Below are 72,089 nucleotides of genomic sequence, written 5' to 3' on the forward strand. Positions count from 1 at the left end.
GCTCTTTTATTTGTCGCTGTTGTTCGGCTAGTTGTCGTTGACTAGCTTCTTGCAGCTTCTGCATTTCTGCCAATATCACTACCAGAGTAGTACCGTGTTTTTCTTCCATGAGTAGTTTTTAGAAAATAGAGAGATCTTCGTCGCCAAAAATCTGTTATATTTCTTGACAGATCCAAAGAAAAGTTCGATTTCAGTAAGGCTTTTATTTTTGATTCAGTAATACCAATACAATACAAATAATAACACAAACTTAATATTTATAGTAAAATAGAAAATTCTTAGAAAGATACAGAACATTCTGGAACGTTATTATATATCTAGAGGGTTCTATGGAAGGTTCTCGAATGTTCTGTTGTATCTAGAGAGTTCTAGAATGGACCATAACACTTTTCTAATGGATCTGTTGTAAAGTTGCCTAATAATACATACTGATGAGTTGTATCTAAAAGATATTTTGACAACTGAACCAAACCATAACAGGTCTGAGCTAAACAACTAGCAGTGTCTCTTGTTAGTAATTTGACTCTTTTTCCTTTTTCTGTTTTTTTTATTTGTATTGCAAAATCACCCATTGCAGAAAGTTTGCTTAAATTGTCATCATTAGCAGAAGCAATAGCAACTCGATTAGAATCTTCCAAACAAATGTCTGCATATGGACTGTGAACAATACAAATTTTCCAAAACTCAATGACTTTAGAGATGAAAATAATTGTCCCTTCATTTTCATGCAGGTCTGGATGACTTTTTAATGCTGACAATGTTTCATCGCAAAACACTTGCAGACAAGTGATAACTTTTTGTCTTTCAATTGGCTTTGGATAAACAGAAACTTCCGTTAATTTAGACATTTTAACAATGTTTTTTGTTTCAAGCTTGTACAAATTAATTTTATCAACCCACCGTGCTATTTTTTTTCTCCATCAATATAAAATTCAAGTTCTTGATTTTTTTCTGTGATCCAGTTATTACATATACTTTTTTATAAATGAACATAATCAAGTAAAAGAAAAATGTTGTCTTTAGTACACCATGCTTCATTTTTTCAAAAAAATTATAAAACTTCTAATTGACTCTGTTACCATCACAGACAATAGCAATAACATTGCCCCCATTACTTTTAGTTGCATCAAGAATCAGGGTTGTCTGTTCAAAAAGAAACTCAGCATCAAGTTCTCTGACTGGTAACATTTTGTAAAGAAACTTTGGTCCATTAAACAATGTTACAACCAAAAAGCTCAGTACTGTGTTTGCTAATAGATGAGGTTTGCTAACTGATTTACCAAATACTATGCCACCATGATACTGCAACATTGGTTTAACATAAACCTCATCAAGAAGTAAAATTCATGTTTTTTGTCTATCATCTCTAAGATTAGAGAAAATATGTCTGATATAAGTGGTATCATCTAAAGATTTACATTTAGATGTAATTCTTCCTAAAGTACGTAAACTTGGAAGTTCAAAATCTTCTCTGATGCGATTGTAGGCTGATCGTGAAAGAGAAAAATACTCAAATGCTCGCACAATTGTTTCGACTGGATACTTTTTTTCCCCAATACATGTTTTATTCATTGACAAAATTTGTTGATATACAACTTCTTTTTTGGGTGTTATTTCACAACAATTTAAAAATCTTAATGCTTCTTGGATATGAGAAAATTTGTTCATAATATAAACTCGGTTAGATGATAAAGTCATAACACTAATTTTAACTCCACAATGAAATGTTTCAAAAGTGACATCTTTATTTATGCAAAGAAGAAATATAGGAATAGCTTAAATTGTTTTATTTTTTCTTTAATTTGTGATAAATCTACATACAAAAAGAAAAAAAGATTTAATTTTTTTATTTTGGCTGTCTTAAAAATTACTATGGGACAAATAGGTCCCGATAGGCATTATCTAAACCAACAAAAAGTGTATATTATTTACAATGTACAGATGAAATTGTTCATTCATGAAACTCTTTAAAGCAGTTTCTTTTATCGTTTATACATAAGAAAATTTTACAAGTGCTACACTTAAAAAATGGCCTGGCTTCAATCTTCTTTTTTGAACAGATTTCGCACTGTTCTCGTTTTCCATCATGCTGTGGCCAAAGAATTCCAAGAATTGATGGCGTTACTGAATAACTTGAATTTCTTTTTTTGTTAGTAGTAAGTCTGTTGGAAGGAGATGATGTCATTGGTCTGCCAAGATTTGGTGGCTTCCCTTTTATAACCATGGATTGTGCAACTGATCTTCGAAAGTCAAGAAGACTTACATTTTCATTGGACATTTTTTTATAAACAACATAGGCATTGCAGATTGTTCGGTCAACAAGACCAAAAAAATGCGATGCCACCACTTTTTTAAATTAATAATACCAAATTAAATAAAATACATCCAAAACAGAGTTCCATAAAACCTGAAGGGACATATATGCCCCACAACAAAGTGGTGAAAATAAATAACCTAGAACAAACTTTCACCTATAAAGTTTAACATATATTGATCATATTACTATTGAAGAACACAACAAAAAAGTTTAGAAATTCTGTAATAATTTGATAATGAATATTAAAGTTTTTTCCTCGTACTAAAATCAAATCATGCGCATCATCAGTTTACCTTTTTAAAAACTAGTATTTATGCCATAAAAGTACTATATATACCGCAAAAAGTTGGTTTGAGATATAGCCAAACAATTATAGAAATGACATAATCATAATTTTTGAGTTTCTAAATTTCAAGTGAATCGCCGTAGAGCCTAAAGTGAACTGGGACATTTATGTCCCATCGGACCACAAAGGGTTAAATAGTATTAATTACTCATCACTTTGTCATAGTATAACCGAAAAGATATTCTGTTAAGGAATGTCATCAGAAAGTGCTTCAAATGCATTATCTAATTACAAAACTCTTCTGACACTAGCTGAGTACTTTAGATTGTCTCAGCCTCCATTTATACGTGAAGCAATCCATTCTGTACAAGCTACTCTACTAATTACAAACTTGCCTCCAAAGGAAAAAGCATTTTCAAGACTAAACTTGGCCAAGCTATTGCTCGAACATACTAAAAATATCGGACATGCAAGGGGACATTTAGAAGAGTCGGTAAGGATAATTTTCTTTTTCTTTCTTATTTCTTAAGCTTTTAAAGACCTAACTGTAGATGTAGTAGAATTTTTATATTGTTTTGTATATTTTCTTGAGCTTTTATAAATTTTTAATTTGAAGCTACTGAGTAGGACAAAAGATTTTAGAATGATTTTCAAGATTAACATACACTAATTTAGATAAATAGAAGAACTCATGTTATTTTTGATAATTTGATTTTTTAGGTAAAAAATGATAAATAATGGAGATAAAAGGGTTTTATTGAACAAGCTCCGATTTTTTATATGGTCAGTACCTATATATATATATATATATATATATATATATATATATATATATATATATATATATATATATATATATATATATATATATATATATATATATATATATATATATATATATATATATATATATATATATATATATATATATATATATATATATATATATATATATATATATATATATATATATATATATATATATATATATATATATATATATATATATATATATATATATATATATATATAGATATAGATATATAGATATAAAGATATATAGATATATAGGTACTGACAAAACAGGTTAAAGCATACTATACAGTTTTGCCACATCTTAATGGTAATATCTTTGCAATATACCAGTAGAACAACATAAATTACAGTACTCAAATACTGTGCACAAATACATGTTTAACTTAAGTCCACAGGAAAAATATAGGTTACTTGGTTAGTTAGACTGCAGTCCTAGTAATTATGTTCTCTTTTGAATTTTAAATTAGTGGCACATAGGAAACCTAGATCATGCATTCTTTACAAGATTTTAAAACCTTGTATAACTGAAAAATGAATGCATATTTTCAAGCCAATATTAAAATCAGATATTATGTCAAGATAGATTGATACCAGTCTTGAAACCAAACTTCAAGTTTGATCCTTGTTTCAGGCCTAGAAGATCAAATTGCTACTGAAATTCCAAATTCCAAAGACCAATAAGGCAGTATAATATGGTTTATAAAAACATGAAAGCAAATAGCTTTTAAGTAATATTTTTGATAACCATTTTTAAGAATATTCATATAAAAATTATTATTAACTCTAATTTTACTGAATAGTAATAAATACATGCCGGAATGATGAAAAGCAGAATGTAAAAACAGTACATAAATAAGTAGTAGAAAAGTAAAAGTGTTAAATTATGTAGTTTTATGCAGACTTTTACACAGGTCTAAAATTTACAAACATGATAGTATGAAGTGCATGAACTGTCAAATTTTCTAAATATTTAGTAATTGTAAATGGTACATTAGTTTGCTTTGGTTATTTTGGTTTGCAGATTTTATTTTAATAACTCTAATTTAATAGAATAATATGTGCTAATGTATATTTAGTTGATGTTAATTAGGAATGGTAGGATCTTTGTAAACAAGCCATATAAAAGTATGAAAGTGTCTTTCACTAATTTGTTTTTTTAATCAAATGGTTTTGATATTTTATTTTTATAGGCTTTTTTAAGTTAGTTGCGAGTATTAAATTTAGTAATTCTTAGCAGATATTCTACATGTAGATAAAAAAGCAAATATGATATGAAAATAATGTGTCTTCAAATTTGTATATTGATTTTTCAAGTAGACTATACTGAAGTCAATTTTTGATGGGTTCATGTGGTTGATATTGTTTAATTATTCACCTACTTTAAAGGAGTTGGTGGCCTGTCTTTAATTAAATTGTATATGCCAGGTTAAAGCTACTTTCATTATAGATATACTTCTGAGGAGTTCTGAGCAGCTACTTTCTTTTTAGCAGTGATTGATAGATTCGTGATGTAGGTGAGGCTGGATGGTTCTAGATAGACAATAATAAGTTTTAATTTATAAAATTTAGAACAGAATGTGGGTTTGAAGTTTTTTTATTTTATATAACTAATATAGTTTTTTTTTTCTTTTCAATTAAACAAATTAGATTGTTTTGAAGATATATTATCTTGTAATTTCAAATTTTTTCTAATTTTATTAGCTTTGCAAAATAATAATTATCTCTCTTAAAAACAATAAAAGTGTAAAAAAAAAAAATAATAAAAAAGATATTGTCAACTATGAAATAGTAACTACATTCTTAACTACGGTTTTCCTCCATAAATATCAAAATTTGTAACTGATGTAAGTTCTCATATCATTGGGAATTACTACAATTAAAAATGAATTAGTTTGAGGGTATCTTTTATGTTATACAGTTGTTGTATTCTTTTAAAAATATTATAGTTGTAAAAAAAATGTAGCATAATTGATATATTTATATTAGCATTTGTTATTGATTTTTTTTCTTCTTTTAGCATCAGTTATCTGCATATGTATCTTTTCTAAATGAAAGTTCTCCATTCATATGAATGATATTAAAGTAAGAATATGTATTTTTTTGTTATTTGTTTGTTAAGTTAGATATATTTATCATCTCATATTATTGTTTTTTGACATTTTTCCAAGATAAATGATGTAGATGGAGACAAGATATTTTTTGAAAGTTCTAGTTTATTAGCTTTTGTGTGTGCTGAACAAGTAAGCTTTTTAAAAGTTTTATTTTCAAGATAAACTTTACTTCAAAGTATTTTCTGACTTGATATGTTGATATATAATGTATAGCTGACTTGATATGTTGATATTTAGAATCAAAGTACTTTGGCTAAATCATTATTAAGAAGTACTTTGCAGAGATCAGTAGGATCACCGTTAAAAATGTGGCATTACAGACTAATATTTCAGCTTGCAGTAAGTTGGATTATGATCGTAGTTTTTTTACTACCTATTTTATAGAGTTAACTCTCAACATATTTATCAACTTGTTTATTAAATGTATAATTAATTTTATAGAATGTGCACAGTATTAACAAATACATTTCTAGAGATTAATTTCTCTATAGATATGGGAAATAAATATAATTTTTGCATAATATAATAAAAAGTGTATCTTACACATCAGTGCATTTTCTTTTAATCATGCTAAAGGAGGTTCATGCTCATGACAAGGAGTTTGGTGTTGCAATTGATTTGTTATCAATGCTTGGTGAGGCAACTGCTTTACAAAATGGGCATGAATTTGTAAGGTTATCAAAATTTCTTTTTTTTTCAAAGGAGTTCTATCTTATCATTAAAAGCAAAACTCTGTCTTACAATCAAAAGCAAAATTCAAGTTTAACATTAGATATTCAATTAATGTCAGCTAATTTATTCTTAGAACAATAAATCTGACAGTTTTTTTTTACAACTGACATTTTTTTGTCATTAAAAAGATCTTTTAAGAATACAATTGTTTTTATAATCATTATTTTTAGATTTTTTTTCTCAACTTTTTCTTTAGCTTGCTGTTCTTACTAAGCAAGAGCATGGTATTTTATTTTGTTTGTGCAATTTTAGTAGATTAACATAACATAGTTAAGTAATTGTATTTATATTTGTTTATGAGATTTATAAAGCACTTAAAAATTATTTTTCAATCTTTCTGTTCAAAAATGGTTGCACCAAAAAGAAGTAAAAGTTTGATAAAATAAATCCAAAATGCAGAGTAGCTCTTTATGAAGTTACTTTCACTTGGAAATATTGTTTGTAGTTTTAAAGAATTTAATCTTTGGACAGATTCTAGCGCCCTACCAGTTTTTTCTATAGCAAAGATTAGTAAGACCTTAACCAAAAATGAATCAGTAATGAAACTTTTTCTTTCTTGATTTATTAATCAAGAAAAAGAATTAACTTGGCTAGACACAATACCTATTTCATCTAATTCAACATCCACAATTATACATGTTGATTACCTGACTGGTCTACTTTTAATCAAATACACTCATCTCTCTGAATATCCAGCACCAACATGTTCATACAGCAGTATTAGAAGTTTTAAAGATGCAGCGTTACTAAAATGTAGACACCAGTTAAATTATTTACACATCACATAGTTAAAAAATTGATAAATAAAACATAAAAAATGTCCTTGTTTAATTTAAATGGTTTTTTGATGGATATTTGAAAGATTATCTGTTTAAATTAACCATAACTTAGTGTATTTAGGTTCTATAAGGTTCGTTGTCTCTAAAAGCATGAATTTTTTGATTAAATAATATCTAATTTACTTTTTAAGTTGATGCTTGCCAGTAAAGATCTGCATAGCTTTGAATCTACCTTGATACAGTTAGAAGAAAGAAGGAACATTTTTACTTGTCGAACAATGCATATTATACGAAGAGAAATTGTCAACTGCTTTGCTGGATTTTTAAAAGTCTATCACCATCTAGTGTGCGGGAGAGTATGTTGGATTAGATGTTCTTACTACATTTTTTTTTGCTTGATAAATAGTTGATTCAGTAATTGATATATATGTATATTTTTAATGATTTTATTGTTTGATATACTTTATTAAATGTTTTTCTTCAGGCAAAGAGTGCAAAAGAAGATCTGAAGAAATTGCAAGAAAGCATTCAGCTCCTTGTTACCACTCCTGATGATGGTAAGTAAATACTGTTTATTCTTTATTATGAAAATCTTTGGTTTCTGATTTATACAATTGCAATATTTTCCCCTCATCTAAATTCTAATTATAAAAATCTTGCTAAAGATCAAATAAATAAAGAAAAAAAAAAAAAAACAGTACAATTGAAGTTTTTGAAATATTGGAATATTTGATATTTTGTTACTACATCACCTGACATTATATAAATGTCAACATTACTAATGATTATATTAACTAATTATTGATATTTATTATATTTTTGTTCTACAGGGACATTAAATGCTGATGACCCAGAATTATTTCAGTGGATGTCAAAAGAGCATCTCTGTATACTTGTTTATCTCGTGAGTTTTAATCTTTAAAGCTTCATCTCAAGTTTACAATCACATTAGTTTGTAAACCATTATCTGTTTTAAGTTCCTTAAGATGTTATAAGGTCCTTTAGGTTCCATAAGATAATACAAGGTCTTTTTTATTCACAAATTTTTATTTTAAATTTGTCACTAAGCAATACTATTTAAAAGTAGAGCAAAAAAGGTAACAAAAATTTCAGAGAAAGAAAAATAGTTCTTGAGAAGATATTTTTTCATTTCATAGATAAAAGTTATGCATTGTATGCACAGTGGAAATATAGAGCGAGCAGTTAAACATGCTGATAGAGCTTTGACAATAATTGAAAAGTTAAAAAGTATATTATAATTTTTTAAACTTTGTTGGGTCTATGTCAAATTTACTTGCCTTGAAAACCTTAAAGTCTTAATAAATACCATTTTATTTTTAATAGACAGTATTTGACTTAATACATGATTTAAATTAGTGTCTTATTAATAAAACTTGAATTTTTTATACTTACAATATTTATACAGAGCTGTGTTTGCAAAAAATTTATATTAGCACGTGGAAGTGAGCGTCAAGTGACATTTATCTTTAATATATGGTTTCTTGAACATGTTGTTATGTGTAAAATTATACAAGGGCAAGGTGCTCAAGCTATACAAGAGGTACCTTTATTATATCTTAGTCTAATTTTTCTAGTTTATTTAATTCACTTGTCTGCAATTTTATTAATTTTTTATTGCTTAGTTTTTTTTACCTTACAAATGGCAAATATTTTTGTTTTAGATATCTAAAGTCTGTCTAATAAGCAGACAAGATCCAAAACTTGCTAATATTGCAAAACCAACTATTCATGTAATGCTTGTAAGTAATTGGAAACTTTGGTGGTTTTTAGTTAACTTAAGTAATTTTTTTTTCTTTAAAAAATCTAAGAAAACCTGGAAGAATGAAGTAACTCAACCAAAGTCTTCATAAAAAAATGAAAATTTCTATTGAAAGCCTAACTATTGGTTCAAGTCACTTCCTCATGTACACAACACTTAGTCAAAAGATGGAACTTTATAACTAGGTTTCTTTTGAAATTACAATAATGCTTTTGTTCAAATAAACTATTGATTTAAAAGAAAATAATAGATAAAGTTAGCTTCTAATAAGTAAGTAATACAGTGAAATGCATTTTGAATAGGTTATTGTTTGTAAACTAAAGTTAGCAAGTTTTAACAAAAAATCACTTTAAGTATTGAAAGCATTCTGTGTAATAATGAAAATAATTTTTTATTCTTTTATAAGTTTCACATGAATTTAATTCATTCTTCAAATGATAAAGTATCAACTTTGTATATAATATTCTATTGGGTAGCGCTTACAAACAATATTGAATATTGATGGTACAAACATATACAGAATTCTTCCCATAGGATGTATTAATAAGGCTTTAAAGAATCTATTCTGACTGTAGGGTATCTAATTTAAAGTTCAATATAAATTTTTTGAAGTTTTTATAGAAATAATTGTTTTTGGTGTGGAGAATCACATTCTAAGAAAGTGATTCTCTACACTGCAAAAACATCTTGGAAAAATATTCAGCTGCTTTTCTGACAATTTTATTATTGGGTATCACAAAATTCATTTTTCCATTTAAAGTTTCTGACCAGATCATGTAAGGTGTTCAGAACTTTGAAGTATTCTCCAGTGCATTTTTTAGACCAAGATTTAGGTCTATGGGTTACTGTTTGAATTTTACTTTGTTTTTACTGATTCAACTTTAAGTTTTTTCTTTCATTTAAAAGTGTCAACCAAACCAAAAGTTCACTTTTTTTTCATTGGTTAAAATGTAGTGGTTTAATTAGTAGGCTTTCATTACAATCATCAATTTTAGCTTCATAAATACTTACTACTCCTTCCATTTTGGTCTAGGCTCTTCCTAAATTCCTTTTTACTGTTCCTACTTGTTAATGTTGTGCAATTCCATGAAATTTTAAGGGTTGTGCCAGTTGCTGAAAAAGAAGTGTCCAATTTTTGTTTTTTTGTTTTATAAAAATTTATATCATCAACAACTGCAACCTCCATGCAGGAGCAATAAAGTTTTATTACAATAGCATATAGTTTTTTAATGTCTTTGTTTAATACAATCTCAAGTAATACAGATCTTCATTTTTTTATTCAACATTCTTATCATTTTCCAATTTGCAAAACTGCAATATTACATTTAGTGATACCTGAGATTTTGGAAATTAATGCCCCAATGGTAATTTTTTTGGTTCTCAATTTTTGATAGGCAATTTTTCTAAAAAATCACAATTGTTTTACATAGCTAAATCTAACAACTAAAAAGCAATAAAATTATGAATGAGTGAATAATTAAATAATATGATGACATTACCAGTGATAATTATGTACACCAATATGATTATTTACATTCCATGAAAATGACAGTAAAATAGCTATTCTCATGGGAAGTCAGATCTTTATTGATGTTCAAACTGTATTCTGGAAACAATTTGTTTTGTTATATGTAAATCTTTCATATATGTATGTAAATTGTATTAAAGCTCAGTTTTTCCCTTTCCCTTACTTCAAGGAGAAAAAAAATCATTATGAATTAATGGTGTAGTCCTATTTATCTTCTTATCAAAATGTCACAACAAAACGATTTGATTCAATCTTTTTAACTTGTTAATTAGGAAAAGTAGCATTACTTTAATATTATCATACAAAATAGTTTTTCCTTGAAAAATAAAGAATAATTATGGTACAGAAATTTAGATTCTCTACCATAATTATTTAAAATCTGAGTTTCAAAAAAAGTTTAAAAACATACCTTTTGAACAAAACACCTTAGTATTAGAAAATAAATAGTGAAACAATTAAATTATTTGAGTATTTATTTAATTGAATCATTGAATTACTAATTATTGGCACTAACATCCTCCTAATAAAGAGAGTAAATTGCTTATTATCAGTAAATGTTTTAATTAACATAGTTCTATTTAAAATAAATAGGTATTTATTTTAAACATCATTTTATTAGAAATAATTTTTTGTTATATGATTTTTTTCTCATGAGTTAAAACATACTTTTTTAAGGGATTGTATGCTATGTCAATGAATTTAATGCAGGATGCAGAAGTACATTTCAAGAAAGCATTAAATGTAACTTTTTATATTTTTTTCTTAATACTTTTTTAGAAATTGTATAATAATCCAGATGCGCCATGTTATACTTTTACCTATTTGTCTAAACAGGCAGAACAGCTATTAAATTTCATAACATTACTTTAAATCATCTAATAGTAAAATTTAGCAGGTTTTACAATTTTAGTAAAAGCATTATTTTTGACCAACTTCATTTCTTATATTCAAAAGCTTTATTACTTTGTGTATCATTTACAAAAGCAAAATAATAATAATAATAAGTTTGTGTATGTAATTTGATATTGATTTACAAAACTTAATATTAAAGTTTTTAAGGTATTATCTTTCTAACAATATCCAACTTTAAAAACTGCCAAAAATTGGTCCTAATAAGGATCCAAGTTTTTCATTCGGAAAAAAATTTAGACAACAAAATTAAAGAAATCTGTTAATAAAGATTTTCATAAGAATTAAGTGTTCATGTCTAACTGACAAGACACTAAAATTTAGAAAATATTTTAAAACTTCAAAACAAGTTATTTGTTATTATCTTACAGTGGTTCTGTATCCTATAGTAGTTTGAAAGTATCCAATGGCCCTCTCAATACTCTTTTGGGTTTGTTTAAAAGTTACCAGCAGTTCATGAGGAAAAAAACTCTTTTACTCTTAGTGAAAAAGCAAACTGTAGGCTCAAAATATTAGAGGGATATCAAAAACTATATCTAACACAGGAAAGGGCTTTATCCTGACATGAATGTGAAGGGTTTTTCTGATAAAAATTCATTAGTGTTTAAATTAGGATAAGTATTTTGGTGACTTGTCAACTTTGCAACACTAACTTTAAGTATGCAAAAAGGATAATCATGTTACTAACATTCAAGCTATCCATTTTTTCCCATTATTTTAAAAGGCTTTAAATATTTTATTGTTTAACTATAATCTTAAGGTAATTGGAACAAGTGATGATATCTCATGTATTTCCATATGACAAAGGAGCAAGCTACAAGTATTAATGTCAAATTAGATATTGCATTGAAAATAAAAAAAGTTTATGATGACTACTATAACCTTCTCATTTGATTAAGAGCTTATTTCTGCTATAAGCAATTCTATTAAAATAAATCAATCCAGTTTCTAAACAGCACAATACTGTTTAATATTAAATAGTTATTTTTATTGTCTTAAACTTAAAAATACAAGTTTTTTGTTAACTTGAAAATTACAAATATATATTTTGAAGATAGGAAAATATTGATCAATTAAACACTTGTTTTAGTAATATGTTTTTAGCCTGGCAAGCATATGAAAGGATCAAGTATCTGTTAAGCTAAATGCTTATGCCAAGATTCTTTGGAAACATGTCTTTTCCAAAGATGAGCTATTTGAAGAAGAAAGCATAAACTGTCTTTGAACAATGTTGGCTGCAATCACAATAATTTTAGAAATCATTGTTAATAATATTAGAAAACATAGCTAATGTTGGGATTATATTTGATGATTCAGATTCATATGTGATTTTCTAAGAAATTTTATTGCATTCAAATAGGAGCAAGAAATAGCCTACTGTCATTCAAAAAAGCTGATTTTATAGCCACACAAATAACTAAAAGCTTTGCAAAAAATCCTAAAGTTCTATTTATTTTAAGTGCTCACTTTAAAAAACTTAGCAGCTCTTGAACTAATCCTTAAACTCTCTGGTTTCAGTCAATATTTTTATTAAACACTATGGTTGATTATTTAAAAGTAATTTCTAGGTTTTTAAATATTGTAACAGCTTCAGGTTATGAATTTTCTTTTTTAACATAATTAAACAGTTGTTTTCCTTTTTTTAAATTATTCTCCATTGTTTCATTTGGGTGTTTTTTTTCTCTTTATTTTTCAGATATCAAAATCAATATTAAGGTGATATCTGTGATGTGATTATAACTTTTTTCTTTTGGGATTTACAACCGTAAAGTTAACTATTACTAAAATCCTCTAAAAATCCTCCAATTGCAAGATTGATCACTCAAATTGCCAAAAGATTTGTTTCAATATTAAAGAAGTATGAAGTTACATTGGTTAAATGAGTCAAAATGAGGTTTACTAAGTCATATTCTACAAGAATGGAAGTTTTGCTGCTAAGACTTTTGGTCACTAAAAACAAACAAAATTCAGAATTATATCAAGAAATTCAACTGCCTTGTTTAAAATTTAAAGAGGTCAGTCAAAATGCCTTAACAGACAAGATTTATAAGTTCTTATGACAATGATTAAAATTAGATGATCAAAGTACATTTTTAAGTAACGTATTTTGATGTTAATCTGTCGTCTGCCTGGCTAAAATCATAGTTGCAGCTTAGCATACTTGTTCTAATATTTTCTAACAACTTATTTAGATAAAAAAATCTAATTGTGAAAAGCTGCTACATTTCAGTGTGCACTGTCTTCTTGCCATTAATTTAACAATTTGAAACAAACAAACATCATATTCTTTAACTTAAAGGAAATTGAATTTAAAAAGTGTCTTTAATATAATATCTAATAAACAAAATTGTTTTCTAGTATAACGATGTTAACAAGAAAAGTAATATTAATTTGTGATAAAATTTTTTTTTCAAATTGCGTCATTGTTTTCACAGATCACTGAATGGTTATTATGAAAATTTCCAGACAAAAAAAACTTTCTACGCTTTACCAGTCTTTCATATGTTTAAAGAAATTTTAATTAAATCTTGTGTTTAGCTTAACTGATATATTTTATTAAAATCGGATCTAATCTATCTAATACTGTAATCTAAATGCACTGAAATCTTTTTAAAATTTTAGCTTTCCCACAATCAGTGTGATATTTATTACCTTGCTGCTATGAGCTTAGCTATTATTTATATCAGGATTGGTGCTCCAAAAGTAATACATGTAAGCATTTAACCGTTGAATATGTTGTTGCTTTTTTAACTTAAATTTACTACTATAATGTTTTTTAATGAGAGCTGTTTTTTAGTGATTCTTTAGAGATTTAAAGAATAAAACTCCTTATACTAAATTAGTTTCATATAAATCTTTTCGATTGATGAAACTTATGTTACTCTGTTTATAGTTTAAAGATCTTCTTCATACATTTAATGAAAAAGCTATAACAAGGTGCCTCTTAGATATTTCATTTCTTCTTTTAAAGATTGATTGCTTCATAGATCATTGAGCATATACTGCTAATTATTTTGGTTTTTACAATTAAGTTTTTAATTTAATTTTAATTTTGATTTTAAGATTTCAATCATTAACATAATTATAATTTTATTTAAATTATGATTTTTTTAAAATGATGATAATATTTATCATCTAAAGGTTATACTGTGGCATTTTATAGGTCAAAAGTACTTCGTTCTGCATATTTCTACATGCAAGGGCTGAAGATGTTCTTTTATTCAAAGTTTGAAGAATCAAAGTAAGTAATTTTACATAGATGGCATTTTTTGGATTAAGTTTCCTGTTAATATAACAAGCTGGATGGATTTTGTTATATTTATCTTTAATATTTTCAAATTATCTTTATTTTGCAAAACGTTAATAGTTAAGATATTGAATGTAAGATCCCAGAAATTTCCATTCTTAAATTTATAATTAAACTTTTAATCTAATAACTTTAACAAAGGTATGTTGCAAAATTGTTTCTGGTTATCAATCTTCTTTTAAATGTCTTCTTCTGGGGATATTTATGAAATTGCTATTTGAAATTTACTAATCGGTGTGGTTGCTATTTGAAATTTATGAGATGCATTATGAAAAGTTTTAGTAATTTTTTTTTCAAGAGTCTTTTTGATGGAAAGTTTGAGGATCAGCAACACAGAAGATTTATCTCGCTTGACAGCTTGTTCTTTGATGCTCCTCAGTCATGTTACATTAGCAATGCATAATCCACAAGTATTTCTTTTTTGTCTATGTAAAAAGCTGTAGCATAATATGCTTTTAAAACAGAAAAAGAATTATTCAAACAAAAGTTCCTTGTTTGTATATGAAAATATTTTTTTTTTTAGAATAAGAATTTTTTTAAAAATGTGTAATTGGTAAAAAAATTCTTTCTGAATTTTTTTTTTTTTAAATAATTGATCGCATAAACTATGATATGTTTATTTGTTCAATTTTGAATGAAATATGGTTATTAATTTTGAATAATGTGCAAAAGACTCATTCCAAAAGGAACCAGTGAATTTTTTTTAAATGTTTTTGATTTAAATCTATTTCAGGAAACTATTAACACAGTACTCCCAGCTATGCAGCTAGCAAACAAGATTCCAGATGTTTATCTGCAACTCTGGGGTTCTTCTTTATTAAAAGTTAAACATTTTTATAGCTACAGTATATGTTGATCTGTCTTATAAGTTGAGGTGTATTTCCACAGATTAATATTTTTGTCTTCTTACGTTTTCAAGGAGCACATTTAATCCTTTTTTAACAACTAAAAGTATTAACTTATACACTGGTAAATACAGTGTTTTAAAAATCTAAGTACTTCAAACTATTTCTAAACACATAATACTAAATTTCTCTAATTTATTTCTTTCACCCTTTTAAAAAAATTCTTTTAATTTTATGCATTTTTGAAGAGTAGTCTTGTATTCCTTCTAAGTTTTTTCTGTTTCATTTAGTGTTTTGGACCAAACTTTTTATTAAGCAATTTTCTTTTAAACAGATGGCTATCAGTTAACTAATGATATTTTACGAAGTGAAGAGGGAACTCAACTTCATGATAAATATACTACAGAACTTCTTCAAGGTTTATTTGTGTTTTTATATTGGAGCATGATAAGAATTTGATAAATTAAAGTATTTTAAGCACACTGTTCATTTAAAAAAAGTTCATTTTGTAAATGAAACAAACTTTATTTCAGATATATCTGAACCAAGATATTTCCTGTAAATTTTATAACAAAAAAAAGAACAAAAAAAAATTTTTGTTCTTTTTTTTTTTTGTTATAAGTTTGTAGGGATGAATTTAAATAGGAATTCAAATTAAAAAAAAAAAAAGATTTGCTTCACCTAAACAACATCATTTTCAGCTTGAAACTGCAGTTTCAGGTACTTTTTTCAGTGGTGTAATCTAATGGTTGTCAAGCAGAAAGATCATATTTTGAAAACAACGAGTGAAAACTTGACATTTCTATGAATGGAAAGGTCAACTAATTTAATTTAAAAACCATGCTTTAAAAAAATGTATATAATACAATAATGATAATCATAATAATAATAATCATAATAATCACAATAATCTTAATAGTAATAATAAAATAGTAATAATGATAATAATAATAATAATAATAATAATAATAATAATAATAATAATAATAATAATAATAATAATAATAATAATAATAATAATAATAATAATAATAATAATAATAATAATAATAATAATAATAATAATAATAATAATAATAATAATAATAATAATAATAATAATAGTAATAATAATAATAATGATAATAATAGTAATAGTAATAGTAATAGTAATAAAAAAATGTATATAATACAATAATGATAATCATAATAATAATAATCATAATAATCACAATAATCTTAATAGTAATAATAAAATAGTAATAATAATAATAATAATAATAATAATACTAATAATAATAATAATAATAATAATAATAATAATAATAATAATAATAATAATAATAATAATAATAATAATAATAATAATAATAATAATAATAATAATAATAATAGTAATAATAATAATAATAATAATAATAATAATAATAATAATAATAATAATAATAATAATAATAATAATAATAATAATAATAATAATAATAATAATAATAATAATAATAGTAATAGTAATAGTAATAGTAATAATAATAATAATAATAATAATAATAATAATAATAATAATAATAATAATAATAATAATAATAATAATAATAATAATAATAATAATAATAATAATAATAATAATAATAATAATAATAATAATGATAATAATAAATGATAATAAAAGAATAACAATGATAATAATCAAAGAATAACTGATGACAATAAAAATCTATATCAAATATTTGTTTAATTTAAAGTACTATGTTTAATATAGTAAATATTAAAAAGATATGTTTTGAGTCATGAGTTTTAAAAAATAAATACATTATTATATATATATTTTTTTACAATAACAGATCATTTTACAGCTGTTTCACGACCTGAGCATAATCTACTGCAGGCAAGTCTTTCTTTTGAATTTTTTTTATTGGTCTTTTTATCTTTGAAAATTTTTAGATTAAATCTGTGTTATAGAAACAATAGAAACCCTCCCAGATTTTTGCATCAATATAGATGAGTTACAATTGTGGCAGATACACTTGATTGATAGCTTTAATGCTTTTGAATAAAGAGATTACCTTAAGACCTGAATTAATTTTTTTTTTATTCTTTTAGGACTTCATTTGATGATGAAATCAACCTTTTTTTTGAAGAAAACTTAATTCATCATGCATTAAGTTAAATGCAACAACTTTTACTGATTTTATGATTTTAAACTTTTATATCCATAAAAAGCTATGTGTGCATAATTGTAAATATTAATAGTTTTATTGTATCTTTATTTATCTAGCTATGCATGGTGTTATATATTATAATGTGAAAGTTATAACTATTTTGACAAAGAAAAAAATAATGTTTTTAAAAAACATTTTGATTAAAGTTTATAATAAATTGCTTAAGGCTGTAAATTACAATTGTTCTAAAAGTATTAATTTGTATGGTAATGAGTTTTTGCTCTGGAACTGTTCTAGAAGTATTTGCTCCGGAACTGTTCATAACTTATTAAGTTCACTCATGTTTATTGTTTTGCCAGTTCTTGCTTTGCTGTTTCCCATTTTGCTGTTCAAAATTTAATGATTTTTGTTTTTTCCCATTTGACTGTGGCATATAACTAGTAATCCACAAGATATGCAAAGTGAAGTGATTACAAATGAGTTTATAATTCTTTTAAATTATTCATGGCTGGTTTTTTCATTATGCATCTGAATACAAAAACTGCACCAAAAATGTAACATACAAATCTCGTACTCAGTTAACATAATTTGTGTCAAGAAATCTATTTATTTTGTTGTGAGCTACAAAGTAAATTGCATAAATTTTAGATTGAACCCAGTAGCAAGAGAATCGAGGTCTTTGAGGTCAAGAGGTCTCTAAAAGATTAATTTTGGTGTGACTTTTTATTTACAATGGGAAAATCAATTTCAATATTCTTTTTATCTTTCCGATCCTATCTCTTTATTTTGCTTATTAATCCAGGATCACAGTAAGTTGAAATAAAATTAATGCGTTTGTTGTCATATCGTATTAAAATCAATTCCCAATCAGCATCAATTTTATAATTTTGACTTCCACTTCCTAGTTTAAATCCTTTCCTGTAGCTGATTGAAATCCTTTTGCCCAGTTAGGTCAAATAGTGGCTGCTACTAAAATTCCCATTTCTTTGAGTGTAAGACATAATTGCATTGAACAAAACCAATTGTCAAAAAAAAATTTAAAATTCTGATCTTTTTTGGTAATTTCTCCAACAACTTTCATACTACATAGGCAATAGTGCATTTCTTACAATTGCCAGCTGAACAAAATTTTTGAAACTCCATTTAACCAGTCTCTTGGGATTATACCCAACGGGGATTATAACCAATGGATTAATCCCTTGGGATTATATACAAATGGGATTTCAAAAATTATGCCACTGTATTTTGTTTTTGCTGGTATGATTTGCTCATTTCAGGTTCAATCACTGTGCAGTTATTTCTAATGTGATCCAAAACTGTTTGTATTTTAAATAACTTATTGTATTTGTTTTCTACTTCGGCTATTGAAGGGTACTTTGTTTCAGCTGCCCAATGCATTCAGTAACATGAAAAATTTACAATAGACATAAGCATCTGTATACCAAGAATTGCTCAATTTTGCCTGAAGTAGTATCTATTGACTTTGATTTTTTTTGAACACTATAAATTGGTTTGTTCAAGAATAAACTCTTTTAGTTCATTTTTCTAGAACATTTGAAAATAGTTGTAAAGCATTAAGTTGTCTGTATTAGATGGTAGAAGACAAAATCTCTTACCATAAAATTCTGCATTAACATTAGACTGTTTGGATGAGCACCACTTATATCCATAACTGTCGTATTTTGAAAGATGATCAACTTTTATATTAATATTATCTTTCATAGTTTAAACTTTTTTTAAATTATAATTCTCTTCCTCCATCACAATGTTGTCTATTTTTAATGGAATTTCAAATTCTATTTCACTATTGCTTTCACTGTCTTCAATATCTGAAAGTTCAGAACATGATCCAGGATTTAAAACAAACTCAAGAGCTTCTTCAGTTGTGAATGAATTTTCCTTAGACATATTTATATTTTTACTTGCACTATAGTGATAAAAAAAAGATAAATAGCAATTACAAAAAAGCGTTTTTTTACAACTTAAACTACTTCTAATAAACATCAAATAACTGGGAAGGGATTGAATATATATATCTTAAGAGGGAGAAATAGTGTACTTTTAAATAAATACTTTTCTAAAGTATTAATTTATAGGGTTATATTTTTAAATATAATCCTCTCGAGATAAAATATTTATGTAAAAACACATAATAGTACTTTAACATATTCTACCCGTAGTAGCCATATGGATACCATGAAAAAGCAGCTTTAATAAATAATTTTTTAAAATTATCTTTAGCATGTTTTTGGTTTCTCCATACAGTCTAATCCTTTAACAACATTATTTATCAAAAAAGATAATCTAAACATTTATATAGATCCCTGTATTTAAACAAAAAGGAAAGTCACTTTTTCGGAGCGTTATACCACTTCAGCAAGAATTTGATTTTAAAACAAATATACATACCATTTAACATTAAACCCCAATAACTTATTAGGTAAATGGTCAAACTTACTAAAGTAATGTAAATTGTATTAAATAAGACAATACAATATAGTTTAAATAGCAAGTTAAACTACTGTTATCCATATGGTTACTGTGGGCACTAAAGGGTTAAATTTACTATTGTTCCTAATATAGTTTTAGAAATTTCATATGGTAGACTTAGCCTATTATACAAATTAACATTTTTGTTATACAGTTTACCACTCACAGGCAATACTCAAAATCACTAAATAAATCAGTTTTAATTTGCAAAGCAAGAAACTGCAAAATAACAAACAGAAAAACAATAAGCAACATTAAAGAGACACCAAAACTCAAATACTTTTCAAAGAATTTTAAAAAGGAAGAAACCTGTTATTAAAATAGCACAAACTTTATTTCGTGTTGTATACTTTTGCATAGTATGCAAACTCTTTTACTTTATTTACAGAGATAATGAAGTTTTAACACGATTATAACTTTAATGACAATTATATAAAAATGTTTAGTAGATAAAAGTGTAAAATGTTTTAAAATAAGTTAACTTTGTTTTTTATAAGATTGAGTTGATGTAAAAATAATTAATTTGATAATGCCAGTATGAATATTGGCACAGTAATGGTGCAATAAAATCTGACTGTCAACCTTTAAAAAAAACTCAAATTTTAATTTTGAAATAATATTTTAGATAAAAGGATAAAATGAAACATTTTTATTTTACATTTTGGTTTTCAAATAGATTTCTTTGAAAGATGTTATTCTTTTTATTATTCTGTCTTTTTATACATTTATCATGATAAGTTTTCACTTTTCTTGTATCCTTTTTGTAAGAATCTTTTAAATTTTCTATCTAATATACTGTGTGTATAATGCAGATCTGTCCTATTTTTATTTTTTATATAAGATGTTTATTTTACTAACATTATGCTCAATTGTTGGAGTGTTTGCACTTGATAATGGATTGGCAAGAACTCCACCAAGTAAGTCTAATTTGTTGTTTAAAATGATGTTTTTGTTAATAATTATAGTAAATGATGATGTACTTTTTAGTGGGTTGGTTACAATGGGAAAGATTTCGATGTATCATTGACTGTGATACGTATCCAAATGAGTGTATTAGGTGAAATATAAATAGCTAGTTTTTAAAATGTCTTTTTTTCTTTAAAAGTTTAATTTCTTAGCTTTGTGTGAGCTCTTGTTAGCATGAACTAAAATAACATTTGTTGATACTTTCTCTTTTTTTTAAGAATTGTTTTTTTAGTGAAAGTCTTTTCAAACGCACAGCAGATCGTTTAGTTTCTGATGGTTATGCAAAGTTGGGCTATGAATATGTAAATATTGATGTAAGTGTACAAATATTATCCTTTTTTTATTTCTTTTTTATAAATATTTATAAAAAAAGTTATATTTTATTATTTTGTAAGTGCTTTTTTGTAGGATTGTTGGCCAGAACTCCAACGTGATTCTGATGGTAACTTAGTTGCAGATAAAAAAAGATTTCCTAACGGAATCAAAGCTCTAGCTGACTATGTATGTATACTTATGTATACATTCATTTATACTCAGTAATTAAGTCTGCTAATATTATCTGATATTTTTTATTGTTTTAGATTCATAATAGTGGTTTAAAGATGGGGATTTACACAGGTCAAAAGAAACAATAGTTTACTTTATATTATGATGAACGTAAAATGTTTAATGTTAATTTTTTAATGTTACATTAAAAAATCTTTTCTTTTTTTTAAAGATTTTGGAACTTTAACATGTGGTGGTTATCCTGCAAGTATTTTCCACATGCAAAAAGATACTGAGGTGATTAGAAAAAGTATTTAAAACATCAAAAAATTGTTTTTAAATGGACTTTAGTTTTTAACCAAATAAAGCTTTAGTAGCTATAAAATTGTTTTTTTGTTTTTTAGATTTTTGCAAAGTGGGGAATTGATATGATTAAAGTTGACGGATGTTATGCATGTGAGAACCAGTATGCTGAAGGCTATAAAACATTTGGTTGGTATATGAATCATACAGAAAGACCAATGCTTTACTCTTGTAGTTGGCCCGCTTATGTTGAAAAAAATAAGGCATGCAATAAGCTTATAAGAATATTACCTTTTAATTTATTATCATACTTAAAAGCTCTTATCTTGATTCTAATGAAAATATTGATTGTCAACAGATAATGCATTTTAATGTTTTCCTCTTTTTTTTAATAGGAATTTTGATGAAGATAATATTTGTTGATTTTCATTTTAAAATCTATAAAACTATTTAGCAAAATGAAGATTTGTACTTTTTAGCCTTATGCTGATATTGCCGAACATTGTAATATCTGGAGGAATTGGGATGACATTCAGGTTTTAAAACTTCTTTTAAAACATATTATTAGGATTAAAATAGGTAAAATTTTGTTGCAAAAAATTATTTTTCTAGGATTCTTGGGATAGTGTTTTAAGCATCATAAACTATAATGGTGATCATCAAGATGAAATTATTCCATATGTTGCTCCTGGGAAGTTTAATGATATTGATATGGTAAAATCAAAGAAATTTTCTGGCAGACTTTCATTTTTTTTATTGTTTTTATATTGTTTTCTTTTCAACGCTTTACAAATAGTAATAACCCCTGTTGGCAAAAATTTGGTGCAATTTTTGAGAAGTTAAAATTTATTGCATTTTTAACTACCCAGCCTCACTTTCTTTATTGTTTTGTTAACAAAGAGTTTTCACTAAAAAATGTGTTAAGCTATATTAATAAGAAAGTTAATGCAAAATGAAGCCAACTATTTTTAACAATTATGCAACAATTGTAATTTATATCCCGTTGGTAAAGCTAAGGGCATCATAGAGTTTTTTGTTGCCTCTAATCACCCCTAAAGAACAATCCAACATATGTCAAAGTGGAAAAACAAAGAACCAACATCTTGTAATCCTGGTTCAGGTAGAAAACCTAAAATTATAACTACTAGGAACATCAATTGTCTGAAAATTCTCTTGAACAACAGGTCTAAACTTCAACAGGAAAAATTGCAAATAAGTTCAAGTGTGATCATTCCTAGCTTGTAAAAACATTTCAAAACAAATGATTTGTTATTTAAAGAAAAAACACATTCCTGACTGCATCAATAATTAGTTAGAGCAGTTGCTACTGAATTGTAGAGAAAAAAATAAATATGTTGCTTACTATTCAGTATTAATTTTTTGTTCATTAGAATTTTCTTTGTACTTTTACTGCTTGTGTTTATTTTGTGCAAAACTTTTGTCACCAGGGGTTATAATAAACGTTTTTGAATTTTTCTGTGAATTTAAGCTGAATCAATATTTGTTTTAATTTATTCTAAGTTTAAATATTTTTGCTTTTGGTTTCAGTTACTGATTGGTGATTACAGTCTCAGTGAAAGTCAATCAAAAGTTCAATTTGCCCTTTGGTCTATCCTTGCAGCTGTAAGTTTCTTTTTGTATCAATTTTAATCTGAAACTTGCTGATTCACTTTTCCTTTATTAGTTTTGTGTGTTCATTTTGGCAACATAATTATAAAATTTCTTTGACCGCATTGTTATTAAATTTCTTTGGCTACATCATTATTATATTTTCACAGCCATTGTTTATATCAGCTGATCTTGACACAATGAAACAGTGGCAAAAAGATATTCTTCTTAACGAGTAAAAAGTTTCTTTATTTTGTGTTTTTTATTATTCCCTTGTGCACAGATCTTCCAACATTATTTAATAAGTTACTTACTTTAGGTTATCCTTGAAACAATTTAAAACTGTCAGGAAATTACCTCATGACAGTTTTTTTTTTTTTTTTTAATTTCATTAATAATTTTTTTTTTTTTTTTTTTTTTTATATGGAAAAGAGAGATAATTGCTGTCAATCAGGATGTTTTAGGAAGGATGGGAAAGAGAGTTTATAAGGTGAAAAAATATTTGTGTTGGTTATTTTTACTTGTGGGCTTGAGAGCTGGAAGAAAAGGTTGACTGGTTGTGGCTACCAATTTTTTTATGACAGGTTCTGGCTCTAGCTCCTTATTGATATCCAACTCTGGTCAAAATTTCAAAATTGTAAATGTATAAGGCACCAAGGTTCTGATGATCATTGCATTTAATTGTTATAACATATCAAGTATATTACAAATTAAGATGGAAAAGAAGAAATAGAATAGAATTAAATGACCTAGGCTTATGGTAAAGGTAAAAAATAAAATGCCTTAAGTTTTTTAATACATGTAAGCATAGTTTTTACTCTTAGACTTGATTAGAATAAAGGGCAAAAACATACAGCTAATCCCTAGATACTATTAGTATTTACTAATTACTATTAGGAATTACTAATTATTATTAGTAATTACTATTTAATATTAGTAGCTAACTGGACATAACTCTTATAATTCCATTTATATAAAAGTTAAAAACTGATTAATTTTCAAAACTGAATAATGGCGAGGGCCACCTCATTTTTAATATTATCTTCAAAATTAAATTAAATTTCCTTTTTAATAGTAATTTTACTTTACCTGCAATATGCATAGTAGTAATCCTTTAACTAAATTAAAAATTTTAAATGTAGTTTTTTAATTCAGTTATAAGAAACAAAACTTAAAGCCATTTCATTTTTTGTCCTTAAAAATGAAATGGCTTAAAGCAACTTTTCTGTCAAATTAGATCAGATCCAATTTTATTATTTTTGCTGCTGAAAATAGTGGCTCTATGCTAATTTGAGTTGGAAACAATCCAGTAATTATTCTTGCAATATCTCATAATTTCAAGGTAATTTTCTATTGCATCTTGATCTGATATCTTTGAATGACAGTCAATTTTCTCCACTTCAGCAAATGATTTATGTTCTGCTAGCTTAAACCTAATCAGTTCACAAAGGGGAGGATGTTTTGCACAGAGTTTTTTTTTAATAATTTCTTCAAAGTTAATTTCATTATCGAAAGTATTAGTAAAAAAAGATGAAATGCTTTCAATTTTTATTGTAGCTGTAATTTCTGGTCCTGGTTTCTTTATTCTGACAGCTATATATCACATGTTGCATCTTTTCTCTTGAATTTTTGTTTATCTGTTAACAGAGATCTTTTCATCAAAAAGAACTGGTTTTAGCTCTTACAAGTGTTCAATCATCCAACATGTGCTACCCCCCAACTCCCATCTGGTAGTTTGATCTAAATTTGCTACTTTTCCAGCTTGTCATTTTATTATTTCTGGTACTGCATTTTGACCAGCATTTCATTTAAATTGAGTTCTTCTTTTTCAGGCTTCAGTTCTTCTGAAGTTCCTGCATTTACATCAGCAATTTCTAATTCACTTTTTTTAATTTTTCTTGCTCAATATTATCTTATTCACTTTCTTTAGTTTCACACTTATTGTTTTTGAGGCATTATCTGTGACAATGCACAATACATGATCTTTTCAATTTCATACTTTTCCAGAATATCTTTAACAAGGTTATGAAGGTACTCTCTTGTAGCTGTTATCTCTTACTGCATCCATCCATTTTTAATTATAAAAAAAGCCTTTAAATAGTTTTTAAGTGCTAAATCTTCAGGTTTTTGTGTTCTAGAAAGTAAATACTGTTATTGTCTAATTAAACTTAATTTTTTTACCATTTTACCTAGTAAACCTTTGCATAGCTAGATTACAAAAGATAGAAAGAGAAAAAGAATTTTCTAATAGTTGATAGATTTAAAAGTTAGTAAAAAAAAATCATTGGTAGATGGTTACTTCTTAACATTTTCATTTTGTTACTTCCTAGTATAATAGTGCACATTTTAATTGCTGCATCAAATTGCATGCTCTTGTTGAAGTACTAACTGTTGGTTTTTAATTGTGTGTTTATATATCAAAATATTTCCTTCAGTGTCAGTTTCTTCACAAGTGCAGATTTAATGTTGACCATCTTTAGACTCATTTAAAAAGTGAAACAGACCAGAATTAGACTTAGGCTCTATGTTGTATAATAATAGTGGAAAAATGAAAAATGATTATTAAATTTTTTTATCTTAGCCCTTTTTTAATGTAAATGATAAATTAATAACTTAGGTCTATAACTAATATTCAGCCTGCAATGATTGATTAAACACTTATTGCACAAACTAAAATTTCTAAAAAGAAATAGACCATTGGTAATAATTAAGTATAGTAAATTGAATTTTTTTTTTTCACCTCCAAAGTTCCTATAGCATGTAGGCTAGGCCATAGCCTGCTGTTATAAAACTATAGATGGCAAAGTAGTTTTATTTAAAAAAGGTGCATAACACAATGTCAAAACCCAGGCTGTGATTTGATTTTGATTTTTTTTAAATTGAAATTGAGAAGCTTTAAAATTTAATTTTGGGAGGTTTTTTTGGGTTTAGCTCCCATCAAAAACCTCCAGCTCCTGGCTCTCCAGCTCTCAATCCCTAATTTTTTCCCTCCTCTTCCTCCTTTTCTTTTTTAAAATAGATCATTTATTATTATCTATGTGTAATAATTTAAAATTTTTAATCTAAAATAAATTATTACTTAATTCTGTGTTATAAAATCGAAAAAGATATTAAAAATAACTTAATTTTCAACATCTTTTTATTTTTAAGTGCAACTTTTATTATGGATCATTTAGGATGACAATCAACAGAACTGGGTCAGATATTTGGACAATGATACTGCTGCCGTAGCCATTTTAAGCCTGAGGACTGATATTCCTGTTTTCATGGAAGTAACTTTTTCATCAGTAAGTGGTTGTAGGCTTTAAATTTTTATCTGAATTGTAAAAAACTTAGGTGGGTGTTTTAATACCTGCAATTAGGTGTAAAAGTTTAGAGAAAATGTTTTCTTTTCAGTTTTTCATTGAAAACTTGCTTTTTCAAAAAGATTTTTATAAAAAAAATTTTTTTCTTTTAACAATTTTTTTTTAATGTAATGATAATGGGAAATAACATAACTATAAAAAGTTGAATAAAATTTAAGTATTAAAAATTAAGTAAAATAACATAATTATAAAGAAATAAAACAACACTAAGTTTGTTTTTTTAAATTTTTTGTTTTTTTCATATGTAGTTTTTGATGCTGAGTCCAAAAATGACCTCAGATTTTGCTGAAACCTGATATTTTGTGAAATAATTTTAGTTTAAGAAAATTAAAAAAGTTGTTTAAAGTATTAAAAGTGCTTTGAAGATTGCCCTTTTTTTTATGATCTCTGTTGTCTTTTCTAACCAAGAACCATATATAGCCTCCCATCATGGCAGCATCCCAGTGATCTTGATATCTATTTTCCAATTATTACAATCTCTTAATGAAACCTTCTACTCTGCTCTTTACTGATGCCCCCTATGTTATCTCTAAAAAAATTAAAATGTGAATGCAGTTTCACATAAGGCAAACCATGTTCTTGTAGCTTTTAATTAACCATGCTACAATATTTGTAGTTTAGATTGCTGTGATTCCCTAAAAAGTCTTGTTTCCTAATCAACTTTATATCAATAACTGCCCTGCTATTTCACAAACAAACAAAGAATTTTGTATATTTACCCTGATGATCTAAAAAAAAAAAAAACAAGCATCTTGAAATCTTCAGAAATTTCCCACATAAGTTCTCTATAATTTATTTTCTCAAGAAAATGTTTAACATTTTTGCAATGTCTTTTTTCATCTGTACAGAGATTGTCTAGAAGTACTGATGGAAATTGGGTTTGATTATGAAGTAAAAGTACTTTGAAGCTTTGAGTTGAGCTGTCTGATAAACATAGCAGAATGCATCTGTCAAATTTTTACAAATTATCTATTTGTCATAATTTATAAATTTAAATTTAAATTTCTAAAAAACAATCTGAAACAGTAAAGTGAAAAGTTATAGATACATAAAAATGATTAGAGTTTTGCATATAAAAAGACTTTTTACAATGCAGAAACCTAAAATCAGAACTATAAGTGTAACTTGAAAATGTTGGATGATGGGAAAAAAACTAATAGGGTTTTTAGAATCAGCTCACCAAAATTAGTCAAAAATAGTCAGGACTTTGAAATGGCCAAATCATGGTTCATAATCTTTTGTTGAGTCATATAATGACCAATAGGACAGGTGTTTGGGGTGACAATGTTATTAAGAGCAAATGAAATTAGGTATTTTTGTTTCTTCCAGGGTATAGATTAAATCTGTAGTATCAATTGCCTAGTTAAAGCCTTTACTTAAACTTTATAAAGCATGGATGGGACCATTTGATTTGCTAGATAGTAGAAAAATGGAACCCTTTGATTTGCTAGCTAATTAGTAGGAAAACAGCAGTTTTTTTTTAAAGGACTAAAAATGCTTAGGAAGAAGTTAAGCTGATGCACTTATCATAGTTAGATTTTATGCTGTGATCATGTCAAGCAGTTATTAATTGTAAACTTTTTGAGTGTCACTATCTGGCTAATCTTGTTCTTTTTTACAGTATTTTTTCTTTCTTTCTGATCTTATATTAGATTCTTTTTTTTAAATCTATTTAAATGTCTGCAATAAACTTTTACCATGCCAAAACCTGACAATTCAAGCTAATTTTCATGCTCTGAAGTTTGTTCAAGTTTGGGCTGTAATTGTTCAAGGAAAATGACTGGTGGAAGATTCTTCTGATTATAGTGTAGACAATGTTGCTGATGATGAAGCAAATGATATTGATATCGTTTTATTAAGCAGTAATTTTGAAACAGAAACTTTGCAAGTTCTGATATTTCAAAGTAATGGCATTAAGCACGATGTTAAGGTTAGATAGAGACATAGAAGTATGATATTTTTCTTTTTTGCCTCAATAAGAAGAAGGTAGTGATGAGTCAGTATGTGGTGCTGGCTTATTACCAGTAAATAGCTTCAGTAGGACCACCATTTACTCATAAAATCTGGCTGAGATTTACTGAAACTCCAGCTCTACTCAGTCTCTTAGGTGTAAAAGTTGTAGTCACTTAGTGCTTAGTCACTTAGGTGTAAAAGTTGTTTTCCTCTCCTTAAAAGTTAAAAGCAGGAATCTAAGCGTTTTCAGTGTGATAAAAAGAGCCTTTTTATGTGTGATAAAAGGAGCCTTTATATCACACTAAAAATGCCTGGATTTCTGTTTACTTATGACAGATTTGTAGGCATCTACTACTCTCTTTTGCACAGGACAGCATGTACAAACTATTCTTCAAAACAAAGGAACAGTAGGTACCATTATCAAAAAAACATTTCAAAACAAAGTTCTAAATATATTCATAAATAATTGTTTTAAATTTTAGGCTTTAAATTTTTTTTTTTTTAAATTAATCTAAGTAAATTTGTAATAAAGAATTTAAACAAAAAACTTTTTTTAAAATTTAGGGGCATCAAGATATTTAACTAAATAAATTACTAGTCCATAAGTTTCTTGCAAAAGTCTTAACTTCCAAGTTTAATTTAAGGCTTTATTAAAAATAAAAATGTTAAGGTGTATTTTCCACCGATTGATATTTTTTTATCTAAAAACTTTCTTAAGTTTTTGATTCATTCTAAATAGCCTGCTTATAAATTCAAGCAATTTTCTGAAATATTCTCTGATTAACAAGGAAAAATCTATCATACAGACCTTAATGTTTCTTTCTTAATAAAATAGCATCAAGTAATTAAGTGCAGGTTCTACTCGAATGAAGTTTAAAGCCCAATGTGGCTAGTTAGCCCCCTTTACCCTAGTTCCCAGGTTTTTGGATATTTCTGAATATGCATTATGTTAATTTATGCAGTTTTAATATTAAAGAAGTAATAATTTTTTTTACATAGATCAACATGAAAGGTCCCTTGTTAGTTCGTGACTTGTACTTACACAAAGATCTGGGTGTGTTTAATTCAACATTTAAAGCAATTGTTGATCCTGTTAGTGTTGTTATGGTCAAACTTACCCCTGTACATTAGTTTCAGTTATTATCTACTTTTGTTTTTATAATTATGTGTAATAGATTGAAGCAGTATTAAGTTTTAATATGTTTGCCTATCATCTATTTTAGCTTAAAAGTTGAATAAACGATAATTTTTGTTTTAATGTTTAATTTTTGTATTTTTTTTTTTTTTTTAAACTTGTAAATTTTTTCATTATTTTCTTCTTATTTTTTACTGAGTTTTTAAAAGTTATTTATCTGTTTTGAACTTTTGGCAATTTTGTTTTGAGTTATTTAGTATTTCTAATAAATTTTGCAAGTGAAAATTTGTTATAATGACTGTTGTAGTTCTAATAGCATTTGTGTAAGCGCATTATCTTTATTTTTGTAATTCTTCGTTCTGATCTGCTGTTTAAGAAAGTAAGCTTTACTTAACTTGAGTTAAAATAAAATTCAGTTTTAAGTTAAAATTTCTACATTATGGCAGTTTTCAGTGAATTTGTTTTCGATGATTTGGTATGAAATCTTTTATTTTATTTGCCTTTTAATTCTTTAAATAGAATAAAAAATGCAATGTTTGACGTTATGCTTTTGTTTGACAAAAGACATTTTAATCGTGCTTCAAAAGTTGCTAACTGGCTAAAAAAACATAACCTCACAGTAATGGTTGAAGATAATGCTGTCAAAGTTGAAGACGCAAATGTTTTTATAATTTGTTTATCAATGAATTATATGAATATGGAAAAATGTAAAGACAATATAAGAATTGTATCAAATGATGCAAATCGTGTCATTATTGCTATGTTTGAAGAGTTTAAACCGCCTGAGTCAGATTTAGTATACAAAAAGTACTGGTACAACATTACCAAAGAAATTGATGGGGATATGATAAAGTTTGAGTTTGTAATGAATTCACTACTGGATGAAATAAATGCAGCAATAAATGGTTTGTAGCCTTTTCTTATTGTCATAATATTAGTCATAGATATTAAATTGGAATTATATCAAAAGTGTTTGAAATAATGAATGTATAATGAATTGTCATAGATATTAAATTGGAATCATATCAAAAGTACTTGAAAAAAAGTAAATCAAATGTTTTAAGGTTGAATCTAAAAATTTTTTTTTAATTTTATGGTTTAAAGCTAGCATTCCTCTAATACTCTAATACAAATGTTTGTTTCCCCAAACAAACATACAAACGTTTTATTTGCATTTCAAATCAATCAGCTGGTAGTGACATGAAACACTGAGATTAAGTTAGCAAAGTAACTAATCCAATGCCAAGATGCTACCTTGAAATAAATATAAACAAGTTTTATTCATCGACTACTAATTTATTTTAAATTAATTTAGTAAAAGTTGATGGTCCCCCATATTTAGTGTTTTACATTCTTTTTTTTTTTTTTTTTGTGATAAAAGTCTGGCATTGAAAAAGTTTCTTACACACTCATTATTTATTTTGTTCTTTTATCATAATCAACATAATTGTTATGGATATTGAACATTACTAACATATTTAATACAGTAAACTTTTCTTACAGAATTTTTTCTCTAAACAAAAAGATATAAGCTAAAAATGTAAAGCGTTTAGTTTTGTGGGACAGCGTATGATGCTTGCTTCTTAATCAAATAAATCTTTTTTTTCTTGATCCTTATCTTGATCCTTTTAAGTAAAGTTGTTAGAATAAAATTTGTGTTTGTATGTCTATTATCTTTCTTTTTTCAGCTTACAATGAGAACAAAAAACGAAGCGCAGAAATCAATCTTTTTGTAGAAAAACTTTTACACAAACCTTTGAAAGGTAATTTTTACAATTAAAATGATTTGATAGTTAATTTATTTTAGGATAATTCCTTTATGGATTGCACTGCAAGGTCCATAAGTCAAACCATTAAAGTATTTTTTAGATGAACATCGCTAAAGTATTTTTTAGATAATCATCATTAAAGTGGAACTCTCTATCAGTCCTAATATTAAATATGCTATTGAAGATTATGTTTTACAAAAAACCATATCAATTCAGAGTATTGATAATTCTACAGTTGTATCATAAATTTCAAAATAGCAAGTTAAGTTTTTGAAAGTACTTGATCAAGCTTTCGAAGAGTATGTGCGCTGCTTTGAATAATTTTGTATACAATTTTGAATATGGTTGTATGAGGCAAAATACAGTACAAGGCAAAAAAGTCTTCACACGTTATACTTCACGTTGCGTTATACTTTACAGCTCCAGAATATTAGTTTTTGTAACGAGACGTGAGTTTTGTAAAGACGTATTTTAAATTGGTGCTGCAACATCTATAGCTAAAGTCTAAAAACAATCAATTTTTGTTGCGATCAGACCTCAGCCATACCGTTTATTATGATCAAGAAATTTGGCAACAAAGAAAGCAAATAAAGTTCAAAAAACGTTTAACGTAAACTGGTCTTTAATTAAATTTTGCTATACAATTGCATACTCAATTCGTAACTAAGTAATTCATTAATTCATGATTTTATAATTTATTTCATTAATTCATATTACATTAAGGCATGGCAATAAACTCTTAAACTGTGATAACAGTTACATATGTGTTAGAAAAAAAAAAACAAACTCTGATAACAGTATGTGTTACATATAACAGTATGTGTTACATATAACAGTATGTGTTACATATATGTTTTTGATTTAGGTGCCAGTTATTTATAGTTAGCTATACCATAAAAGGTTCTGCTAATGATATAAAAAATAAAACAAATTAGTTTGTTATGATTTTACAACTTGGTAACTAAGTTCTCCACGTTATTTTCAGGTTATAAAATACCTTTGTGTTGCAAAGTGACTAATACTACTAGTAGTGATCAAATTGTTTCAGTTTCGGTTATGGTTTTTGACAAAAACTTTGTACAAATTATTTTTTAAAATTTTTAGGTCACTTTTTAGCCAAAATGAACTATTTTACGTATAAGTTTTTCATCGTTTTTTTAGGAAAAACTAAGGCCTGATTTATCAATTAGCCATCATAAAAAAATTAATGTTAATTTAAAAAAACTTTTCTGCATTACGTAGTTGAAATGACACTATTGTTTTAATTTTTTAAAAAAGTCCCTACACCAACAAATATACTTACACCAACAAATGTGGAGATTTTTCAACAGCTGAAGATAATTTGACAAACAAAAGAAACAGATAGTTGCTATCTAACATGAAAAAGACTTTTTTTTGGAGAGAAAACTTACAATTGTCAACTTAGTTACAAAACGTTGTATACTGAAAATCCATTTATTGCGTCTTTTATTTTGTAAAAACTTTTGTTCTGGTTGAAACATCAGGCCAAATTTGGTTTCAATTTAAAACTGATTTCGGTCTTTCAAGAATTACTCTTAATATATAAATATTTCCTTATTTAATAAATTTAAAATAGGCCTTATATAGTAAAAACCTTATAATACCTTAAAATAACTTTAAAATAACCTTTTATAGTTGTGCTGTATGTTTTCTTAAGAGAGTTTGAGATTTTTTTCTAAACTAAGAGGGATTCATAAAGGACATTTTTTTAAAAAAGTGATAAAAAAGTATAGGCTTTTTCATATAAGAAAAAACTACAAAAAAAAGATACGTTGCCATTTTAAATTGAAATGTGCTAGAAAATGGTATGGTTTTCAGCTGCATAAAGCAGTAAGTAATGGAAGAAAGCTGAAATAATGAGTATGAAAGTTAGAATGTCAATTCTATAAGTTGCCATCACGAAAGTTACAGGTGCACCTGACCCTTGATGCTTACGTCTCAAATGACCCTTGACCCTGAACCTTGATGCTTACGTCTGATGTTTTAACCAGAACCAAAGTTTTTACAAAATAAAAGACGCATTAAATGGATTTTCAGTATACAACGTTTTGTAACTAAGTTGACAATTGTAAGTTTTCTCTCCAAAAAAAAATCTTTTTCATGTTAGATAGCAACTATCTGTTTCTTTTGTTTGTCAAGTTATCTTCAGCTGTTGAAAAATCTCCACATTTGTTGGTGTAAGTATATTTGTTGATGCAGGGACTTTTTTGAAAAATTAAAGCACCAGTGTCATTTCAAAACAAAGTATAAATATAATTTATATGAAACACTAGCGTCATTTCAAAACAAAGTATAAATATAATAAATACAATTTATATGAAAATCTCAAATTCTGTAACTTAAAAGTTAGGTAATGGTGAGATTCTTTTGATGTTATGTTTTTTTTTTTAGAGTACCTGTGGTTGACAGGTTTAAAACGAGTGTTAGATGACAAAAATAATGTGGAAAAGCTTTTTGATAAATATGAATTGTCAGATGCTGATTTGCAAACAATTATTCAAACTGATTATGGTGGAGGAAAACCTGCTCTAACATTCTTGGAAATGCTTCGTCAACGAAAGTTTAATGTGCCAATCTCAGAGTTGCACGACATCTGTATGCGGAATAACTTATTTGAACCTATGAAATTTTTAGAAAAATACAATCTGAATAATTTTATATCATCAATAACTGCTTCAGATATTTCGAAGTTGTCTGTGATGTTGTCACCTTTGCCTAAACGCCCTCAAGAAGATTGGATCATTGTGGCAGAGTCTTTTGATCTCGGCGATATAGTGCCTATCTGCAAGCAATCGAGTCGCCGGGTGAATTGTTATAGTAGAACAGAGGCTTTACTTAACATCATCAGAATGAAATGGCCTGACCATACAATTAGAGACTTCATGGAAAATTTGGTCTTGAGCGGTTTAGAAGAGGCTGTAGAAGTGATTCAAAATCAAGTTAAAAAAGTGGCTGAGAAAAAGCTTACTGAGGAAGCAAAGCAAAATGAAAACTTTTAACATAACAATCTATTGCATAAGCAACCTTGTAGGTTCGTAATGGTACAAAACAGAATGAGTGGTAAATAGCAGAGTCTATTGATCTCGGCGATATGGTGCCTATCTGCAAGCAATCGAGTCTCCGGGTGAGTTGCAGAACGGAGATTTGTAGAACAGAGATTTTTTAGAACATTGCAGAACAGAGAATTTTTTTTTATATCATCAAAACAAAACGGCCTAACATCAGAATGAAATGGCCCAGCCAACTCTATTCGAGACTTCATAGAAAATTTTATCTTAAGCTACTTAGAAGAGGCTGTAAAAGTGGTTCAAAATGAAATTAAAAACAAGCCGAGGAGAAAGTTGCTGAGGAAGCAAAGCAAAATGAAAACATTTCATAAAACAACAATTGTTTAAGTACCCTTTCAGACTAGTTCTAGTCAGAAAAATTATAGAAGTTAAATATTTAAACAAAATCAAGTGTAAATAGAAATGCAAATAATCTCTCAATATATATATATAAAGACAAGCACATCAAGAAGACTGCATTATTGCGGTAGAGTTTTTTGGTCTCCGTGACTAAAGAAGCGAAGTGAAATATTTTAATTTAGCAACATGTTGTTTATGTACCCTCACAGTCTAGTTACTGAAAGAAACATAAAGAGTGACAGAACAAATTCTAATATATATGTAAAGACAGACAGACATCTAAAAGATTGGGATTTCTGACTAAGTCTTTTGAGATCAAAAGAATCCAATCTTCTAGATCTTAAATTAATAAAAAAATTGTTCAAGCACCTTAACAGCAATTGAAAAAAAAAAAGGAAAATGTAATTCAGTTTTATGAATATTTTATTATATGCTATTGTGACGGTGGTGTTTTTAATTATCTCTGTTAACTATTTAATTATTAGTCCTCTTTCTTTTACATCTTCTTTTATTAGAAATATCTCTTCTTTAATTAAATCTTTTGGTTATTCTCCAACAATCAATATTAAAATCTCTTCTTCTTTTATTCAACTGCTTATTAAACTGCTTATAAAACTGCTTGTTCATCAACGTACTCTTCTTATCACAAAATTCTCTCTCCTTTTTTAAAATTCTTCATAAAACTTTCTTAAAACTTTCTCTTCAAAAACTTCGTCTTCTTTTCTTCTCTCCTTCTAAAGAGACGACCTTACTCATCAGTCGCTCTAATCTCTATCTCTCCCTCTAACTCTATTTTTTGAGTTGTTATAGTTTTCGGTTGTTTTTTCGGTTACGATATTTATTCATCTTTTATTTATGCGGCAGGACTTCGCGTTTACGTCTTTTCCCAGTTGTATTTAGTTTTTCTTACGCTTTATCGTTTACCGTGTTAACGAAATACGTCTTAACGAAATTTTATTTAACTTTTTTTCTTACGCTTGCAAAATATAATAATTGGAGATTTAAAAGTTTCTTTCTTGTAGTGTTTTGAAAGTAACTAATTTCTCTAACTTTTTTATTCTTGATGAAGTTCTCATACACAATTAATCAAACTCGTACATAGTTAATCGCATTCATACATAGTTAATGAGCATCAGAGCAAAGGTTCAAAGTTTTAATCTGTTAAAGTATTGAATTAATTTCGTAGATGAGATAAGATACTCTTGCAACTGATTATCTTATTCTTGAAAGATTAAGGAAAGCCATGATTAACATGTAATCTTGATAATTGAAATGCATTTCCTAATGATGGTGACTGTGCAATTAAAGGTTTTTTGTTCAACTTTTTTTATCAAACGTAATACAAAATCAATCTTCTTACATATATTGAACAAAAAGAGGACAAGTTTTAATTAGAATCTTCATGATCTTTTCAAATACTTCATCGATCAGCGGGAATGCTTGAAAAACAAAGTAAATCAATTAAAGGAAGTCGACGTCTACATAAACTCCTGCTTCCGATCTAAAAAGAAAGTAACAAATGATGAATTCTTTTTTTTTTATGCCACGCACATCTGTTAAGGGAATACAATCTGCATGGATTGTATTATTCACATGGTTAAATCAACTTTTGCGAGTGCTAAATCCGTTTTTTTTTTGTTTTTTTTTTTTTACTAAATTAAACAATGTAGATTTTGATAACATGCTTTTATTTCAACTTAAAAGCTATTATTTGGCTCTCCAGAACTGAATTTTATGTTTATACGTTTATTATTCCTTCCATGCGACAGTGGTAGAATGGGCAAATGCCACCGTTTATCATTAGATTTATATGAGCCTTTGCGAACTCCAAACGGGTGTTTCGGCTCTTTGCCGCCATTAACTGTGTTTTTTTTGTTGTTGTTGCATGATAACTATTCAAACCTGAATTGTCTAAATGTCATTGTATAGCATTTTCTGAAGTTACAACTCACATAATTATTCTTTGGCACTAACAAATTAGTTTGTTATCTGGTATTTAATAGTTTTACAATCAGTGCAATTAGTACTTTTGTTCGAGCGTCCAACTAAATGCTCAGCTTTAACAGCTTACTTTTATATTTAATGACGAATCATCGTACAACCTTTGAGATTTTATATTTTTACATAACTCACTTAGTGTAGTTCGAGCCTTATATTCAACGACGACGTTTTTGTTAAGATAAAAGTTATCTTTGTTATTTTTATACTTTGTTTTTATATTGTGTTATTTTATATTCACACAAATAAACAGTTAAAAGAAAATCATACAAGTGAGAACAAAGCAAAAATATATTCCTTATTTATTAGCAAATAGCATATCTAATTAAGGTTTTTAAGTTCAAATTCCTTTACAATCAAATTAACGTTTTTGTTTCCTGGAAAAGCGTTTTCTTTTACAACTTACATAGTCTTACAAGATGTTCATGAAATACATGATCTTTTTTTTGCAATTAAATCCAACACTTTTAAAAAGTAGAGCTATTAGAGCTAGTACACAATGGTCAGAATGCACAAAAAATGCAAAACTCCGAGACACTGATTGAAATTTGTTCGTTATTATTTGATAAGCCAATAAAAACCTTTTTTTTTTAAAAAAAAAATGACCAAAAAAGTTTATTAAACAGTCGCACGAAAATGAGCTTACTTATCGGTGCTTAAAATTTGACAATAAAAACTGACTTACCATGTAAAATCAAAGGTTATTTCTCTATTAAAATTCCGAAGTGCACCACATGAATTCAAAACATCCAATTTTCAATGCTGCCCACACTTGTCTGAAAATGAGAATAATTACTCCGAAAAGCACTGGAAAAACCCTTTGGTGGGAACGATATACACACCTTCCTGATATGAAAATACCAAAAATTGAAATCTTTTATGACCGTCCGAGAAAAAAAATTCACTTTGAAGTTTTCGGCATAGTCAAAAAAATTGAAAAATGCTGGAAATGTAACATTTTTTATCTTTGTAATAAAAAATATAAAAATAAGTCAAAAATTGTATGTTGACTGCTTTGAGAATCATAATAAAACAAATTTTGCTTTTCTGAACATTTTATTCTCAATAAATACAAGGTTATTTTTTCTTATGTAATCAAACATTTCTTCACAGTACTTTCCACATATTAAATTCAAAAAACAAACAGTGCATTCCTTTAATTTTAATCAGAACTTTAAATTCAAAATGATGATTTTCTTGAAATATTTCAACAGGTTTTCAAGAGGAGCCAATGCTTTCACAAGTTCTTGCTGTTGAAATCAGCAAACAATTTTATAGGCTTTGCAAACATTCTGGATGGTCTATTGGCCTATTGTATCTTTCCCAATATGTCCTGAAGTTGTGATGCAATGCCTCTGTGGCCTGCTCACTGTACTTGCCAAGAGGTTCCTTCCTGTGATCAATGAATTCATTGACATGAAAGAAAACGGCGTGAACTTTAGGGATCACACTTGCCTTTGGCAAAGAAAGGAAGGAATTTTTGAACTGCGTGATTTTTTTAGCATAGTTACTCTGCAACTGATTTCCAAAACAAGAGGACACAATTGCATCAAACTTTCTGAGTGTATCAATCCATGGAAAAACTTAGAGCGCTGAGTCTTCTTTAGCAAGTCTTTGAAGAAGATCAACATGTTTCAAAAGTTTTCGGCACTCATTGCCAGCAAACTGGCCTCCATGAAATGGTTGAAGCTTGATGTGAAGTGCTTTTGGCCATTCATCAGCTTTATCCCAGGTTTCTTTCAGTGTTTTAAACATATGGTTCACCACACCAAGTAAAAGATGAAGTTCCATGGGTGGGATCTTGTCAAGAACAAAAATAAAGTCATGCACATCTAAGAGTGGATCATAAACAACATTTTGAAACTGCTTGGCCTTCTTATGGTCCAGACCTGAATCTTGAAATGAAGCATAGCACTTTCTTATTTAGCCAAAAGTGAAGAGTTTTCCACATTGTGAAAAGTTACGGTGATCCGCATCATACCAAGTACATGGATGAGAGCTAGCATGGGATTGAAGCCCGCAAACAAGGTTTGCTAACTTCATGTCACAGGACAAAGAAAAACCTACTCCACTTGGAAAAATTAAAGACAAGATGCTTTTGAGATTATCATGATTTTCAGGAACATCCTTAGCAACTGCAACGAGAAGTTGGCGCTTAACTCCACTGTCTCTGGGTGTTTGAAATAACACAGCCTTTTTGCCTGGTGGTGAAATGGATGGAAGTCTTGTTTCTTATTTTTAAATACCAAGATTGACTTTAAGGAAACCACCTCCACCATTGATGCCCAACTTCACCAAGTAGTCACCTTGAACATGACTTTGCAACAAGACATCATTCAGTAGCTCAGAGAGATTTTTGCAGTGAACCACAAGTTGTTTTCTGGACTGCTGCTTGTCATTTGAAATGGATATGTATGTATGTGAAAAGTGGTCTGCTAGTTTTTTGATATTGTTGTTTGACAGTCCAGTGTTGTTTTGTATGCAGACAAGATCTTGAGCACGTAGAAGTGGCATATCACCAAACAGTCTCTTGGGGTTTGAAGGACCTTTAGGAAAAAAATTTGAAAAACACCAACTTGAGACACTTAAAAAGCACTGGCCTTATTAAAAACATTTTATGTAGTACTTTTACTGTTGAAGTATTAAGCAAGATTCCCTTTACCAGGAGTAATTGGCATGGGACGGCCTCCACCACTTTGCGCAATCCTAACAGTTCCATGTGATGAGGACTGTTTTGCTGATATAACAGTCGAGGCAACCTGTTCACTGGCTTTTGGATCCTTTGAAGCAAGCTCTTTAAGATTTTCTCTGAAGGTGTATTGATTGCACTGATGTGACACTCCTCTTGCAACAAGTGTGAGACAGTCTGAACATCTTCTTTGATTTTGTGAAGCTCCTGAAGATTCTGATTTGTCCTGAAGATTTTGCTTTGAAGTTAAAAAAAAGTTGTCATGCAGAATTTAACACTTGACTAAAACTGCTTTTTTCTGGAATTACAAAAAATTGTTTAGAATTAAATATTACTCACTAGGGCTTTGTAATAATAACAAAATATTTTTAAAACAATTTCTGACTTATTTTTATGATTTTTGTTCCAAAGATACATATTGTATCATTTTGCAAACTTTTTGGACAATGTCAAAAACTTCAAATAGAATTTTTTTTCTCGGACGGTCATAAAAGATTTCAATTTTCGGATTTCTCTTATCAGGAAGGTGTGTATATTTTTCCCACCAAAGGGTTTTTCCGGTGGTTTTCAGAGTAATTGTTCTCATTTTCGGACAAGTGTGTGCTAAACACTTGCTTATCAAAGCATCGTCTTTCCAAAATAATTTTATATTTTAAGATGCCAAGATTTGTCATCATAACTTGAAATTGAATTTAATTAAACTGCATGTGATTAATGTGATTAATGAATTTTAAAAAGTTTCATTAACGGCAAAAATCGGCTAAATGGATTTTTTTGACAAACTATTTTTAAGTTACTAGATAAATTTTCCAGATTTTAAAAAATTTTCCGAAAATATCATTACATATATTCTCGAATATAAAATTTTTTGGTCATTTTAAAAAAAAAAAGGTTTTTATTGGCTTTTCAAATCATAAGGAACAAATTTATATCAGTTTACTAACTATTAAAAAATCTCAGATTCTTGGAGCTTTAGCGCAATTTTTATGCGTTCTGATAACTGTGTGGTGTCGTTTTCTCTGTGATCAAGTAAGGTCAAATTTTGTTTCGCTAGAAATCTTATAATTGCATAATGCAATTGGTTCGTGACTTGAAACCTCGGGATCCAATTTCCCCCAATTATTAAATCAACCTGATGAACAAAACTTTGATCCTTTTGGTGTGTTCACACTCTTAAAGAAACGACATCACAGCAAAAATGATGATGGGTGTAGAGGAGAATAGGCCATCAAACTATAATAATTTTTTTCACCGTTATTCAATGTGCGGGAAAACCATTTCCAGATAAACCGGCCTGTCTCTTTTTCTTGATGCTAAAGAGCACTACTCTGAAAATGTTACTATTGAGAAAAGCCCTACGTGGAACTTGACGTCTAAGGAACAAGACATTTTACACATTTAAGTATAGCCTGCTCGTTTGTCCTAGTATTTCCTTCCCTGGCTCTTCTTTTATCACGATAAGTATTGCCACTTTCTTTTTCTCTTTTCATTTTTGATGCAAAAATAATAATAATATTAAATAATGATAATAAATAAGTTAAAAAAAAGCAATTCAATATTGTCAATGATATTTATAACAGTTAAGTAATAGTTTGATGCATACACAAAATATTTCTGATTTGAGTCTTTAAAAAAACTTTTAAAAATAAGTAAAGGTGTATTGATGGCGTATTAAAGTGTATTTCAAATTAATAAATTAACGATTAAATTTCGAAAACTTATTCTAATGATCGATTAGTTTTCGAGATTTTTTTTAAAAAACTTTACAATTTAAAAAAAACATTGCTTCTCCTTGAGATTTTGTTTCTCTTTTTTCATCAAATATGATCTTAAAAAAATATAAATTATAAATTGTATCATCATTTTAAGTGGTTCACAACTTAGTAACAAACATACAAGTAGCAGCACTAAAATTACTTCCTATTTCTATAGAAGACGGGGGGAAGACTTAGCACGAAGGTGTAAATCTTTTCTGAAGATCTTGGTCTTTTCCCAGTACTTTCAAGTAACACCACTTTACGTTTATTACAAGTCAAAATATCTTATTAGGATGAATTACAAGTTAGTCCTTTTACATAAAACTGAATGATACAACTTAATGTGATGTTTCCTCTTTCAGACAAAACATATCATATTTTATATTTCAGTTACAATATATTAGCATTTTGCTCTATACAACTTTGTAGTAAAAATAAAATAATTTTATCAGCTTTTATCAGATCATATTTATTAATGCCACAACACTTAACTCTACAATATTAAGAACCTGAACGATGTCAGTGTAGTGTTTTATTTCTTCTTTTTTTAAAATCAAATCTGTTCTAAATATATTTAAAAGTAATTTTCCAATAACATTTTTTAATTCCAAGGATCGTTGTAAAATACTAACTAGAGAATTCCGTCTTGCTTTTGTATCCAGAATAAGCTTAAGTTCTTTTCTTTAATCAGTTCTACAAATGTTTTCAAGAGTATCATTTTTTATGTGATGGTTTTCTAAACAGCTTGGCTGTTTTACGAACATTTAATACAATAATACTATTTCTAGTTAAACTAGATTCCCTCATTAACAGAGTGTTGTTTTTTTTCATTTCAGCATTGATTGTCATTAGCCGTAATTTACGGTAAAATAGCCATAATTGCAGGAAAACAAAAATGTTACTGATATAAACTTGGTTAGTTTTCACTTTTAATCCAAGAGCTACCTTTTACACTCATGTTTAAGAGAAAGCTTTTATCCAAAGTGTCTAGCATTTTTATGTATAAAATATCAGACCTTTTTTAAAAAACGTAAGCTTTATTTTTTTCACCAGGAGCGGATGCTAAAAATAGAGCTTTATGATATTCGACAGCTAGTTCCTATCTTACTTAGTTCGACAGCTGGCTTTTATTTTTATCTCTTTTGCTTTAGTCTCCAAGGACCTGCCATTGTTTATGGGGCTTTCTAAACCCAAAACAACTACTTATATTGGTCATAAAATTTCCTTGAAGCCATTCATTTTTTTTTTCTATAAATCATAGTTTCTACCACATTCTTTTAGTTTTTTCTTCACCTTTGAAATAAATATAGCTAAAGTAACCTTTCGTTTAATTTGTTCTCTTTGTTAATTTCTTCAGTTTTATTTCATTGCGTTAAGTAAATCCTTCCATTATCGTAATTTATGCACTCCTAATTCTAATTTATTTTAGAAAATTCTTCAAATTTGAACAAAAAAATCAAATTTAATTTTTTTTTCAATATATTTGAAATGCAAAAAGTTAAAAAATTATGTTGAAAGTAAATATAGACTTTTATTTAGCTTTTAAAAATTTCGGATTTTAACAAAACAAAAATCTCTAATTTTTCTGATTTCTTAGAAAAGCAGTGTGGTATTAAATTATAAAATATAAAAAATAACTATTTAACTATTTCCTTTTAACTATTTAACTATTTCCTTTTTTATCTAAATAAAACATCATTGTAGTTTAATATCGTTTAAAAAAAGGGTGCTAAATTTAAGAAAAAGTTGTGAGAGGTTTATTGCCATTTTTTTTTGTTTTGTTTTTTGCGCTGTAATATTTTTTAACAATTCAGTGGAGCTGCTGTGCAGTTTCAATAAAGCTATACATATTTCTGTTTTAAAAATGTAAACCACCAAAGTTTTGTAAGAATTAAAAATGTGCATGTATTGTTATATCATCAATAAAATCATCAATAAACCTTAATCAACTTGTTACTTTAAGTAACAATATGACCTTTATTTTAAAGAAAATCAAAACCGCTGACATCATCTCTTGATGCACTTGAACAAAGCAAATCACTTGGCAATTTTTTTCAATGAAAAAAAAATTTATCAACCAAAAACTGGAGAAAAAAAATTTAGAAAAAGCAATCTTAAAAAATTAAAACAAAGTCAGTCATAATTTAAATACAACTTTATATTTTGGTGAAAATTTTTACTTTACAATTACAACTTAAAGAAACTGTTTTTATATTAGTGATAGTTAAAATGATGGATTTAGGCTAGCAGCTGGAATTTCAGACCTGGATGACTTACTTGAGGTAGTTGTAGAGGTATTTTTAAATCCGCAGACAGGTCCGTTGTCAGGAAGTTGATGTCCAATGAGGAATGTTGAGTCGCACCCTAAAATATTGAGCACAACATCATCCACTTTGGCGAACTTTCTCATCAAAATTACTTGTTAGATAAAAAAATAGAATCTACCAAACATAACTGCATCTATTTCATTATTAAATATAAATGCATCTATTTCATTATCAGACAAAACTGCATTTATAGATCAAAATAAGGTTTGCATTTTGGAAAGGTTCAGAATAAATGATAAAAATGATAATTGGTAAATTGATCCTTTGAATGACTCCTACATTTATTGTAGTAAATCATTTAGATTTAGTTCTAAATTTTTAAAGTAAAGCTGGGTAGCATGCAATCTATGATATTTTTCTACCATGGAAACCTTAAATACACTGGATATTTAAGGCTTCCGAATGGAGTGACTTTGTTTTCTGGTTTATTATCTACTCTATTACATTTAATAAAGTGTGAAATGTATGGTGCACAAATTTAAAAAAACTTGGATGAACTATAAAAGAAACATAGGACACAAAAGTTATGGAGAAAAGCTAAAATCTGCTGTAGTAAATTTTAATTTAAACAAAAACTAACGTTAATATTATTTGTTATATAAATGTGTTTACATTATTGTTTTTTTGTAAATGAAATAAATAAATATAAATGGGCTATTTTGATTACCATAATGGCTGACTTTATCAAAACTTTGAAAAAAAGCCAAAAATTATGCGTTTTAATTTTGAAAATATACATATTTAGCACTTAGTTCAGATTTTTCTGACAACATATATTGTGTTTACTAATGCATATGATTGGTTAAATGTAAAAAAATCAGGAGTGGAGAGAGTTTCAACCTAGCGGTCAATTTGGAGAACAGTGTTGCTTCACTTTTTCTTACAGAATTTTTGTGAAGTTAGACATCTAGTTAATATATACAATTGGGAAGGATTAACTTGTAAAACCGGTAAAGATAGGCAAAACGACATTTTGACTCGACTTGAAGATTTATAATATATTTGAACTAAAATTTGGCATTTAAAAAAAAAATAAATTGGAATATTGTAAAAAATATCGTTTATATACCGATAAATATCGGTATCTCTCCTTATTTTTATGTATTCCGATAAGCCAATAAAAAAAGCCGATATTATCGTTTCAACCGATATATTTTTAAGTCAGTTATCGTTTGAAACAATAAGTTATCGTTTCATAGACAAACTCATACCGTTTGATATCGTTATCATTTCAAAATAATAACGATACGCAGACCCTAAATTACCATTAAATGGTGCGGCCAAAAAAATTTCATATTTATTATGTGCGCGTCATATAAATTGTGGGTTTCTTTTTTATTTTCAATCAGTCCTATTTGGAAATCTTTGCCTACATCAATTAGTTCAACAAATTGACAAGTCTACTATTCTTCACTTACATTTATTACGGTAAGCCATTAGGCCGGGTGAATAAAAATGAGCAATTGCTTTTACTCAGTAATTGGTCAGCTTTACGTGAATAGAAACTTCAACAACTTTTCTTAAGTTTTTATTCACGTAAAATTGAGCAATTACTGAGTAAATTGCTTACCTTTACGTGAATAAAAATATAAGGAAAACTGCTGAAGTTTTTATTCACGTAAAGCTGACCAATTACTGAGTAAAAGCAATTGCTCGTTTTTATTCACCCGGCCTATTATCATACTACCTCCCTTCCACAATAGTTGTCACATTTAGATACTTTTGGTCCAAATATTGAAAGGGTGTGTTATTTGAGTAATTTTTTTTAATGATTTGCTTAAATTTGTACAGTTTTAATTATTTTCTAAAAGTGAAAACTTAAGAAAAAAAAATTAGTAGCACTCACAACACAATACTAGTTGTATTGCAGTGTGAATCTGGCCAACAATTAATAAAGAACTTATTTCTGACTCGCAATTTTTTATTCACCTATTGATCACCTACTTTTAAGCATGGCCGCCGAGAGAGTGTGGGGATGGGGGGTGGACGGGGAAGATTCCCGGGGCCCCGCGTGTGTACAAACAATTTTTTAAAGTCATTTTGAAAATATTTAAATAGTTTTGACTTTTAAAAGATTTAATTAACTTTTGTTTTTCATTTTCAATGACCAGAGCACGCTTCTTCTGGTCCTGGGTATGTAATTGATCATAATGAGGGCCCCTTAAGAGAACTTCCCCGGGGGCCGAAATTTCTCTCGGCTGCTATGCTTTTAAGTGCCCAAGCATGCTAGAAAGCCTTGAGTAACCCTTTTCAACAAGCTATTACTTTTGAAAATCAGTTCAACAAGCGAGGCTGTAAAAGTTTAATCAAATGGGAAAAGTATTATGGAACAAAATTTAAGCAGCACGTATGACAACTATTGTGAGAACGGATAGTTGTGGATTGTGGATTGGTCCAATAAAATTTCTATTGTTATATTTCTTCTACTTAAATATAAATAGAAATAAAAAGAGATAAAAGCTAATTTTAAAAATTATTACTTTCATTTCAAGAATTAAGGCAAATAAACTTTAAATAATTAGGTCTTTTATTGAAAGCTTTATGCATGACTCAAAGATATCATTTTTTGTTAAGACAAACATTAGGGAAAAATTTCAAATAACTTTTAAATAATTAGTTCTTTTTCGGAAACTGTTTACTTGGGTGGGTAAACGCCCCTTATTTTTGAAAACCAAAGAAAATCAAATAAATAAATAAAAACGAACTTTATTTCAAAAGCATTCCTTACTCTATATCCGTATAAATCCGCAAAAGTAATATCGGTTCGGATTCCAATTCAAAAAAAATATTCGATTGCAATCCGATCCGATAGTAGCAGACCAAATTATAATCCGAGAAAATTTTGACGAACTATTTTCTGATATATTGTTTTCGAATAAAATAAATCCGTAATTAATTTGACTTTGTATAAGCCATGTAAATCCATTATAAATTGATCTTTGAATAGTGATGCACCTAATTGGATTAAACAAACTTGTTTTAAAATAAACTAGTCAAATCATTCATTCACCTTTCTAATTTAGTCTCTACTAGAGGTAGATAAGCTGTTGTCAAAAGCTACATCTTAAGCTCTTTATCACGCTGCTTTCTTCTTCTTACCTGTGACTTTGGCATCTAGCGGAACAAATAAGATACGCTTCTCATTAAAAACTTTCATTGCAAGGAGAAGCTTTGAGAAACTGTGAGCTACACTCGAGACACATCTTCTTCACTTTGTTTAGTTTTCTTTCTTGCCTTGCAAGTTTTATCGTTAAACTTAATAATTACGCAGTTAACTCAAAAATATTTAAACTTAAAAACTTAAAAAGTTTTGTCAATTATTTCATTGTATAACAAAGTTTTAAGAGACTTTAATTTAACAAATTGAAACTTATTCTACTGTAGCTAAAACTGCACACAACAAGTACAAGAACTTGTAATTTATAGAAGAATTTAAACTTGCAATCAAAAATAAATATTCTTCCTTTGTTTCACAGAGTTCAATCACCATCTTTATCTCTGTATGATGAATTGAGAGAAACTGAAACGTAAATAGAAGCCCACGAGTTACAAAATAAATTCTAATCACTGCAACAATGCAAAAGCTGTGCTTAAGTGCTTTTGTCCAGTTTACGCCGTTGTTAAAATTTTTGATTGTAGCAATTAAGCATCAGAATCTCGGAAGTCTCGTATGTACAAAACTACCATCAACGATGCTTTGAAGTCGATATCAAAAAAATCAGTCCCTTCAAGACCGATGCCAATTCTGTATCGGTATCGGTATCGTAGACCACACGATGCCTTCCGTACTGAGACCCTGATGCTTAGAACTTTCATATTGTCTGAATAACAAAAAATTTGACCGTAACGATGAAATTTCCTTTAATTCCGAAGTAAGTAAATACGGGATTCAAAATGATGCTCCGGGAGATATTCTCATTCATTTACGTCATCAGTGTATCCGAGAATAAAATGAGTTTCATTTGAATCGAGTGTAGGGGAGAAATACTCCTATTGAATTATAAAAAAACCCGTATCTGCGTCCCGCATTGCGCATAAATCTGTGATAATTTTACATAAGTTATTTTTGTAAACAACATGCGTAATTTATTCAATGATATATTAAGATTAATTTTATTCTTATTATATCATTTATTTAAAATATTTTTCAAAATATAGCCTAAACCATAATAGTTTTTTAATTATAAAAAATATCCACATTTCATATTGGATATTTTATTGAGGAGATTTTTTAGAATTAAAAAAAAAAAAATGCAAAAAAACTTTTTTCCTCTATTTTTTTGTAGAATTTTTTTTTATAAGAGATTATTTTTTCTTTAGGCAAAAGTTTTGTTTATTTGTTTGTTAGAAGGGGCGGATAGGGGGGAGATAGGGGCGAACGTAATACCGTGGATACTCTACTTTTTGTAAATCTATAGAAGAGAGTGGTCTAAAATGGGCCTCTCGGTTGAGACAGGCCCCCACCTCATCTAATCTTATGCTTAGCCAAATATTATTAAAATTTAACATTAGTATGTTGTTCAGCTAACCATAAGAAAACTATCCCCGGAAAGAAATAAGCCCTGTTTCACCCTCACTTTTAAAATCTTTTTTAACCCATTCTTTTATAAGCAATATTGAAAATATTGTCTTTAACAAAATGTTGATCAGATATTATAAAAAGGTAACAATTAGAGGAGTACCGGATATGATATCCGACCGGATAATCCGGTCAAAATGCCATATCCGGTCATATATTTGGCCGGATAAATCACTATAATATCCAACCGGATATATCATATATCTTAGATAATCTCTCATCCCACCTGTACACATATTGTTATGCTGTAGTAGTTTCTATCACTCAGTTACAGAAGAGATTTGAGCACATTCTGTCTCAATTGAGTTTACTTCGAGTGTCAAAATTCTAATATGGTTAAGGAACAGATGATTATTTATTACTAAAGTATAAGTAACTGTCAGTTCTTGATTAAAACTCGGGTTTTATACATTTATTAAATAAGGAACCCATTTTAGGCTAACACTAGGGTGAAATGGGCCCCTGGCATCTCTCTTTTTATCGGTTGCTTCTTAACGTAAGGCATAAATGCATCTTTAATTTTCAGATAACAAATTGTAGAGCATAAATTGAATATCCTTTAAAAAATTTGTTTTTAGGTTTGTTTGTACGAGGCTAGTTGATTGTATCATTTTTTGAAAAGGGGGATATTTTAGGCCACTCTCCCCAAATATTTAACAAATCACGTTGTTTAAAAACTGAAACAAATTAGGCCTATTAAACAGGCTATTTAAAAATGATATGATATTTTATTAAATTTGTTAAGTTATTGTCTGATTTAAAACTTAAAAAACAACTAGAATTAGACAGGTTCGTACCGAGCCAACTTAGCGCTTCGGGAAAGCTAGAAAAATTGTGCTCCCTTCCTCTTAAAAAAATTAAATGTTATTGTCTTTAACTCTAACATAACTTTTATTTAAAGAGAAGGGGGCGCAATTTATCTCATTTACAGAACAAAAGAGCGCTCTTTTGTTCACTAAATGAGCTTTTATTAATTAGAGTTTATATAAGGAGGCGCATTTTTAGCACAAGTTAAGATTAAAAAAAAAAGATTTCCCTTAAAATTTCCTTTATTTTTTTCTTAATTATAATTAATTCACGCCCTCAGCACGGCCCTGTAATTAGAATAGAATGGAACTAGATTTTTCATGTCATTTAATGTTTTTAAAACGATTTGTGGCTATGAAAATAGCCGTTTTTTAAACTTGATAGGGTTGTATCATTGACATTGGAAAGTATCACTGACACCCGCATCTTTGATTGAAATGTGGGCACACTCGCAATGATACCATTGTGGGCATTTTGTGCATTGCACCCAATCGTTCTTTTTAGAGGATGTGTTCTTGCAAATCTGTAATAATAAAATATTAAAAGTCATCCTTGTAATCACTACTACAATATCTATTACTCCATCAATTTCTCAAATTTCATAGACAGCTATAATTTAGATATAACTGTAAACAACTCAAAGAAACAAAGAAACATATGTTTATAAGGATAGAACCTAAAATGTAACAACGGCATATATTTATTTTTCGCCAACCAAATCGCATTTAATTCAAAGTGGACGAACAAAATAGTAAAGGAACAGGTTATTCCCTAATACAATATTGGAATAAAAATTTCAGCTTATTATTATGTTAAAATAAAATAAACACTTGCCCTGCAAATATCGTACAAACGTTCAAAACCACTTTCAAGGTTCTTTAAACACCTACCGCATAAAGTATCGTATATATATTTACGAAATTGTACTTCATTAAATGGATCATTGATATTTTTTTCTGAAAACACAATTTTAAAGAAAGTTAAATAAAATAGAAAATAAAAAAGTCGTGTAATGATGCATTTTTAAATAGTCGCAGACAAATTATAAGTTATGCAAACTATAATTAACAATTATAATTTATTGAACAAATAATTAAATTTATAGTTAATAATGCATAAATGAATTTATATATGCAATTAATTAAATATAAGCAACATAATAAAAAATTAGTTATAAATATAGAAATAAGAAAAGCTACTGGATAACCCCTTTTAAAATCATCTCGAACTAGTAAAGTTACAAGAGGAAATGCATACTGATTGGTGCAGTGTGTAGCATCAATACAAACAATTTGTGATGAATGCTTTTTAAACATTGATAGTTGATGCTTTGTTTGTATACCAACCACAAAGGAATCCTTATTAAGGTCAATGTTGTCATACACTTTTGGGCCGATAACAGTTTGTTGTCCTTGTGGCTTATAAACCAGAATGCTATTAAAATCTTCAGACTTCAACTTTTGAACAAGTAAAAAAGTTGAAATGCTATCATCAGGGTGAAGCCGACATCCCTTTTTTACTGCTCTGTTGATATCAGAAATATTCTTTTTTGTAAGAAGATGTGATTTAGTTAAAACAGCATCTTCATCATTTCTATTTTGTCTGTCTCCAAAACTTTCCCTAAGATCACGATAAACCGTATTTACAGGTACACCTAATGATAATTTAGTAGAAATTTTTTTTTTAATATTACCTGGGATAGGTTGGTACATGGTATTTGTAATACTAACACTGTGGTTATGAGTTTTGATATACTGCACATTTGTGACACCATTTTTGTTTACTGTGACAATCATTCTGGCAGGGCAGAAGGCACCTGATTTAACACTCCCTCTGTAGTACCTTTTATTAGTTTTTCTTGCTGGTTCACTAACAGAGCAATGCGGTTTAGAATGACCATCATTTTGACAAATAAAATAACTTTTTTTTACATCTTTTTTTATATTTTTTCCAGTGAAAAAACTACCAGTTTGTTTACTGAAAAAAACATAACTATTAAGATCCTCCTTTTCCTTCCATGCTAAGAATTCAGATTCTGATAAAAAATTGTAGGATTCTATGGAAAATATACCTTCATGACATTCCTCTATGTGTTTAATAAGTTTGACTTTTTGAAAAAATACTTGGCCGCAGTCTTGATAGTGACATGGAGTTCTTTTATCTTTGGATTGATCATCTCTAAAAATGGTTTTATGTACCTGTAAAGCATGTCTTTTCATATTATCTTTTCTTGTAAATGACATCATACAAGCAGAACAGATAAAACTAAAAACAAAAATTTTTAATTAAGTCTTTATATACTTTAGTTACTTATTGACATCAATTAAGTATTTTACCCGGGTTTTTTTAACTAAATTTCTGTTAAACTATTTAATGGATTGATTGATGACGATGCTGAAAAAAAAAAAATGTCATTTTTGTTTATAATTCACTACAGAAAACCACTAAAAAGTTTCATATTATCAACAAAATGGTTCTTTTAACTATTTAATTTTTGAAAAGGGGGGATTTACTCTCATATGAAAAAAAATCCTTGAAAGAGGAGATTTATTGTTTAAAAAAAACTTGACAAAAGTAAAACTTACTCTTATAACAAAAACTTTAAAAAGGGGAGAATTACTCTCATATGAAAAAAATCATTAAGAGAGGAGATTTACTCTTTCAAATAAAACTTGACAAAAGTAAATATTACTCTTACAACAAAAACTTTAAAAAGGGGAGAATTACTCTTACCACAGAACACCACCAAAAAGGTTCATTTTATCAATGCAAATGTTCTTTTTAACTATTTAATTTTGAAAAGGGGAGAATTACTCTCATATGAAAAAAATCCTTAAAATATGAGATTTATTGTTTCAAAAAAAACTTGACAAAAGTAAAACTTACACTTTTAACAAAAATTTTAAAAAGGGGAGAATTACTCTTCCACAAAACACCACCAAAAAAGTTCATTTTATCATTAAAATGGTTCTTTTTAATAATTTAGTTTTGAAAAGGGGATAAATACTCTCATATAAAAAAATCCTTAATTTAAGAATTTTTTTATATGAGTTTTAAAGCTTATAAGAGGAGATTTACTTTTTTATGGGACTTACTCCCACTATCGATATTACATAACAACTCAAAAAACTAAAAACCCTACCTTCATAAGGATTTATTTCTGCAGTATTAACAAATGATAATTTATCACTAAGCTTGTTAAACATTTCTTTGTTTAATTTCACAATAAGGTTATTTACTTTAACAACACCAGGAATTCAAAAACTTTACTATTCACGACAAATTTTCACGACTAAAACATGCGACAAACTTTATGCAGGTTAATTTACGGGCTAATGTTTACGTCGGGAGTATTTCTCCCCTACGTAAAATTCGTTTCATTTTAACTCCATTTCTTTATTCAGATTGCTTCGCTGATAACAAGACGTATCTAGCTTGTTGCTGAAGGTATTTTACAGATGTTGCATGTAATATATTTGTTTATATGCTAAACTTTCTGTCCCCTACAAAAGTTAACACTTATTTTACTCCTTACAATGATAAAGAAACGATAATGCGTACATTTTTTGCCGTTGTACAACTTGTGTCTTAAGCCAATTAGACAGTCTTAAGTTAGTAAGTGTCATTAATTTTTATTGATGCGTTTAATATTAAAGTAAAACATAATTGCAAAAAATAATCGGAAATTTCTAAATATGAACGAATAGTTCTCGATTGTTTCTGGAAAAAAAGCAATACTATTAATGCTGGATTCAAATATGACCAACTTCATCAATCAACTGCATAGAAATGCAACAATTGCAGAAAATCAGTACCCAGTGTATTACAATGTCAGTTTGGTACTGCAAAAGGAAAGTTTAACATAGTTAAAGTTTATCATTTTCTGGTGATATTCTTGAGGAAAAATAGAATAATTCTGAACTTGCCGTGATCCTTTTGTGATTATTGTATATTGAAGAAACCAATTTCAGTTTCAGATATTTGAAATTACCATGTAAATGCTGGTAAAGTTTTTTAATTTTAAAATAAATATGCCCCATACAGCTGATAGCCTGCAATATGGATTCACGTGTGGATATTGCAAATAAAAGCAAGGCAAAAAGCTGCAGTTAACAAAAATAAGCAAACATACAAATGGAATTCTAGCATAAAATAGGCTTTTTTGTTTGACCAAATGATGATAACACGTTAAGGTAAAATATTTGAAAATGATGATCAGTTTCTTGAAATTACTTGAGTAATCAAAGAAATATTTGTGAAACTCCCCATATCCTTGTCATTTTTTTACTAGACACTGACATGAGAAGTTTTGGTGCACTTTATGTGGAACTTCTGAGATTTAGCATTGGTAATGCATGCCCTAGAGTTTTCATAAAATCTCAGTAAACCAGCTATACTCCAAAGCAATAGTCCTTCTAAGTAAAAAAAACTTCAAGAATCTTAAAAACAATGAATTAAAATGTTGTTATCAATTGCAAAATTTGAGAATTAAAATGCCAAACAGACTCCAAAAAACGCTGTCATTTAGAATAATTTTATGCAGCATTAGTAATTTAGGCCAGAGTAAAAAATGTTCTGAGGAAGACTTTAGTCCAAAACATGATTGTTTGTTTCAAGACTTTTTCTTTGATTATGTTAAGAAAATTTCAGTTTTTGAAAAAGCTGATATGATAAATTGTATTTACACTAATGTAAAAGTATGACAAAGTTATTTGCATCATAGTTAATTTTTTACACAATTTTTTTATTTAGATGGATAAGTTTGACTTGATGCTTTCTTATTCTCATAATTCTAAAGAAATTACATGGAAGATATTTGAATGGTTTAAAAAGCATGGATTCACAACATGGATTGATAAAGAATATCTAAACACTGATTTAGCAAAAAATATATCTACAGCAATTGACAGCACTTCAGTGTTTATTCCATGCCTTTCATATTCATATGAACAATCTGATTGGTGTATGAGAGAATTAAAGTTTGCATTTGAATTAAAAAAACACATTGTTCCTATCATAGTAGAAGATGGCTATCAAATGAATAATGAAGTAAAACTTCATATTGCTGGTAAAAAATATTTTACTTTGAGAACTCAAGACTTTGAAGGCACAATGAATGAAGTTTTGAAAGCTGTAAAAGAATATTTAAGTATAGTTTTGTTTGCCAGTGTTTTTTTCTCTGATCTTTTAAAGATATTTGTAACCCTTTTTCTCAACCAAGAAGCCCTGTGTGTTTAAACCCATATTTTTTTGCATACTTTTGTCATTAATTTAAAAAGTAAAAACTGTTTTGGCTGAAAATTGTTTTGCGATCTAATTAAATACTTACTAAGTTTATCATTATGTATGGTAAAGATATACATGGTTAGTATGATAGCTTGTTTGATCTTGATTTGCTGAGTACTACACCTGTTATATCAAAGCATTTAATGACAGTAATATTTGTTTACTACAGTTTAGAAAACAATTCTATCACTTTTGCATTCATTTTTATTACCTTGATGCAACTTGATGATTTTTGTATTTTGATTGTAATTTTTTTTGCTTATGCTGTTTTTGATGATTTTTATCTAAAAATCATAATTTTAAATACAACTACAATTTGACTAGAGATATTGCATTTCAAATTTTGATTTATAAAAAAAAAGCTTTAAGATGGTTAATTTAATAGTAACAGCTATAGTATTAAATTACTATTTCCTATCCTTATATTTGTAATAGCTACTTTTCTCATTATTATGAATTTTTATTTTCATTGTTAATATTATTATTATTATTATTATTATTATTATTATTATTATTATTATTATTATTATTATTATTATTATTATTATTATTATTATTATTATTATTGTTATTGTTATTGTTATTGTTACTATTATTTTTACTATTGCTATTATTATCATTATTATTGTATTATTATTTTTACTTTTATTATTGTTATTATCATTACTATTATTACTATTGTAATCACCGTTATGTCACTATTTCAGAAATATGAACAGATCCTTAGATTTAAATTCATTTAAAGTTTTCTCTATAATTGATTTTTTTAGGTTCAACTCCGACAAAAAAAAGGGTAAGTTTTCTTATTTCTTAAATCTTTTTTTTTTTCTTTCTGTTTCTATTAAGGACTAGATATTCCAAGCTATCATAAGTTTTTTTTTTTTTATCAGTCTGATTTGAACTTATTACAACTTTAATCAGAATAAAGCTAGTTATGGTTAAGTGTTCAGTTGTAACTTAAAACTTGTTATCAATCTCTGAAAGATAAGTTAAACCAAACTTTAAGAATTTTAAAACTCAAGCTGACTTGTAAAGCATTTTTAGATGTTAAGACTTTTTAAGAAACAATTTTGTGTGGAAGTTTTTCAATAGTTTTTAATTTTTCAGATTATGAGCTTTATCTAAGTGTTTAATTTTGAGCTAAGAGCCTTATCCAAGTAACAATTTTTGTTTTTGTGATACAAAGTTATTGTTGGAGTTATTATTGTTAGTTGGGACTGGAGTGAAAAAAAGTAGGTCAAAATGAAATGTAGTTTTCAAAGATTTAAACTGATAATGATTTTAACAAATTTAAAATGATTCACCAAATAACTTTGTTTTAAATTTTAAGATCATAAGATTTTTTAAGAACTTTTTTTTACACACACTTTTTACATCAGATAAAACTGAAAATGAGAAATTTGATTTATGTTTGATGATAATTTGAAAAGTATTTTTGTTAGAATCCTGGAAGCTGAAATAGATATACAAAAGTTATGCAAAAACGTTTTTACAATTTTTTGTAAGTTTTTATATTAATAAATCAAAGAATTATGCACTATTGTATATCTTGAAGCTAAAAGATATGAAAAAGTTTAATGTATTTTACATTAAAAAGATATCAGAATAAATATGGTATTAAGATTGTAAATCTCTAGAAAAAATTTTACATTCCAAATTTTACTTTGCAGATCACTTATGAAAAATGACTACTAAATTGAAAAGGATTTTGTAATGTATAGATTTTTCAAAATTAAACTATGAAAGTTTTTTTTCTTTACAAGCATCTTAATCAGAATGTCCCTCAGATTTCCTAAATTTTGTAACAATAAAAGTCCTTTTTTTAACCTGAAAACGTTATTTATAACATGTAGGTAATGGTATTTTTGTGGAACAGGATAATTTGAATGGAATAAAGCTAATTTTAATGGAAAAAAAACAGTAACGGAAAAAGTAAAAGCCTGATTTTAAAACTTAATAGTTAATATTGCTTTGTTAATTGATTGGTTCGATGTTTTATAAGTTGTATTAAATACAGATTGGCAAGTATGAAGAGTTTTGCTTTAATATTGATTTTATGTATTCTAAAAACTTATGCAGATTACTAAATTGCATGGTAAACCCAAAGTCAAACTCACTTGACTGATAAATGCTCAAGTAAGCTTTAGAAACAAGCTTTTACAAGCATTGTAATTAAGAGTGTTTTGATTGTGATTGAAATGATTAATTACGGTGTTATTCTTAAAAATAGCTTGTTCAAAGTTTTTTAAAAGGAAATTCTTATAAGATATATTCAAGCTCTTTGAAAGATGATATTTCATTGCTTGTTGCTTATAAGCACTAATTAAAGATGTAGGAGAATAGTTAGGGAAATACTTATGTAAATTGAATATTTTAAGAACTTTTGTGCATGTAATTTGAGTTTAAAATGATTTCTGATATTTTTTATAAACATTTGAAAAGTTAGGTTAGTATCTTAAATTATACTTTTAATGCTGTTAAATACTTATCTTAAGTGATTTGATTATTTACAGCAATGCTTAGTGAGCATTGCTGTTAATGATCAAATACTTAATTGATCCAGAGGGATTTTTTTTCTCTTTGAATCATTCTTTTTGTCACTTCACTTTTTAGGATGTACCTGCTATTCAAGATGAGCAACAAGGTTTGTTTGTTAGTTATAAGTTGCTGTAAATATTTCAAGTTTTTTAGAAAATGGTGCAAACAAAATGAGTAAAAAAGCATAATAAGTAGATTATATGTGTTAAAAATCCTTAATTTGCAAGGCTCAGATTTAGCTATTAAAAGTTACAGTTTTTTCACAAAGTTTCAGAAATGTCTCAATTAATTATGTCCATCTTTCTTCAAGTTTTTTTTTGAAAAAATCATTTGAAACCATTAAAAGTGTTTTGATAAAATACCTCTTTAGTTAGAACTGTGCAACCCTCAATTCACCAGCATAAGAGAATTTATGTGCTAATATTGAAAGCATCTGCAAGTAAATTTATTAATTTTTTATGTTAAGATTTGTCCAATACTTTTCTTTCAGCTGCAGATGTTAAAAGTGATGGGCTTGTCCTAAATAATACTGATGTTCATATAATAAGACAACCTGGCTTAAAGGAAAGCTGTGATAAGGGAATCTCTGTTACAAGTGTGAGTATATAGCATTCTTGTTATAGCCCATTTAGAATTTGTTAATTACAAGCTATTTTAAAGTCTGCAATTCTTTGTGTCCATGATATCATTAATTGTTGAAAAGCTCTCTAATGTCTGTAATAAGCCATCTGAACTTTTGTAACTGGTGATTTTTTGGTGTTTATTGTTGTTGGTTTTTTCAATTTAAATTTAAATAATATTGGACTTTGTTATGTTTTTTGTGTAAAAGATGAAAACTGGGAAAAGGATAATCAGTTTTCAAACATATATATTAAGGCTACCCTAAAAGATCATCACCATTTTTATTCAAAGATCAAATAATCTGTTAAACTAAAAATTGTTTCGTATTATTAATTTAAGTGATAACTCTTATTGTTTCATATTATACAATTAGAGCATAATTGGAACTGCAAAGCTTAATTCTTCTGCATGTTACAAGTGCATGCAAACAAATTACTTCTTTTCTGTATAGATCATGATAATAAGTAGACACATACCTCTATAGTTTGTAATTTGAAACTAAGTTTTCATTTTAACTTTAAGCATGCTACTATATTTTGTAATATTGAGGCACACCAGAGACTTCAATTTAGTATAACACAATGCCGAAAAGCCACACAGGCAAAAAATACTAGTTAAAGTAAGCTTTCTTTTTCTTTAATAGAATGAAAAAGAAATGAAGAATCAAAAAAAAAAGAATGGTTAGTTTTTTTAAAAAAGTTTATAGCAATCTCTTTATTCAAAGTTTTTACATATTCAAAGTGTTGATTTAGTTTGTTATGTAGATTTATAAAATTGAATGCCAAACTATTGCTACAAATGTGTTTCCTACATTTGTTAAACTGACTGATTTTTTAGATTTGCCTGGAGAGTTTAGTAATCTTGATTTAAATGAGAGTGCAAAAATGTTATATGAAAGAACAAATCCAGATGGTTCTGAAACAAAACCCATTCAATGTAGTAATAATATCTCAGACAAATCTTCTACTAATATACCACAAAAAAGTTCTGCTGTTAATGATTCAGTTAAAAGAAGAGAAAATTTTGAAAAGGAACATGGAAGACAAAAGCTGGAATTGTCTTTAGATGGTAAAAATCTGTGACTTTAATTTTTTTTGTTTGATCATACTTTTATCATATTTGATTTATATTTGCCAGAAATCATTCTCATACCACGAGTCACAAATAAATACTTCTGGATTTTTTTTGAATTTTTTTTTAAACTCAAGAAGGCTGAATAAAACTTTTTAGGTCATTAATTACACATTATCAATAACAATGTTAGTGCACAGTATTGTAGAACTTTGTGAAAGGTTATTTTTTTCAACTATGGTGTGACTTGGCAGCTGACAAATCTATGACAGATATTGCCTACAAGTTCTTGTTTCAAAAGTCTTTTAAATATTTGTTTTAGTGAAACAAGTATTAAATTAATATGGTATTTAATTAAATATTTGATATTTATAACTTTTATTAAAAAAATTAAGCTTTAAAAATTACTTATATAATATTAGTACATAGAGCATTCTACTGTTATATTTCTTTATTTAAATAAAGATGTGGTAGGACTTTGGTATAGGTTAATAATATTTGTTCAAGCATTCTTTATTTAAAACTATTATTTTGTTAAGTTAATACCATTTTACTCAAGTTTGACCAAAGTGCAAATTAACAAGTCACTTAAAAATTTTTACAAATAAGTAAAAACCTTTTGACAATAGGTTTTTGTGGTTCCTTCTGATATTTATTTTCAAAAATTATATAATTTTTTTTAATGGGCACTTCTATGGTTGGTTGCAACATCAAAAATACAAAAATTTCCAAATTTTGTGCATTTGGAGGGGGTAGAGTCACTTATAAATATTTCAAAAACACAATGAGAGTTATCTTTGTAGCTTGATATATCTAATTAGATTATGGTTTGTTTCTTTTTTTTTTTGCAAAATATGATGGAAATGGTTGGCCCTACCCATTTAAATCATGTTGTATAAATTTGGGAGGTGGGGGAAAAGGAGGTTAGTAAAAGTTGTTTTGATAAAAGTAATTTTTAATCTTCTATAACCTGGAAATAAGTACCAGTTTGATGAACTGATTTTTAGTCATTTCATCTCTTGTAATTTATTTTTAATAAATCATAGAAAAACTAACTTTTAGGTTCACCAAATCTAATTTTTTTGCTTTTTTTTGTTTATCCATAAAGAAATCGGAGTTTAGTTTTCCCATCTTATAACTGGCAAGCTTTAGTGTTAGAGCTAATTTAAGAAATATTTTATGGAATTGAGCTAGTAATAAACACTTCTCAGCTAGGCTCATAACAACAAATCTTTCATTTAAATACCAAGTGTGTTTTTTTTAAGTGACTTCAACACAGCTTCTGCTGATTTCAGATTAAATTTAGAATATTGTATCATTTCATTAATAGCTTTAAGATCTAACGAAAAAGCTGTTACAAGTATAGGAGCTTTAATAAACATAAAGTAGTGCTGTAAATGAAGCTATTTCATGAATCATTTTTCCCTCTTGCAATGGTATTACATTAGGATTCAAACAACTGAATAGCATGTGAAATAATCTTCTGTGAAATAATCATTCCATAAATCTGGCATGATGTAAAGCCTATTTTAAGTTAACGAAGCTAGCAAACATGCCCCATAAAGTCCGTATGAAGTTCGATGTATTAAATAAAAACATAGTCCTAACAGCTTTTGGAGAAAATGTAGTGGTTCAACCTTGTAATGAGTGATTTTCTTAAACAACTGACTGACATTACAGATGAAAAACGATCACTATAAAAGGATAAGGGTTTCAAAATCAAGAGGATTCGATAGGATATAAAGAAAAGCTTTGCAATGAAGCGGAAAAAGTTTTCATTACATTATTTCACGATTTTTCATGATGATATCTTGACAGTTTTTTTGGCTTACATCAAGTACCTACTCCAGCCTCCTAATTTATGAAGCTATTGGACTGAAGGAATGTTTGAAAAATCACCTCTTAGCAGAAGAGTTGATTTTCCAAACACTCTGTAATTGTAATAGTACAATCCTGTTTTCTTAGTTAACAATTGTGTTAAGGATATTGGTTCAATTCGTTTTTCAGTAAGAAAACCTCACGATGAGACTTTTTTTGCAACTATTGAAACAATCATCATCATCATCATCATCATCATCATCATCATCATCATCATCATCATCATCATCATCATCATCATCATCATCAGCTTGTTAACTTCATTTTTATTCACACTAAAATGAAAACAGATTTTAAGAATTGCGAAAAAAAAAAATTTCTTCCCAAACATATTCAACATGATTTCAAGTAGATAGGACCGACCATTCCGATCAAATCAAACCGTATCAATCGGTTAAACAATTCCAATGAAATTAAACCATAATCGAAAATCAAATATATCAGGCTACAAAGATAAGTCTCATGGTGTTTTTAAGTGATTTGTGACCCTACCCCATCCACATGTGCAAAAATTTTATTTAGTTTTTAAACATAAATATCAAAAGAAACCACAAAGTTTTTTATGTTTTTTTCTTTTTTTGTTTGTTTTTTTTTCTTTTTTCTTTTGACTGAATACGTATTTAGATTTTCAGTTCAAACTTGCGGTAGTTGCTCTTACCATAACCTTTAAAATAACCTTTAAAAATACAAATGCTTAATTGTTATATTCTAGAAATTCGATACGAAATCGGTATAAAAGTAAAATTGGAAACTAGCAACAATGTTTTAAATATCGCTGATCATATCAATATAAAAATTGAAGATCGAACATCAATTACATTTGCCGATCATGGTGGCGGAAATAAACCTTATACGTTCTTAGAAATTCTGAGAATGTGTAATCCATCTCTTAAAATTGCGTCATTTCGTCAACATTTAGCTCGTTACTTCTTTAATGAAGCTGAGGAATTCTTAAGCAAGTATAACGACGAGAAATTTATTACGGATGTTAGTCTTAAAGATCTCAAAGAACTCAGCTTTAAGCTTTCACTTCTTTCAGGTTCAAATGTGGTAGATTATAGGCCCCTTGCTGTGGATTTAGGCATTAGTAAAGATATTATTTCGCGTATCGAAACTTCGGGTAAATATCCAGCAATATATAGTCGCATGGAAAAGCTGTTTGATAGTATATCAAAGAGTTTTCCTGAATATACAATAAGAGATTTTCTCATAACACTGGAAGAACTTGAGATACTTGATGTTCATAAATTAATAATAGATAAATTTATTGCGAAGAAGTAAATGCTGAGGGAAATCCATTCACAAATGAAAAACGGATTCCTAATTTTAAACTCATTTTTATGGCTATTGGCTATTTTTTATTAAAGCAGATTATTTTTAATCGTTATTTTTTTTAAATTTCAGAAATTCCCTTTTTTTTTTTTTTAATAATCGCTATTTTTTTATGAAGTATAGTATTTTTATTTAAATTTAGTATTTTTATTAAATTTTTTGTATTCTATAAATCTGGAAATGGCCATACAACTATCTATTTTATAATGTGCTCTAACGAGTTTTCAAAGAAAAATTCTTTTATTTACCCTAACAACTACTAAAGTGTTTAATTTTGACGACATAATTATGTTCACTTTCTATTTTCATCAAAATTCATTTTCTCTTTTCTTCGAGCTTAGAATTCTTTCCAAATGGAGTTAGGCACTTAAATGATACTGAAATTTGTTTGAAAAAGTCTCATATTCAATTCTGAGTGGATACAATAATGTCTTTGTTAAAACTTTGTTTAAATGAATGCCATTTTCATCTGAACCAGCATCAGACGATGCTGGTTTTCAATGTACTTGTTGTTCTGTTATTATAAAGCGGATTAAATTCTAATCTTTTTTAATACTTAGCAACTTCATTCGGTTTTGGTAAGTGTTACACCGTTGCAAACATTTTTTACTGTTTGAATTTGATAAACTAAGTGAAGCGGTGTGTATTTGGTCGAAGATTCTACTTGTCTTATAGGATATCTTCGGTAACCTTTCGCTCAATTTTTAGCATGATTGAGCATTCACTCGAAAAAAGCTTTTGCTAAAATCATATTATTCTGGTGAAAATTTTTTCTCTTAGTATTTTTACAAGTTTTATAAATTGGGATCATTTACAAGCTTATGGTATTACTTATCCGTATTACAAGTTATGAGGAATTGCAAAAGTTTTCCAATTAACGACTGTGAGACTTGTGATGCAACTTTTGGATTACGAGGTGCTAATTTTCCTTAAGAATTACTATTTTCAAAGATCCTCGCTTACACTCAGTTCCCATTTGGGTCGGATGAAGCCAATAGTCGGGCTGGATTATCAGAGACAAAACTTTAAATTTGTACATTTAGGGTGACCGTGTATTTGTGATTGACCAGTTTCAAATTTACCCTCATTTGTTAAGCGGTCTATTAAAATAGTGCCCTCATTTATCCTATAGTACTTTTACGACGTTTAGTTAACGACAAATCGTATTGCGAGTGAAAGGGATAAAAAAAGGTGCATTAGAGTCAGGATATTAGGGCATTTATGTTATGAAAGTTTTAATTCGATTGATCTCTCTAAAATATTTCTCGTTAGTAGCGTAAATATTCTTGCACTCCAGGAACACGAATAGCTTTTTGGAAGCGGTTCAGAAATTACTCACACAAATTTGTATTTGCTTAGTATGCTTTTGGTATCATCCGATCCTGTCATCAACTCACACAGAGAAGTTCCAATAAAGAGAATCGGGAAGCTTTCACATAACATAAAAGACTTCTTAAGGCTGAAGTTCCTAAAGAAATCTCCCTAAAAACGGGCTGCAAGACAGGGTGGAGTAGTTCTATCACTGCTCGTACAATTTTAAAAAACTATTCTAAAACTCGATGATAATTACTTGGTCCAAGATGATTCGACAGTTCTACCACATGACTTTTCACGACACGAATTTTCGAATCGTGTAATATCATCATTGCTAATGCCTTTGCTAAATCCACAGCAAGGCCTTTATAATTTTTCACCTTTGAACTGAAGGAGGAATAAGCTTAAAGCTGAGACTTCTAACATCTTAATGGCTGAGCTCCATCAGCGTTTCCTCGTCATTATATTTACATTACGTCATTATATATGCTTAATAATTTCTCAGCTTCAAACATAAATGATTTCCGATCTTCATTGTTTATGTTTATATAATCAGCGATTATCAACAAATTGTTGTCATGGTTCAATTTCATTTTTAGATCTCCGAATCTGAATAGAAATTATAAAAAAAAACAACAACTATAATATATGATAAAGTTTGATAATAATAATAGTAAATTTTAAACATTTTTCGAAAATAGATATTAAAAGGAACCACAAAAATTGTTAAGGCTCATTATCATTTTTTTTGTTTTATGCCCCATCCTAATATACATATAAAGATTTTCAGTTTACAAATTTGCAGTACTTGCTCCTTCTATAACCTTTAACCTTTCCTAACCTATAACCTTTAAAAATGTATCAATTGTTTTTTTCCAGAACTTCGATCCGTATTCGGAGATCTAAAAATAAAATTGGACTATGCCAACAATATTTTAAGAATCGCTGATTATATAAGGAAAAGCGATGAAGATCGAAAGTCAATTACATTTACCTTTCATTGTGGCGAAAATAAAGTTCATTCATTCTTAGAACTTTTGATAATGCATAAACCGTATCTTCCAATAGCATCAAATGCGAAGTATAACGCATTTGGTGCTTTTTAAAAATATATTTCGTTATACTTCGCATTTGAAGTATTAAACATTTAAATTCGCATTTGAAGCATTTCGCATTTAAACTAAGTTTAAAAGTGAAAAAAAAAAAAGTAGAAATTCGACAACTTTTTTTTTTATTTTTTTTAATTTTTTTATTTTAGTTTACATTATTTACATGTCGTGATTTAGTTTACATGATTTACATGTAATATAAATATATAAACTTGGAATCTGGAAGAAGATCATATTGATCTTGTCGCCAGAACCATATAAAAAATTACAATATAACTTTTAGACCATATAATACAGTTTATAACAAAATATTATTCAAAAGATTTGAAAAATAGTTAGAATAACATCTCAAAAATATTTCAATATATTATCCGTTGAAAAAATAATATTCTTTAACTTATTTTTAAAAACAGAAAAAGAGATAGATGAATTTAAATTAGGCTGGACAATTTTATTGCAGAGATAAGGTGCTCGATAATCTATACAAAACCAGGCGCGGATCTAAGGGGTGGCCATTGTGGCAATGGCCACATAGTTTAAATTTAACGGCAGCCATGTTAGTTTTGGGTTTTTTCGCTTAAGGAATATTCCTAAAATTTTTAACTTGTTTGCCGTAATTTACGGATTTTGGCTATAGAGATTCCTGCCATGGCCACAACGGTTCTTATTATACGTTACTTTGCGTGTAAACTGAATAATGGCTTGTTCAGTTGAACTATTTTTTTAAAAGCCAAATTGATTTTTATATAGTAAATTATTTGAAATCAGGTAGTTGTATGTTTTTTCGAAGATGATTTTTTCTAAAATTTTCGAAAACGTAGGAAGGATAGAAATAGGACGATAATTATTGATGTTTGATTTTTCTCCACCTTTATGAATAGGAATAACTTTGGCAATTTTTAATAGATCAGGGAAAACCCCTTGTTGTAAAGATATTTTAAAAACTTTAAATAGAATATCGCTCAAACTTTCATAGCAATCTATAATTATGTTCCCGTTTATTCCATCCGCACCGAGTGCTTTGTTTCTTTTTAGGGATTTGAAGGCTCTTTCAAACTCTTCAATTGTTAAATCTAGGGATAAGTCATGGGGAGAAAGTAAATTATTTGGAGTTGTCAAAAAATCATTAAAGGAAATATTTGTAGGAGGAATCCTAACAGCCAACCTGTTTCCAATATCAGTAAAGTATTTATTAAATTCTTTTGCTATTTCATTTGGATCATAAACACAAACATTGTTTATTTTAATCATTTTCGGAAGGAAATTTAAACTTTAACAAATTTTTTTTCTAATGAAAAGGAAACTTTATATGGTACTTAAGTTTTTAACTGAAAATTCACACACAGAAAAATTAAAAGTTGTTTGAAAATCTTGTTAAACTGATTATGACTTATGAGTGCTAATTCCCTGACTACCACTTTACAAGGAAAACCCTCTGGACAACGATTACCCAGCAAGCACACAACGTTGAAACAACGTTGAAATAACGTTGATCAACGTCGATCAACGTTATTTCAACGTTGTTTCAACGTTGTGTGCTTGCTGGGTAACAGATTGTAGTTCTTTTAACCTTATTTTTACAAATTGAACTTTATTCCTTTATAAAAAGTATATTATCAGTATTAAGTTATTCAGGAGTTGGAAGCGTTAAGAAAAATCTTATGTTAATTAAAATGATTAGAAATCTACTTTTTATGAAAAAATGCGCTTAGCTGGTCTACAACTGAAGTGCTCACCTTATAATTTGGTTGTGTTAGCAGATTCTTGGTGTTAAGTTGCTTGTACAGCATTTAGAAATATACTAAAATTGGTGAGCCAATACGCCTTAAAGCGACACTTACTATTAGAACAGTATATCGATACGGTGTGCATCAATATACAGTTTATTTGATGGAAGATTCAGTTCGATCGGATTGCAAGGTTCAATATTAATATTGAAGATAGGTTGTCAAGTTTACAAAAAGAAAAAAAATGTTAATAATAAAATGAGACAGGAAACATTTATTGAATAATTTAAATGGATTTGATGCAACGAACAAGTTTGCTAGAGAAAAACCTAGTAAAATAAACATTTTGTTAACATCATTCCACTTTTGAAGGCTTTTAAAGGTACTAAAAATATAAAACATGTGAAACATAGATGCTTAATAATGCAATAATGCTAATAATGCAAAATAACATAAAACAATAAAACATAAAATGCTTAATGCATAGATGCTAATAATGCAAGATATGAAACATAAATGCTTCATATTTTGAGCACCTGGCGTATTTTAAGATAAATTACAATGTTAAATAAAAATCTAAGTAGAATAAAATCCTTTTAAATTTTACATCAACTTTACCTTTAAAAAAAGAGATGTAATTGTGTGAATGTTTATGCATTTTCTTAGTTGTTTAAAAACTATAATACAGTTTTGGCTTGTCTATTTAGCATACGTGAACTGGCTTAAGATTTACTTGACTCCAATTGTGAAAGTAAAAGATTTCAGAATGAAGAAAAAGAAATTTATTTTGGATCAGTCATTAAAAAGGTACATATAGTGATAGCAATGTTAAGACAATCATCTAGCATAAACGAGGTCTTTCAGAAATATATAAATAATATATAAATGTATATAGGCTAAATTTCGAAAACAAATATCCCGAAAAATGGACTACAAGACAAGGTGGGGCAGTCTTCCATCACTGCTTGAATAAGTTTATCAAATAAAAAGTTTTGTACTAAATGGATTGATTGATATTTACCCATGACGAAGTAGTAATATTATCAGAAGAGAAATGATTTAACTGCCATCTTTATTTAAATGGTTATGATTTTTTGAAGAATTACTTAATGTTTTTAATTCTATTATAGTACAAGCATCACTTGGATCTGACACGAACAAATGGCTAACTAAACTACAACTTTTTTTTCGCTAAGTTTTTGTTTTAAATGCTTTAAGCAAATAGTGGGCATCGTTCCTCTTGAAATTGTATAAAATTTATGGAAGTGAAACTTCTGCGAGTTCTACTTGCGAATACACTTTTGTTACTTACAATCAACTTTTTAAAAACCACCATTACATTATTTGAAAGGAGATAAAGTTGCAATAAAGCGATAAAAAACTGTTCCTGAAATCCCGTTTAAGGTCAGTATAAGTACAGCTAAATAAATAACATTTTAAGAACTTTAATCCAACCCAAAATTTAATTAAAAATCTACTTTTGACATGCTAATATCTAGGGTTAGAGGACGACTAATGATCTTAAGTAATTTGTATAAATGGTAGTTTAAAAAGACCACATGAATTTTATAATAAAGATTCTTCATAAGGTAAGGTTCCTTGAGTCAAAATGATTAGGGAGTATTTAACATTTCCCCAGATCTGAGCCTAAATTTAGCAAATTGCTTAAAAAAGAAACCTTGCAAAAACAAACCAGAAGCAGTGCTTTTGGTTTGTTTTTATAAGGTTTTTTTTGTAAGGTGATCTAAACACTAGGAGTAAGTTTATTGATAATTTTTCACGAATAGATTTATTCTCACTATCAACTTCCATCATTATATGGAGCTAAAATAGTTCCATAAATGAAACTAAAATACTGCAGTTGTACGTAAAATGGTTCAAATATGATTTTTCAACTAGCTATTACCATTATATTTGGATATATTTGCCGTTATTTTTAGGAAATATCGCTTTAGGAAATATCGCTAACTTTATATACAATGTGGTTTTACTCTACATATAAGTTTACTTATAGATAAAAACATATCAGCAGTCATACTGCCTTGGGGATGATGTAGTCAACCTCATAAAGGAGCACTTTTTCGTGGCCCCTAATTGCATTACCCAATATAACTTTATTTGCTCGTAACACGTGGAGCATAATTGTCAAAGGGTCTAAAATTCACTAAATATTCCTCATGCTTAGAGAACAACGTCCGTCCACAAATATAGAATATGAATTTTACCAAAAGATATTTAAAAACAGCTTCAACATCTTGTTCGAATAACAACGCAGCGACACTTGCTGCAAATGTGACGAGTTCCTAAATTAACAACTGGTTCAAATTCTTAACAATCCAAAACTTTTTAAATAGAAAACTACTGTGGAAACAGACCCCCAAACTGCACAAAAGAAATGCTGAAGCATTTTTATAAAAGGCAAAAGACAACAACAAAATTCTTTCAAAGCCGTTTGGCTATTAGAAAAATCTTTTATGCCCGAGCAAAAAAGTTATTGACCTGTACTTCCATTAACAACTGCTCTTACACTCATTAATTATCCATGAAACCAGAAAAAAGTTACATCAGTACAATGTGGTACGGCGCAGACATCGAAACATTTTAAAGCAGAATGTCCATTGCCATCACAGCCCTTCCAGGAGATTATTTTCACATTGGGCACTCCAATAATCCTAAAATAAATGCATTACAGTATGTAAGCTATTATTTTGATTTCAGCAAAAGATAGGTGGACTTAGATTAATTATATTCTAAACAATTGTTCTGTGCACGACAGATGTACATTGTGACTGCAATGTAACAAAAAATACTGCAGAAAGAAAAAATGTATTATTATTTCAAACGCCTAAACTAAAGGACCTTTTAAAAGTAAATCACCAAAAGCATATTGGTTAACGAACTATTAACATATCGGTTTCCATAAAAACCTCAATACATCTGTAAGGCAGAGGCTTGATAAATTTTCAATTTGAACTTGTTTTTTTAGTGATTAGGATGTTTGAAGCTCCTGATGCAATTCTTCGGCATTTCTAAACCTTCTTAGCAAGCGTACTTTGTTATTGAGTTGCTTCACATAAGGGTCGGCGTTTGCTACGTTTTTTATTTCGAACAATACCAATCATATTTTTCATTTCAGAAATTTCATTCTAAACGATCACGAACGGACACTTTTGACGTCAAAATTTTTTTGAACGATTTCGATCGTGAACGAGCTTTAACGGATTTTTAACAACGTTTTTAAAAGTTAAACGAACTTAATCGAATTTAACAAACTTTATCTTTGTTTCGAACTTTAATGAGCTAAATTTTATTTAACTAAAATAAATGATATTTCAAATGTAATTTATTTATTTTCAGTCAAATTAGTATTTATAAATTTAAGTTAGAAAACTTGGTGTCATGAAGAAGATTAAATTCAGTAGAAAGTTTTAAGTTTCTCATATGAATTTACTTGAATATTTGCGACGTAAAGTGTTTTTGAACTTCAATAAAGATTGACATAGAGCCGAGCAAGTCGGACTAGTTGGTCTTGGTTGAGTTCCAGAACCAACGGAAAAAAATTGGTAGCTGGACCTGCTGCTGGCGGTTGAGTTGTGGCTACATCTGTTGGTGGTGGTGCGGTAGGTAAGAATTCAACTCCCAAGAAATCATCATCCTCTGCACCGGACTGTGACTGACTTGAAGCCTGACTTGACGTTGCCGGTTTTGATCAACGGGATCTTTTGAACGAAGCTTCCAGTTTGTAATTTTTACTTATCGAAATTTGGCTGGATATACACTAGCATGTCTATATTTTCTGGCATCAGTTTGATTCTTTTTGCAGTCACAATGTTGCCACCGCAACAAAAAATTCTTGATTCTCCCAAGATAATTTGGTCATCGTCATCCTGAACTGTTTCCGTTTGTGGTGGTTGGGCATTTGCAAACCATCCCTGGCATAGGCGCCGAGTTCACGGGGGCAACAGGGGCAGTGCCTCCCCAGGAAACTTATACTAATAATATATTATCACGGATTATCTCGAGGGCGAATAGATACTCTCGCCCTCATGATAATCCGTGATAATATATTATAAGTATAAATTTCCTGGGGGGGGGGGGGGGCACTGCCCCTCTTGCCCTCGTGAACTCGGCGCCTATGATCCCTGGTGTTTGGATACTCGTATATCAATTTTTGCTTGAATTTTTAGAACGTATTCAGGTAATCCAATTTCAGAATTCCACCAAAAAATTTAAAAAAACATTTACTGTTTGTTATGATTCGGAAAGGCTTGTTTAACTTACCTTTAAAGTAAGGATAAAGAATGTTAGCAGCAGCATAAGCAAAGGTCTTGACTCCATACTTTGAAATTTTTTGTTCAAATTATCAATGAGTTTTTGAAGAAAATTTTAAAGAAATCTTTTAATTGCTACTTCAGTTTTAGTAATTTTCAAGATGAGATGACAAGATGCTGTCTGAATTGTAGGGACTTCATCAGAAGAAAGGAACTCCGATATGTTTTTCCAGGAGATTAATGTTGGTAATACTGCATTCAAGGTGTTAAAGTCTTCCTCTGTAGGAATTTCTTTAGCAAGCTCAGCTCTGTCCTCATCTAACAAAAAATTAACTGATAGCAAAATTGTTTGTTAACGTTTGCTAAAGTCTGTAAAAGTCTGCTAAACTAATTTAACAGCTTTTTACGTTTATTAAAGTTAAAATAAATGCATTATTCTTTTTAGTGTTTAATAAAACTTAAAAAATATTTTTAAAAACTTTTAAGAAGATTTTTAAAAACTTTTAAGAAATTTTACCTGGAAAATCTCTGATTTTTTCATGTGCATCACAAAGATTCAAAATGGATTCAATCAGCATACAAGTACTGTTTTATCGTGTAACAACAGATTGAATAATCTTTTGATATATAATCGGAGTTTTGTCATTAGGTTTGTCTAGGGATGGCAATCCAGGGATCACAAAATCCCGGGATTCCGTATAAATTGTTGATCCCGTAATCCCGGGATTTTTCACAAAAGTTTCCCGGGATTTCGGGAATGTAATTAAAAAAGTAAAGATAAATAGGGATTAAGCTATTAAATTATTCGTACATCATAAAGTGTCTAGTAAATGTAGCCTTTGGTAAAATACTTGTTACATAGCTGTTTATTCTCTTTGCAATATTTTAATTAGTTTAATTTCGAATTTTCGGCTTCATTTTAATTACAAATCGTCGCACGAGAATTAGAGGGTTCTATCTGCTTTTTTTTATATTATAAGAATTTACTGATAAAAGCTTTAATTAACAATAAAAAATTAATTTAAAATTATAGAAATAATATTATCAGTTTAATTATGAAACATAAATTACAAAAAAGACGTATAGTTTTAATTGTAAAAAATGACAGGAATAAAACATTTTAACTAAGAAAAATTGAAAGTTAAATTTTCACAACAACAAAAAAAGTTAGAGCCCAATACTTTTTATGCGACGAAATGTATGCGTGATTCTAAAAAATTCTTCAACTATTCAAAGTGGTTTTTTTCAATTTCACAGTAACAGATTCAGTTTGAATTACAGATCTGATAAAGAAACGTAAATTGAAATAGTTTTAGAACTTTAGAAATTTAAAAAAGCATTAGAACTTAAGTAAATATTTTTAATCTATAACCTATAAGGGTAGAAAGCGTAACTGGGTTTTTATGCTTAAAAAATCGAACGCAATTAAACGACGAAAAGATTGACGCTTTAAGTTTTTTAAAGTGGTACTTTCAAAAATAAATAAAATTCTTGTATATTCATTTATATTCATATTATTTCTAATTATTATTTTTATCATATTGTGTTATCTTTTTAATGAACTGTTTTATAATTTCAATAACTTAGGTTCATTAGTTAATGAACTATTTTAGTTAACTAAAAAATGAAAAATGATTAATTTATTGATAATATAATTATATTATCAATAAATTAATCATTTTTCAGCGTTTAATGATTACTTTGTTCTTCACATGCTTCACCGCCAATGATTGT

At 28.0% G+C, this 72,089-nt stretch overlaps 6 protein-coding genes across 17 annotated transcripts in view; 4 read left to right on the forward strand and 2 right to left on the reverse strand.

Moving 5' to 3' along the window:
* Nucleotides 1-950: 950 nt before the first annotated feature.
* LOC149893280 (uncharacterized) lies at nt 951-2,617 on the reverse strand. The gene has a single exon (XM_090082218.1). The coding sequence runs from the start codon at nt 1,696-1,698 to the stop codon at nt 1,345-1,347; it is 354 nt and encodes a 117-aa protein (XP_089938344.1). The 5' UTR covers nt 1,699-2,617; the 3' UTR covers nt 951-1,344.
* Nucleotides 2,618-2,715: 98 nt separating this feature from the next.
* LOC145188077 (MAU2 chromatid cohesion factor homolog) lies at nt 2,716-20,280 on the forward strand. Of its 4 annotated transcripts, none has more exons than XM_090082178.1 (21): nt 2,716-3,096; nt 5,437-5,501; nt 5,588-5,659; nt 5,768-5,869; nt 6,107-6,204; nt 6,459-6,486; nt 7,233-7,397; nt 7,526-7,598; nt 7,872-7,945; nt 8,199-8,289; nt 8,496-8,602; nt 8,724-8,801; nt 11,025-11,090; nt 13,881-13,970; nt 14,152-14,195; nt 14,422-14,499; nt 14,864-14,975; nt 15,299-15,387; nt 15,743-15,828; nt 17,231-17,274; nt 17,490-20,280. In XM_090082178.1, the coding sequence occupies exons 2-21, from the start codon at nt 5,487-5,489 to the stop codon at nt 17,499-17,501; spliced, it is 1,524 nt and encodes a 507-aa protein (XP_089938304.1). In that variant the 5' UTR covers nt 2,716-3,096; nt 5,437-5,486; the 3' UTR covers nt 17,502-20,280. The 4 variants fall into 4 exon arrangements, 3 of the variants coding, with proteins under 3 accessions (XP_089938304.1, XP_089938296.1, XP_089938311.1); XM_090082170.1 differs by having other exon boundaries at nt 2,724-3,096; nt 5,437-5,454; XM_090082185.1 differs by having other exon boundaries at nt 2,725-3,096; nt 6,107-6,199.
* Nucleotides 19,509-30,193, forward strand: LOC145187417 (alpha-N-acetylgalactosaminidase-like). Its single transcript, XM_090082201.1, has 14 exons — nt 19,509-20,955; nt 21,026-21,095; nt 21,237-21,318; nt 21,413-21,505; nt 21,586-21,622; nt 21,723-21,787; nt 21,895-22,056; nt 22,273-22,329; nt 22,406-22,507; nt 23,342-23,416; nt 23,572-23,636; nt 23,834-23,891; nt 26,578-26,688; nt 29,719-30,193. Exons 1-14 carry the CDS (start codon nt 20,880-20,882, stop codon nt 29,848-29,850), a joined length of 1,185 nt encoding a protein of 394 aa, XP_089938327.1. The 5' UTR covers nt 19,509-20,879; the 3' UTR covers nt 29,851-30,193.
* Nucleotides 30,194-30,291: 98 nt separating this feature from the next.
* On the forward strand, nt 30,292-35,493 carry LOC145187418 (uncharacterized). The gene is made up of 3 exons (XM_090082211.1): nt 30,292-30,759; nt 31,543-31,617; nt 34,036-35,493. The coding sequence occupies exons 1-3, from the start codon at nt 30,387-30,389 to the stop codon at nt 34,641-34,643; spliced, it is 1,056 nt and encodes a 351-aa protein (XP_089938337.1). The 5' UTR covers nt 30,292-30,386; the 3' UTR covers nt 34,644-35,493.
* Nucleotides 35,494-49,496: 14,003 nt separating this feature from the next.
* LOC149893281 (uncharacterized) lies at nt 49,497-52,530 on the reverse strand. Of its 3 annotated transcripts, XR_016450774.1 has the most exons (4): nt 52,351-52,530; nt 51,545-51,602; nt 50,043-51,473; nt 49,497-49,731 (listed from the first exon to the last, which is right to left on the reverse strand). XR_016450774.1 is itself a non-coding variant. In XM_090082032.1 (3 exons), exon 3 carries the CDS (start codon nt 51,452-51,454, stop codon nt 50,273-50,275), a length of 1,182 nt encoding a protein of 393 aa, XP_089938158.1. In that variant the 5' UTR covers nt 51,455-51,473; nt 51,545-51,602; nt 52,351-52,530; the 3' UTR covers nt 49,774-50,272. The 3 variants fall into 3 exon arrangements, 1 of the variants encoding a protein (XP_089938158.1); XM_090082032.1 differs by lacking the exon at nt 49,497-49,731 and having other exon boundaries at nt 49,774-51,473; XR_016450776.1 differs by having other exon boundaries at nt 50,043-52,530.
* LOC149893282 (uncharacterized) overlaps nt 52,508-72,089 on the forward strand; it is a 25,515-nt gene continuing 5,933 nt past the window's right edge. Inside the window, exons 1-9 of one of the 7 annotated variants that reach the window (XM_090082017.1) lie at nt 52,534-52,675; nt 53,961-54,357; nt 55,265-55,287; nt 57,108-57,138; nt 57,523-57,629; nt 58,297-58,333; nt 58,491-58,721; nt 66,792-66,891; nt 66,980-67,157. In XM_090082017.1, the coding sequence (XP_089938143.1) occupies nt 52,667-52,675; nt 53,961-54,357; nt 55,265-55,287; nt 57,108-57,138; nt 57,523-57,629; nt 58,297-58,333; nt 58,491-58,721; nt 66,792-66,891; nt 66,980-67,070 (1,026 nt within the window). In that variant the 5' untranslated portion in view covers nt 52,534-52,666 and the 3' untranslated portion in view covers nt 67,071-67,157. Of the gene's footprint in view, nt 52,824-53,960; nt 54,358-55,264; nt 55,288-57,107; nt 57,139-57,522; nt 57,630-58,296; nt 58,334-58,490; nt 58,722-61,314; nt 62,478-66,791; nt 66,892-66,979; nt 67,158-67,214; nt 67,396-72,089 lie in introns of those variants that run through there. The other 6 variants (XM_090082022.1, XM_090082020.1, XM_090082009.1 and 3 more) reach the window with 6 other exon arrangements.

This window comes from Hydra viridissima, unplaced genomic scaffold, assembly GCF_058129835.1.
Source record: "Hydra viridissima isolate aposymbiotic clone 2 unplaced genomic scaffold, HvirCarnegie_v1 scaffold_1, whole genome shotgun sequence".
Taxonomy (NCBI): domain Eukaryota; kingdom Metazoa; phylum Cnidaria; class Hydrozoa; order Anthoathecata; family Hydridae; genus Hydra; species Hydra viridissima.

Bases quoted from the DNA above. Each gene is read 5' to 3' on its own strand.
- LOC145187418 (XM_090082211.1), top strand. From the start codon at position 30,387: ATGTTTGACGTTATGCTTTTGTTTGACAAAAGACATTTTAATCGTGCT. The intron at 30,760-31,542 runs GTTTGTAGCCTT...TTCTTTTTTCAG, and splicing joins AATAAATGCAGCAATAAATG to CTTACAATGAGAACAAAAAA. The intron at 31,618-34,035 runs GTAATTTTTACA...TTTTTTTTTTAG, and splicing joins TTTACACAAACCTTTGAAAG to AGTACCTGTGGTTGACAGGT.
- LOC149893281 (XM_090082032.1), bottom strand. From the start codon at position 51,454: ATGATGTCATTTACAAGAAAAGATAATATGAAAAGACATGCTTTACAG.
- LOC145188077 (XM_090082170.1), top strand. From the start codon at position 2,857: ATGTCATCAGAAAGTGCTTCAAATGCATTATCTAATTACAAAACTCTT. The intron at 5,870-6,106 runs GTAAGTTGGATT...ATCATGCTAAAG, and splicing joins GACTAATATTTCAGCTTGCA to GAGGTTCATGCTCATGACAA. The intron at 15,388-15,742 runs AGTTAAACATTT...TTTCTTTTAAAC, and splicing joins TGGGGTTCTTCTTTATTAAA to AGATGGCTATCAGTTAACTA.
- LOC149893280 (XM_090082218.1), bottom strand. From the start codon at position 1,698: ATGACTTTATCATCTAACCGAGTTTATATTATGAACAAATTTTCTCAT.
- LOC145187417 (XM_090082201.1), top strand. From the start codon at position 20,880: ATGTTTATTTTACTAACATTATGCTCAATTGTTGGAGTGTTTGCACTT. The intron at 21,623-21,722 runs GTCAAAAGAAAC...TTTTTTTTAAAG, and splicing joins AAAGATGGGGATTTACACAG to ATTTTGGAACTTTAACATGT. The intron at 22,057-22,272 runs GCATGCAATAAG...TGTACTTTTTAG, and splicing joins CTTATGTTGAAAAAAATAAG to CCTTATGCTGATATTGCCGA.